This window comes from Hyperolius riggenbachi, chromosome 5 (assembly GCF_040937935.1).
Source record: "Hyperolius riggenbachi isolate aHypRig1 chromosome 5, aHypRig1.pri, whole genome shotgun sequence".
In the NCBI taxonomy this organism is placed as follows: domain Eukaryota; kingdom Metazoa; phylum Chordata; class Amphibia; order Anura; family Hyperoliidae; genus Hyperolius; species Hyperolius riggenbachi.
In genome coordinates this window covers 149135390-149207478 of record NC_090650.1, presented here as the reverse complement: position 1 = coordinate 149207478, position 72089 = coordinate 149135390, and the positions used below count along the sequence as shown (strand labels likewise).

The 72089-nt window shown below is 44.0% G+C and overlaps 2 protein-coding genes across 3 annotated transcripts; one reads left to right on the top strand and one right to left on the bottom strand.

The window, feature by feature from the left end:
* Positions 1-15822: 15822 nt before the first annotated feature.
* PSMA2 (proteasome 20S subunit alpha 2) lies at positions 15823-52047 on the bottom strand. The gene is made up of 8 exons (XM_068236367.1): positions 51683-52047; positions 48059-48135; positions 45147-45279; positions 38591-38713; positions 37426-37507; positions 30942-31015; positions 16193-16250; positions 15823-16103 (listed from the first exon to the last, which is right to left on the bottom strand). The coding sequence occupies exons 1-8, from the start codon at positions 51721-51723 to the stop codon at positions 15987-15989; spliced, it is 705 nt and encodes a 234-aa protein (XP_068092468.1). The 5' UTR covers positions 51724-52047; the 3' UTR covers positions 15823-15986.
* Positions 51847-64166, top strand: MRPL32 (mitochondrial ribosomal protein L32). 2 transcript variants are annotated; one of them, XM_068236369.1, is made up of 3 exons: positions 51847-52226; positions 57257-57429; positions 63712-64166. In XM_068236369.1, the coding sequence occupies exons 1-3, from the start codon at positions 52118-52120 to the stop codon at positions 63961-63963; spliced, it is 534 nt and encodes a 177-aa protein (XP_068092470.1). In that variant the 5' UTR covers positions 51847-52117; the 3' UTR covers positions 63964-64166. The 2 variants fall into 2 exon arrangements, with proteins under 2 accessions (XP_068092470.1, XP_068092469.1); XM_068236368.1 differs by lacking the exon at positions 51847-52226 and adding an exon at positions 52323-52509.
* The last annotated feature ends 7923 nt before the right edge of the window (positions 64167-72089 follow it).

The following is a 72089-nucleotide window of genomic DNA, read 5'->3' as shown; positions in this document are numbered from 1 at the left end:
GAGAGAAGTTGGATGGCAAATTGGGACAGCTCTGGCCACAGGTCAAGCCTGCGCACCCAGTAGTTCAAGGGTTCCTCATCGCTGTTCACAGCAGTGTCTACATCCACACTTAAGGCCAGGTAGTCGGCTACCTGCCGTTCCAGGCGTTGGTGGAGGGTGGATCTGGAAGGGCTACGGCGAGGCGTTGGACTAAAGAACGTCCGCATGTCCGACATCACCATGAGATCGCTGGAGCGTCCTGTCTTTGATTGCGTGGACACGGGAGGAGGATTAGTGGCAGTGGTACCTTGCTGGCGTTGTGCTGTCACATCACCCTTAAAGGCATTGTAAAGCATAGTTGACAGCTGGTTCTGCATGTGCTGCATCCTTTCCACCTTCAGGTGAGTTGGTAACAGGTCCGCCACTTTGTGCCTGTACCGAGGGTCTAGTAGTGTGGCCACTCAGTACAGCTCATTCCCCTTGAGGTTTTTTATACGGGGGTCCCTCAACAGGCAGGACAGCATAAAAGACGACATCTGCACAAAGTCGGATCCAGTACCCTCCATCTCCTCTTGCTCTTCCTCAGTGACGTCACGTAAGTCAACCTCCTCCCCCCAGCCGCGAACAATACCACGTGAAGGTTGAGCAGCACAAGTCCCCTGCGACGCCTGCTGCGGGTGTTCTCCTGCCGCCGTCTCCTCCTCCTCCCCCAAAGAAACACCTTGCTCATCATCCTCTGAGTCTGACTCATCTTCTGCACACGACTTCTCTTCTTCCTCCTCCTCCCCCCTCTGTGCTGCCGCAGGTGTTGAGGAAACAGCTGGGTCTGATGAAAATTGGTCCCATGCCTGTTCCTGCCGTAACGGTTCCTGGTCACGCTCATTCGCAGCTTCATCCGCCACTCTACGCACAGCACGCTCCAAGAAGTAAGCGTAGGGAATTAAGTCGCTGATGGTGCCCTCACTGCGGCTCACCAGGTTGGTCACCTCCTCAAATGGCCGCATGAGCCTGCATGCATTTTTCATCAGTGTCCAGTTGTCGGGCCAGAACATCCCCATCTTCCCAGACTGTTTCATTCTACTGTAGTTGTAGAGGTACTGGGTGACGGCTTTCTTCTGTTCTAGCAGGCGGGAGAACATGAGCAGGGTCGAATTCCAGCGAGTCGGGCTATCGCAAATGAGGCGTCTCACCGGCATGTTGTTTTTCCGCTGAATTTCCGCAAAGCGTGCCATGGCTGTGTAAGACCGCCTCAAATGCCCACATAACTTCCTGGCCTGCTTCAGGACATCCGCTAAGCCAGGGTACTTTGCCACAAATCTTTGAACAACTAGATTCATGACATGTGCTATGCAGGGTATGTGTGTCAGCTTCCCCATATGCAAAGCGGCAAGCAGATTGCTGCCGTTGTCGCACACCACGTTGCCTATCTCCAGGTGGTGCGGGGTCAGCCACTCATCCACCTGTTTCTTAAGAGCAGCCAGGAGAGCTGCTCCAGTGTGACTCTCCGCTTTGAGACAAGACATGTCTAAGATGGCGTGACACCGTCGTACCTGGCATGCAGCATAGGCCCTGCGGAGCTGGGGCTGTGTAGCTGGAGAGGAGAACTGCCACTCAGCCAAGGAGGAGGAGGACAGCGAAGAGCGTGTAGCAGGAGGAGAGGAGGTGGCAGGAGGCCTGCCTGCAAGCCGTGGAGGTGTCACAATTTGGTCCGCTGCGCCCTGCTTGCCATCGTTCACCACCAGGTTGACCCAATGGGCTGTGTACGTAATGTAGCGGCCCTGCCCGTGCTTGGCAGACCAGGCATCCGTGGTCAGGTGTTCCCTTGACCCAACGCTCTTCGCAAGAGATGACACCACTTGGCTCTCAACTTCACGGTGCAGTTGGGGTATGGCCTTTCTCGAAAAATAAGTGCAGCCTGGCATCTTCCACTGTGGTGTTCCGATGGCCACAAATTTACGGAAGGCCTCAGAGTCCACCAGCCGGTATGGTAACAGCTGGCGAGCTAACAGTTGACTTATAAGTTATTTTTTCCATCTATAGTGACATCCATGTTAACTAATACTCTATCACCCTTGACGGAGGAAAATGTGCAACCTGGCAATATTGCAATTTTTTCGTATGTAGATGAGGACATCAAACGCATTTTAAGTAATGTCGATGGATGCTGTAAGATCCTTAATGATATCGACAGTACTACCGTCAATTTGAAAGACCTGGAAAAGATAGAGAAATATATTATTGATTTAGAGCTTCACGGACAGACCCTAGCTGAATATTATAAAAGTAAGAAAATTCCGAGAGGAGTTAGATCACATATCCGCCCAAATATCTTCACTGATGATGGTGACTTTCTGTGTCGATTTGAGGGAATTCTAAACAAATCATCGTTTGACATCCTCCTGCTATATGTAGAGTGGATTTACAAGAAACTTCCTGGATTTAAAGCAGAGGCGGCTGACATAAAGAAAAAACTTGCTGAACAAGTAACAGAAGATTCTTTTACTTTTCAAATAGCCTTATTAGAGGATAGCTTGGAAAAGTATAAAAAAGAAACTCTTCAGAACAAAAGGGAAAAATTTCAAAGAGATTGTAGAGACTATACATCTGGTTACGTGTACCGATGGCAACAAAGAAGTACTCCTATTACTCCAGGGGGAGGCAGATTCCCACGAAAATCAAGGAAAAGGTATCCAAGGCAGGGAATGGAGCCACCAAATTCCCCTACAGCTTCTACTGGCTCCTCTGCCTCAGAATCTTCCTCTTTTTTAGGTACAGCAGGGCCGCAACCTGCACGGTCATCCAGGAGGAAACAACAGAAACAGATGCCAAGGAGGGAATATTATTCCCGGGATCGCACATAGAATCTGCAACTTTGAGTACTGACCTGTCGCCAGTGATTAATATTTCGGACCATGAATTATCCCCCGACGAAATCGCAGTTTTGTCTAAAGGACTATCGTTCAGCCCTACCGCTATTCCCAACTTTTTTTCTTTAGATATTGAATTTGAAAAGTTTTTTGATCAGTTAAGATGGAAATCATTCTTTGCCAGTCAGCCTACCAATTTAAAACAAATGCCTAGACCAACCATATATAATGCAAAGGAGCTTAATCTTTTCTCTCCCACAGGTAATAGACCTCCCCAGGGCAATGATCACGTTGAGGCATATATTAAACAAGTAAAAAAAGATATAGCCAAATTAGAGATTAAATTCAAGAGGGGGAATATGCCTTATATTCAACATAATATTACTAAAGCAGAAAAAGAAGCCCTGTTTGGTCTAAAGAAGAACCAATCTATCGTAGTTAAATCTGCGGATAAAGGAGGAGCTGTGGTGGTTATGAACAAAAATGATTATATCTCTGAAATCTTGAGACAACTCGAAGACAGTAATGTTTATAGGAAGTTGGATGTGAACCCTACTAGGAAATTTCTGAGTGAGCTTAAGATAATCCTGGATGAAGCTTTGGATAACAATATTATTGATCAAAAGTTGTTTGATTATTTATATAATGAGAATCCGGTAATACCGGTTATATATTGTTTACCCAAGATTCATAAAAGGCTTAATCAACCGCCGGGGAGACCAATTGTGGCAGGATGTGACTCAATCTTTAACCATACTTCTATCTTTTTGGATAGAGTTTTAAGGAAGTATATGCTATGCCAGAAGTCCTATCTCAGGGACACATCCGACTTCATTAAACAAATGAGTGAATTAACCTTACCCCATGAAGACTGTCTCCTGATCACGTTAGACATTGAATCATTATACACGTGTATTCCACATCCTGAGGGCAAAGCCGCAGTCCGACAATCCCTATTGGGTGATCTATCAGTGGATGGGTTACAAATAGAATTCCTTATGTCACTCCTGGAACTTGTCTTGGAGAGGAATTATTTCCTTTTCCAGGACACGTTCTATCTTCAATTGCGAGGTTCCTCTATGGGATCTAATGTAGCTCTGGTGTATGCAAATTTGTTCGTGGAAAGATTTGAGGAGGACTGGGTGTATAGGAACAATCTTTATCGAAAGTATGCATATGTGTGGCGTCGTTATATCGACGACATCTTCTTGATTTGGTCAGGGCCCAGATCCTCCTTTGATCTTTTCTATGATGAATTACAGGGAGCCTCTAGTGCACTTAAGTTTACGTTCAATGTAGATACCCAAAAAATTGCATTTCTTGATGTCAGTGTGTGTAGGAGGGGCCGTATGTTATCGTTCGATCTCTTTTCCAAGCCAACGGACCGCAACACCCTTTTGGATTTTAATAGCTTCCATCCTAGGAGCTTACGAGAGTCTCTCCCTAAATCACAGCTTATGCGGGTACGTCGCATAGTGAGCGAGGACCAACAAATTGAAAAACGCATGTCTGGAATGGCGACGAGATTTCTTGATCGCCATTACCCTAAAAAACTGGTAGAACGCATTAAAAAGAATGTTATGAAACAAGACAGAGTGGATTTACTCAAAACCGGTAAGAACCGGGGTAATGGAAAAGATGATCGCATGATTCTGGCAACGTCTTTTAACACTATGTCATCAGAAATTGTAAAAGTGGTAAAGAGACACTGGCCCATCCTGCGCTCCATTGGTTCTGATATTCCAGCTTTCAGACAGGTCCCTATGGTAGCTTATAAGAAGGCACGCTCTATCCGAGACCACTTAATTAAAGCAGACATTGGATCCACTAGAGTTAGTACCCAAAGACAGCTAGCTCCTCAACGGAAAGGAACCTTTCCTTGTTTACACTGTTCGTGTTGCCAGTTAGTTTTAAAAGGGAGGAGTATCAATCATCCCATGAAGGGATTCCCTATTAAGTTTTCCCATTATGCCACATGCGATACTAACTTTGTAGTGTATGGTATCAAGTGTCCATGTGGCAAAATGTACATTGGGGAAACTACTAGGGCAGTCAAGGAACGAATTATTGAACACAAGTCTAAAATCAATGTAGCCATTAAACGGGGTTTGAACCCCTCTCAAATTGACTCCCCAGTAGCTCAGCATTTTGTGGAGATGGGTCACTCAGCAAATCAACTGAGATTTTGTATATTAGATACAGTTCCCCCTCCTAGGCGAGGAGGTAATAGAGAATCCACTTTACTCCACAAAGAAGCTTGGTGGATAAAGTTCTTGCAAACATTGTATCCTACTGGCTTAAACATTGATTATAGACCCCAATAAGTGATCAAGTATTAATCTATAGACTCCCATGAATGGCTTTATAAATATTTTCTTCTCTGTCGTTTATTGCATGCGCATTTAAGTGTGCGTTTTCCTCATTTTTTTGCTCATGCCTTTTTTCTTTGTTTTTTCCTTTCCTTAGAGATTCGGACTACCAATGTGGGATTACACTTGCACGGATCATCTGGCTGGATGTGCGGTAAATTTCTTCCTTGGTACCTCAATACATAGTGCCTACCAATTTTTTCAATATAGGTTAGGATAGGGGTGTAGTGGAGTTGTAGAATTGAAGGGCTTAGAGGTGTTTCACTAACGTGTTATTTGCCCTCTTCCATTATCCCCTTTTAATAGCCCCCACACCATGCCCTGGCTGAAATTTGAATTTCTTTATAATATACTCCTGATTTGTCTGGGCTTCCAGATTGTCCAAATTTAAATATTAACACAGGTTTTGGTCTATCTTTGTCTTATTTTTCTTATGGCATTTCCGCCTATAATTGGTAGATCAATATGGTATTTCCGCGTCCTGCACTTTAGCGTAGGTTGTGACCCATTTCCGCCTTTACTTGATAGAGCCCTATGGCATTTCCATCTTATGTAGACCTATATGATGTTTCCGCCTTTATGCAATAGGTTTATATGGCATGATAGGCGGATTGGTACTTTCGTAGTGTGGAGGAAAACGATATGGCGATCATGGTGACCGCCCACCTGTATAACTTTATCCCCATTGGCGCATCAACACGCCTGCGCGCTCGCGTGCGCGACGGTGCGTCCCGGCATGTATAAGCTGGAACGCACAGTAAGAACAGGAGGGCTCCGATTGGCCACTAGCTTGCGCAGGCGCATAGAGTATTGGAGGACGCCAAGTGCGGATATTTAAACAGCGGTAAGCGCCATTACAGTTAGGATCTCCACCCTGGCAGCGTTTTCTCTCCGTGGAAGAGTAAGTATGAGTCTTACCCTTTGGGTCTATTAAACCTCATGGAAAGAGATATATATATTTTAGCTACAGTACTTTATGATTGATTTTGTTCACGTGGGCTTATACCTTATTTGTCATGACATTATGAGGGGCTGTTACTCTTATGTGGAGGGGCTTGTGCTCTTATGCTGTCCAATTAGGCCTAGGTTGCTGTATTCCAGAGGTTGCTTTGGGGGCACTTTGTGTTGGGGTATCCTTGCCTTGTACTTAGTATACATATATATGTTTCTGTGTTTTTACAGATCCCTATGTGCATCTACTTGGTCTGGATGCGTGTTCAATTTTTTGTAATTTTCTGGCCTTGCGCTGATTTTTTCCGCCATACAGGTTTGTGCTTGTGTACCCTACATTGTGCTTAAAATATTGCATCTGGAATGTCTTTCCATCGAACTGTGTACTTTAGACTATATTGGTGGATTCTGGTTGTCCCAATGACTCTAGCTTTCCTGCACTGAAATGACTTCTGGGATCCTTAGTCACTAGCAGTGATGCAGGGACTGATATTTACTAGCCCATGGTGCACACCTGCTTTGGATTTTCCTCCAGAAAAATTCACGGTCTCTCCCTTTCTGAACCTCTTCTCTTAATATATGGCATGAGCTTTTATATGATCACTGTAGGGTTTGGTGTCACATTTCAATTCCTTTTTTGGTATGTAGGTTCAGAATCTATTCTGAACCAGGTGTACTACATACCGGAAATCACATGGTGGAGCTTTTCTTCTTTGCTTTTTGCTCTTCTTTGAGCTTATTTTCTCCTGAGCTCTGATTTTTAATATCTGTTTTTATTGCTTGTTTTTTAGAAATTTGTATTACGGCCTGATGAAGGGCAAATTTACGACATAAGGAGCCCGAAACGAACATGTGTCGTTGCCTGTAAAATACAAAACCTTCAAAATTGTATCAAGCCAGAATATAATATTTACTTATCAGCTTCAATCATTAATATCTCATGGCATCGATTTGATCATATGAAGACTAATTATGTGGAAATTTAAAAAGCTTTTAATATTTTTTGATATTTTGTACTAATAAAGTTTCTCTACAAGATTTTGCCACAATTGCACTGTACCTCCTCGTTTTTTGAATTTAAGTCCTTTTCCATAAATTATCCAAGTTTTTTGGGCAAGGTGGATTGCCCTTAAGAGGACTTTGTGTTTTTTGATCCTTCACTTTCAAAAAAGGACAATACCCAATTATATGCATCTAGTTGAGCTAACAGTTCCACCACGCCAGCTGTCAGACGCCGGGCAAGGGGGTGACTGGCCGAAATTGGCTTCTTCCGCTCAAACATTTCCTTCACGGACACCTGACTGCTGCTGTGGGCAGAGGAGCAGGAAGCGCTCAAGGGCAGAGGCGGAGTGGAGGAGGGTGCCTGTGAAGGTGGAAGGGAGAAAGCGGCAGAAGCAGATGATGCACCTGAAGGAGGAAGAGGAGAAGGAGGGTGACTTTTCTTTTGTGTGCTGCTGCTGCTTTTGCTCAGGTGGCCATCCCATTGCTGTTTGTGCCTTTTCTCCAGGTGCCTTCGTAAGGCACTTGTCCCTACGTGAGTGTTGGCCTTTCCACGGCTCAATTTTTGTTGGCAGAGCGAACAGATGGCTTTGGTCCGATCTGAGGCACACACATTAAAAAATTTCCACACTGCTGAGCCACCCTGGGATGTGGGCACTATGGGGACTTCAGCAGCTGATGCTGAAGGGCAAGTTGGCTGGCTGTACATAGGTGGCGATACATGGTGCCGGACACTGCCACCAGCTGTTTCTGACGAAGAGCTGCCCCAGCTTCTTTCAGCAACTTCTCTCCTCCTACTACTCTCTGACTCCCCCTCTGAACTGTCCCCCTCTTCATCTCCTCTATTGGGAACATACAGAGGATCCCTATCATCGTCATCATCCTGCCCAGCTTCGCTTGCCTCAGACAAATCCAAACATGCACCATCAGTAGGTCCTTCATCCTCCTTACACGTTACATCCATAGTGTTGCCGCGTAACTCAGACATATGAGCTGGTGAAAATTCATCTGGCTGTAACAACAATGGCTGTGCATCAGTGATTTCAACACTAAATAATTCTTGCGAAGTGTCAAATGCAGCGGAAGTGGTGCTAGTAGTAGCGCTGGTGGCTGAGCAAGATGAGGTGTTCTGTGTCGCTAAATACTCAACCACGTCCTGACAATCTTGGGAGGTGATGGGACGTGCCTTCTTCCGAGCACTGTACTGTGGGCCAGGTCCACACGAAATTACATTTACACGACCTCGCGCAGACCTGCCGGGTGGCCTTCCTCTGGCTCTGGCACTACCTCTTCCTCTACCTGTTTTGTCCATATCGGGTCGGGTATGCACGGAGTGGTATATCACACTGCGTGCACTCACGTAGGTAGGTGGGTTCACTTAACTGCACAGGTATGCGCACTGATGCGGTGGGTTCACTGAACAGAACAGGTATACAGTGGCGGGTTCACTGAACAGAAAAGGTATACAGTGGCGGGTTCACAGAACAGGTATGCAGTGGCAGGTTCACTGAACAGAACAGGTATGCAGTGGCGGGTTCACTGAACAGTACAGGTATACAGTGGCGGGTTCACTGAACACAACAGGTATGCAGTGGCAGGTTCACTGAACAGAACAGGTATGCAGTGGCGGGTTCACTGAACAGAACAGGTATGCAGTGGCGGGTTCACTGAACAGTACAGGTATACAGTGGCGGGTTCACAGAACAGGTATGCAGTGGCAGGTTCACTGAACAGAACAGGTATGCAGTGGCGGGTTCACTGAACAGTACAGGTATACAGTGGCGGGTTCACTGAACACAACAGGTATGCAGTGGCGGGTTCACTGAACAGAACAGGTATGCAGTAGCGGGTCCACTGAACAGAACAGGTATGCAGTGGCGGGTTCACTGAACAGTACAGGTATACAGTGGCGGGTTCACAGAACAGGTATGCAGTGGCAGGTTCACTGAACAGAACAGGTATGCATTGGCGGGTTCACTGAACAGTACAGGTATACAGTGGCGGGTTCACTGAACAGAACAGGTATGCAGTGGCAGGTTCACTGAACAGAACAGGTATACAGTAGCGGGTCCACTGAACAGAACAGGTATGCAGTGGCGGGTTCACTGAACAGGTATGCAGTGGTGGGTTCACAGTACAGGTATGCAGTGGTGGGTTCACAGTACAGGTATGCAGCCAGGAACAAGCTAAGCCTAACTAATCTTTCCCTATGAGAGACAGTCTGCAGCAGCTCGCCCTACTCTCACTAATGCAGGCACACGAGTGACCGTAATGGCCGCCGCTGCCTGCCTTATATAAGGGGGGGTGGGGCTCCAGGGGCTAGTGTAGCCTAATTGGCTACACTGGGCCTGCTGACTGTGATGTAGATGGTCAAAGTTGACCCTCCATGTGCATTATGGGGCGAACCAAACTTCCGCAAAACTTTGCCTGCGGGACGCGAACGCGAACCACGGAAGTTCTCATGGAACCGTTCGGCCCAACTCTATCCTGCATTAGCAGGCTTATTAATTGCCCGTTTAATTTTTTTCTTCATGTGTATCTACACAATGGGCCATATGCAATTCACTTTTTTCACCTGAGTTTTCTCCTAGGTGATATTTTCATAACTTGTAAATTAAGTACATTTTACTCCAGCAGGAAGCAAAACAATGCTCAAAATAATTTTGACAGTACTTTCTTGCCTACTTTTTGGTTCTTTTTCAATTGTAAAGGGCTAAAAAGTTATTTTAAATTGAAGATGCAAAATTATCTCCTAGGAGAAAACTCTGGTGAAAAAGTGAATTGCATATGACCCAATGTGCTTATAGTATTCAATTTTGGTTGACCCTCATACTACATGGAGGTGGTAAAATTGGTCAGTGAGTGACAAATCATAATTGAAAGAGGATACCAGGCTTTAGGCCTCTTTCACAAGGGAGGCTGAACTGCACGCTTGTCGGGCAGTTCAACCTCCTGGCTTGCTGCCCACAAGTGCCATTCAGATGCAATTTAAATGCAGCCAAATGGCAGCAGTTGTAACACCACGCATTTTAAGCACAGACTCGCAATGGCGTTGCCTGGTGGCAGACCACAACATGTTGCACCTGAGCACAGCTGTGGCCACGCTCAGAAGTGACTATGAGGGTGTCACCTGTCCAGCATCAGTACCAAGCACTAAGAAGTGCCTGGCCAGTGAAGGAGAGCAGCTGACAGGTGGTGAATTCACAGCCTGTCAGCTGCCCATCTGAAAGAGGCCTCTGGGACCCAATGGCAGCGCTTTTCTAAGTGTTTGGGATTTGTAAAGCTCTTGCTAATGTAATGCTATGGGTGATTTTTTTTAAAAATTTACTCACCGTTATACTATGATCCTCTGTCAGATGGGTCTTATATGAGGTAATGTGAAGTGGCAACAGCGGTTTGGAAGGCAGAGAGCGATTCATCCTTATATGGCAGGGGGCGGCCAGATGACCCCATAGGTGCTGAAGACCCATCTGACAGAGGGTCATAGTATAACAGTGAGTGGCCACTGCTTGGGGCGTGGTGGTGGTTATCTGACTGAAGTGGATTATCCTGCCTCTGCGTTAGAAGAGGATATTGCTTTGGGTATTCTGCTGGTCACCGGCTATCTGGAAGGACTGTGTGCTAGGACATTTGAGCACAGCTTTGTTGTGTATATTGTATTTGCTTGTTTTAGAGCAGCACACCACCATAATTGTTACACACCCAACTATATATCAGCACAGTGTTTGTGTTTTTGAAACAAAGATCAAGCAGTTTAGCAGCAAACTTTGTGAAAACTAATATTTTTGACAGTCTCAAAACTTTTGGCCAGGACTGTACCTATAAGAAAGGGGAAAAAAAAGAGGGGGAAGAAAAAAAAAAAAAGTACCACTGGGGGTACTTACCTCAGGAGGGAAAAGCTTCTGGATGCTGAAGAAGCTTTCCCATCCTCCACAGTAGAGGGGATCATGGTCTAGGACCCTAAAGATCTCATTGGCTGCTTTGTCAGCATGTGGGCATGCGCACTACCAGCTTCTCATTCATGCTGGGTACACACTATGCGTTTTTTGGTCGATTTTCCGTCCAATAGATTTCTGATTCGATTCTGTTATATATTCTTATCAATCTCCATTCACTTCTATGAGAAATTGATCAGAAAAACAATCGAAAATAAGATCGGACATGTCGGAAATTATCTATCGAACTATCTAACACAAAATTGTATGGTGTGTACCTAGCATCAGGCTCTGGCAGAAATAGAGGATCCTGATCGGGTCCTCTCTACTGCGCAGGTGCCGTTGTCTCACGCCTGAGCAGTAGAGTGAACCTGACCAGGGTCTGCAATTTCCACTAGAGCCTGAGCAGGAAGCAGCTACTTCGCCTGCGTGCATCCGCAGTTTTTGTTTTGTTTTTTTTGTACAGGACCCAGGCACACAGGACAGGATCAGGCTGGCTGAAGAGGATGGGTCCCCCTCCGGAGGTAAGTAGCCTCCCAGATGGCACCCTTTTCCTTGCCAGGTGTTCTTTGGGGGAGGGGGGGAGCCTAAAACTGAGCTGCAGCGAAGTAGCCAAGACCACAGGACAGGCTCCTCTGAGAACAGGCCTTGCCATGGTCAGCCAAAGAAGTTGTGAGCACATGCTCAGCATAATATCCAGAGGTTGTCTTTTGCAAATAGACGTTTGAGTGCTGGCATCATTCCTGCAGAGGTTGAAAGTTCAGTCTGTCAGTGCTCAGACCATTAGCTGCCACTCTTTCAAAATGGTTTACATGATTGTCATGCCCACAAACTGTTTGCTGAAGACAAGCAGACTAAGTGCATGGGTTAGTGCAGGCATGGGCAAACTTGGCCCTCCAGCTGTTAAGGAACTACCAGTCCCACAATGCATTTGCCTTTATGAGTCATGACTGTGGCTGTAAGACTCCTGCAATGCATTGCGGAACTTTGTAGCTCCTTAACAGCTGGAGGGCCAAGTTTGCCCATGCCTGGGTTAGTGGAACTATGTCCTGTGTTGAAATGGAAGACGTTATTCTAACTTGTTGCATGAAGGCTTTGAATTAACGTCTATGCCCAGTCTTTATTGCAACACACACAAACCTCTCTCATCACTGGCAACAAGAGCCGCAATTGGAGGTTTACCTTTCCTGCATACCTGGATCATGAGAAAGGTTAAGAGATCAGCTATTGCTCTCTCCCTGTAAAGGTGCCAGTTAACGGTACAATTTTTCACTAAATGTGATCTTTCGATGCGATTTTAATGATTGTAACTATCAGAAGGCAATCAAATGTTCACATTTACTGAACGATTCTTCAAATGCGATCATATTTTCAAACTTTCGTATCGATTTTATCCTATAAAGCAATTGACCAAATAATCGGTCACTATCGATTGCCTTCATAAATGGCACATTTTCTATACAATTTGATAGTGAAAATAGCATTGTAAGATCGCATGTGGTGAAAAAAAATTGTACCGTTAATGGGCATCTTTAGGAGGACTCCTTATACAGGCTACATCCAAGCTGGTCAAGTACCAACCACCTATACAGCATAAAAGTGTGAAAGAGATAACACAGTGGAAATTAGAAATAAAACCAGAGACTGCTGTGCAATGTAAAACTCTGCTGGCAAATCTCGTTTGACTGCCTAGTGCAGCCAAACTAGCGGGTGGAATGGAGCAGTTATAGTTACCTGGCATTTTTCTTCCTCCACTGGAGGCTTTAAACTTCAGCCAGGTCTTCAGGTCCCGATCACATGATGTGATCCAGGATAGTCAGCGTTACAGTGCCACCCGGTGGTGGAAGAGTCTCTTCCATCACCCCTCTTGCACCACAGGGTGGCGATGTAATGCTGACACTGTCTCCTGGATCCCAATCACGTCTTATCATATGATCGGAAGCAAGACATGTCGGGGTTACATTGCCGCCATGGTGAAGGAGAGAAGCCGATCCAGCCGTCCAGACAGGTAACCAAACTCTCCCTACCACCATTCTGCATACCCTTCCAGGCTGGGGAAGGTACACTTGCCAATTAGCAGTAAAAATTTGGCTCTGCAACCAAATAAAGTTTTACTTTATTTGGCTGCTACGGGGTTAATGTATCTCCCACACACCACCCTTTTTTACCCATGTAGAGTGGAACAAAGGATACAGACCCTGTACCAACTGGAGTAGGCCATAAGGAGATTTTTGAAGAGATGCAGAAGAAGAAAAAGAAAATGGTGGAAAGTGAGCAACAATCGGTCAGTAAATGTTCCCTTAGTATAAAGAGTGAGTTCCAGCCAACATCAATCACCACAGACCAATACAACATCCATTGCCCCAAACATGACTCAGAGTGGTTTGAGAACTGAGAATTTGTAAAAAAAAAAAAAAAGCAGACAAAGGTCTGCAAATCAAAGCACTCAATGAGTCATGGATTTTATAAAAAGTATAAAGCTTTTATTTAACACATTTAAAATTCAATTGAAAGCACAAAGTAAAGACCCCATAATAAAAGGCAGTTAAAGCACGGTCTGCTAGGCCACACCGCTCACTATCCAGTTGCTGTGGTATTGGATATTGGTATCAAAGACCATCATACGTAAAGGTTGGGTTAGCAATTCAAATAGCTGTGTCCATTTAGTGGCCTGATATATTAGGAATGGACCCAAGTTGTCTCTTGGTGGTAATATACAATGTTCTGATGATAGACTCCATGGCAAAAAGTAGAGACATACAGTCAAGTTTGCACAATGGTTGAAAGGTGTTGGTAATAATTTGCTTGGTATATATTACTCAGTCTATATTGTAGTGATGCCCACTCGCAGCATCCACACTGCAAACAGTGAAACTGTACAACAGTAAATCCACTCAGTTTAGATGTCCAATCGCAACATCTTCATGGGTCCAAGCCAGCACAGTCCCATAATGCAGAATAAATAGTAAGGTTGTATAGCTACCACAGCATTGGTACAGGCCTGTACTAATGGAGAGGCATCCTCTATGGAGTTGTGATGGCAGAATCTCCGGATCACCGAGAGGGACCAGCTGAGCTGAGTGGTATAGGAGCGGTGGGGATGGAGTAATAGCCGACCGGTTTCGCCGGGATACCCGGCTCTTCAGGGCGCCTGGCCGTGCAGAAGCTGCCTGTGGGTGCAGCGGTGTCGCCCCACGCCGTAAATGCCGTGTTCGAGGAAGTGCGTCTGCCGCGCTCCACAGAGGGCGTTCCACGTAGCTCGGACCAATTGCGGAAATGACATGGGCGGCGCATGCCCAGAGCCCAACCCAGGTCTCCGCATCAGGTAAGCGCCGACAATAAGAGGCAGGGGGCGGATGCCAGGGCACAATCCGCATCCCCAGCACCGCCCCCCTTTTGTCGGCGCCACTGTGTAGCCACTCCCACCAAGGCACCACGCATAGAGACTAAGAAGGGGGAGGAAAAGGGGACGAATGGGAAAGGGAGAGGAAAAAGTAAGTCTCCACGCGTGTGAGTCAAAGGAGGGGGTATGGCAACACAGCCAAGCTTAAGGTGAAACACCGCTGCAAATAAAGTTTTAATAAACATTACTACACCTTACTAAACTACATTTATATGGTTCAAAGACAACAACCGCGTCATAGATTAATCCGCAGAGCATATATCCATACTGTTAGATCACATAGGTAAATATAATTCAAAAGGCATGCACCAAAATCGTCAAGGGTGTCATGCCTATGGCGACCCTTTTAGGGGGTTGGAGACAGCAAGAGGGGGGCCCAACCGCCCTCCCGAAGAGCAATGCACAAAGGGATGGGATAGGGGGGAGGAAAAAAAAAAAAAAGGAAGGAGGAGGGAATGAAAAATAAATGTAATAAAGGAATACATCAAAGAATAAAAAATATATGTGTAAAGAATGAGAGACCTCATCATGTTATAGGAAAGGTGAATACTTCAGTTCATCATTTAGGCCAGGCGGGATGGTAGCTTTTAATTCATAAATCCAGCGGCACTCACGCTGCATCAACAATTTGTCTAGGTTGCCCCCCCTAGGGTTAGGATGTATACAGTCTATTGCACTGAAAAAGACTTTATGTGGATTTTCTTTGCATGCAACTATATGTCTTGCCACGGGTGAACGCAGATTATGACCCTCAATGTCCTGTGTATGTTCGGAGACCCTTCTCCGAAAATTTGGTGTAGTTTTTCCTATATAGAAGGCGTCAGTAAATGTTCCCACCTTTAGCAACTAACACACTAACCTCACCCAGCCAGTAACATCTTCACACTTCTGGTACTTTCACACTAAGCAGGTTGTGCATCCTAAAAAAAAAAACAGGAGTGCAACAGAGGGGGAAGTCACACTGTGCGTATTACATGCGATGTGATGCATACATTACATGGCTTTACCGCAACTGTCTTCTGATAAAACCACAGCATGCTGCGAGTCATTTCTATGGAATCTGCCTCACCGCACCGGATGCTCACATGTGATTGTCCATTGCAATACAATCCATTGTAATGTATGAAAGTACCCTTCAAATGTCTGCCAAGTTTTCTAATTACAGTTAGAGAGTCAATGCATATTGTGTTGCTAATGCCATGCAGCTTGGAAGTGGGACAATCCATACTGGTAGCAACTGCATCTGGCCTAATTTCAAGTGGCAATTAAGATTTCACAATGTCTTAACTAATAAAGAAAAAGACAAGGAAAATGATATGTATGTTTTGATATTGTTTATTGTGGCTAGAACCATGTAATTTTAAAAAGATCTGTCAGACAGGTAGAAATAAGAAAGTATGCAAAAAAATCTGCAAAGAAACTCTTGAAATCCTTTTGTGGCGGAAAAAAATTACACCAACGAGTCTTCCGTATTTGAAGCCTTTTATGCTATTGCAGCCAAGTAATCTTTGACTTCAGCAGGAGTAAGCCGCTTAAATCCAGCTTCATTGCAAACACCAACTTCAATGTTGTCTTCTGTCATTTGCCCCTCAAAACTTTCCTACACATCAGAGAAACAAGCTAATTAAATACCAGGCATAAATTAGCATATTGTAAATAATGAACAAGTAATCCCAATACTGTAATTACCTTCAGAGTTAAAATAGCTGTGTGTATAGCGTCTTCAAGTTCAAGATCCTCATTATACCTAGAAAACAAACCAGAGCCTTTAAAAATGCCTTTGCAAAAAGGTGAATAAATGCTGTTTAACATTTTACAAATATTGTATAATTGATTTTCCAGGCAGGAAAGAAACATTTTAGCTCACATTTAGCAAAGAAAAACCTCAAGCTGCTTTTTCATGCCCAACTAAACCCCAAATCCACCAAGGCGAATTCCATTAGCAATCAGGAGGATAAGTGAATACAAACATTGCTCCCTCACCCACTTTGCTTCAATACTGTACTCGCATCCATGGACTGCATCTCCTAGTATGCATTTTGAAATGCAAGAGACACCAGGAGCTTTAAAGGAAATGTCTAAACTCCCCCCAAAAAAAAAAAAAAAAAAAAAAATGCCACATGCTCTGGAGTGTACTGCGCAGGCGCACAACTACTGTGCCTGCGCAGTACACACTAGACCACATGTCAAACTCTGGTCTGCAGGCCAAATTTGGCCCGCAGCGCCCAAAAACTTGGCCAGCTCACTGTTTTTTTAACATTAACTGTGGCCCGCGGCGCTTTAAAACTTGGCCAGCCACCAATAGTGGCTGGATGGTGTAATGGTAAAGGGCTCTGCCTCTGACGCAGGAGACCAGGGTTCGAATCTTGGCTCAGCCTGTTCAGTAAGCCAGCACCTATTCAGTAGGGGACCTTGGGCAAGTCTCCCTTACACTGCTACTGCCTATAGAGCACGTCCTAGTGGCTGCAGCTCTGGCGCTTTGAGTCTGCCAGGAGAAAAGCGCGATATAAATGTTGTCTTGTCTTGATTTCATTGGCCCGCGCAATTTTTCCTGCACACACGCTAGTGGCTCCACTCCGTCCTGCCCGTCATCTTTAATTTACAGGTGACCAGCCCCTCTCCAATAGCCACCCTTGCTCCGCCCGCCTCATCCTTGTCTTAGGCCTAGTGCACACCGGAGCGTTTCTGCTGCGGTTTGCGATCTGCTTGCGGGTGCGGATACGCTTGGGTAATGTATTTCAATGGGCTGGTGCACACCAGAGCGGGAGGCGTTTTGCAGAAACGCATACTCCCGGGCTGCTGCAGATTTTGGATTGCGGATGCGTTTCTGCCTCAACGTTAAGTATAGGAAACCCGCAAACCGCTCTGAAAAACGGCACTTCAGAGCGGTTTGCCAGGCGTTTTTTGTTACAGTAGCTGTTCAGTAACAGCTTTACTGTAACAATACATGAAATATACTACACCAAAACCGCTACACAAAACTGCAAAATGCTAGCTGAAACGCTGCAGAAAAAGAAGAAAAAGCGTTTCAAAATCTGCTAGCATTTTGCGGATCTGCTAGCGGTTTTTGGTGTGCACCAGGCCTTAGTAGTGATAGATCGCTACACTATCACGCTCTTGCTCCACCCACTGAAGTCTCTTCCTTCCTATGCCCGACATGTTACGGCTGGCCACACAGTATGAGAAGCTCTGTCAGCTAAACTAGAAGAGCTGGTAAGAGCGGTGGGCATATATTGAGTAGTGCTGTGCTAGGGGCTGGGGATCTGTATGCTGGGGAATTTGTCGCACCACAGCCATAATGTACAGTGCAAATTGTGGGTGTTTGACACCCCTGCTCTAGACCATGTGGATCTGATGCGGAGCGGCCCTCGTGCCGTTGCAGAAGATTCCAACCTGGCGAGGTCTCCATCGCGAATGGAGGGGACCCCGGGCCACCGTCTGGAAGCGGATTTGCGGCAAATTGACATATTGGCTGCCAGGGGCTGGAGAAAGCCCCAGGTAACTAGATTTTTTTATTTTTTTTTAGGAGCTCAGACATTTCCTTAAAGGGAACCTAAACCGAGAAGGATATGGATTTTTCCTTTTAAAATACCAGTTGCCTGACTGTCCTGCTGATCATGTGTCTGTAATCCTTTCAGCCACAGCCCGTGAACAAGCATGCAGATCAGGTGCTCTGACTGAAGTCAGACTGGATTAGCTGCATGCTTGTTTCAGGTCTGTGATTCAACCACTACTGCAGCCAAAGAGGTCAGCAAGACAGCCAGGCAACTGGTATTGTTTGAAAGGAAACATCCATATCCCCTCTCAGTTTAGGTTCCCTTTAAAATCCTCCAGATGCTGCCTAAAAATTGAATTGAGCAATTTGTCCAAAAATCACGATTTCTTTCAAATCAAGACAAAGACAAGACAAATAACATTTATATCGTGCTTTTCTCCTGGCGGACTCAAAGCGCCAGAGCAGCAGCCACTAGGGCGCGCTCTATAGGCAGTAGCAGTGTTAGGGAGACTTGCCAAAGGTCTCCTACTGAATAGGTGCTGGCTTACTGAACAGGCAGAGCCGGGGTTCGAACCCTGGTCTCCTGCGTCAGAGGCAGAGCCCTTAACCATTACACCTTCCAGCCACCACCAATCAAGCTTTGTTCTCTCTCTATGCCTGTTTGTTCCACCTCTTTGCCTCTCTGTCCCCGTCTCTCTTTGTGCACCCTTTGTCTATGCCCTCTGTGTCTCTCTGTGCCCCCAAGCTGCAGCAGTGCTGGACATACCTTCCAGCACGAGTCCAGCGATGCCAGTCTATCCACTTTGCCTCCTGCAGACACTAATGCATGGCATACTTCCTGTATGTCACACGACATACAGGAAGTATGTCATGCACAAGAGCTGGCAGACGGCGAGAGAGGACTGACAGCGTTGGATTTGTGCAGAAGGTATGTCCAACACTGCCGATGCTGCGAGCCGCATGCATCGAGACTTGGCGGTTACTTCTTCAAACTTCCCACCAAGCGAAAATAACAATCGCTGCTATGATGCTTCCGAAACAGTGATGTTGGTGATCGCAATTTCGGTTTAAATTCGATTTATTGTTCAGGCCTACCGGTCGGGTGGAGAAGATGATAAATCTCATACAGGCCAGTGGAGCAGCACCTTGTAGGCAAGTAATGATACTCCCCCAATTGCACACACTTATGAACCTCCCTTACGGGGTGAAAGAAAAGAAAATATTTTCAATGTGATAATCTCAGTTTGCCCGTTCTTTTCTACACGCTCGCTTCCTAGTAAAGTTACGACTGCACGATCCAGGCCACATTTTATGCAAGTGCAATTGTGACATTTTTATAAATGAATTTATAAAAGTCAAGTATCTGTGCCTATGTTATTCAGGTAAAGAAGCCACCGTCTGCCATAGTTTAAAGAGAATCTGTATTGTTAAAATCGCAGAAAAGTAAACATACCAGTGCGTTAGGGGACATCTCCTATTACCCTCTGTCACAATTTCGCCGCTCCCCGCCACATTAAAAGTGGTTAAAAACAGTTTTAAAAAGTTTGTTTATAAACAAACAAAATGGCCACCAAAACAGGAAGTAGGTTGATGTACAGTATGTCCACACATAGAAAATACATCCATACACAAGCAGGCTGTATACAGCTTTCCTTTTGAATCTCAAGAGATCAATTTGTGTGTTTCTTTCCCCCCTGAGGGGGGAGTGCATAGCAGAACCACAACACTGAAGAACTTGGCAGCCTTCCAGACACAGGCTGACAAGTCTGACAGGGGAAAGATACATTGATTTATTACAGAGACTGTGATAGTACAAAGTGCTGCAGTACGCCAGAACACATTAGAATAGCTTTTGGAACTTGTAGGATGATAAAAAACAGGATGCAATTTTTGTTACGGAGTCTCTTTAAGTAAATTTAAAGAGGAACACTACTGCCAACTTATTACTTTAAAGCAGGGGTGCCCAATAGGTCGATCGCGATCTACCGGTAGATCGCGACCGCCTGATGAGTAGATCGCGGCCTCTTGGCCGCCTCCTGTCAAAATCTGAAGCCGCGGCTGTCAGATTTTGCTGCCACTCGCATCAGGGAGAAGAGGGGAGAGGCGCGGCTAAAGGGGAGGCGCGGCTAGAGGGTAGAGGAGCCAATGAGGAGCCAGGTCTCCTCCCCTCCAGGCTGCTTGTGAGCCATGCGTCTCTCTTCCCCTCCAGGCTGCCTGCGTGCACAGCGTCTTCTCCCCCCTGGCTGCATAACGTGAGGTAGTGTAACATAGTCCACTGCAGGCAGAATCCCGGGATTTGGCTGGCACCCCATCAGGAGGAAACAGCATAGCCCCCCCGAACTGCATTCTGCTCACTCTGTGCACATGTGTACTATTTCTGCAGACCAGGCTGTGCTGCTGACATGTGCGTCCCCTTTACCCTGCAGTAATCGGTGGTTCCTCTTCTTTCGGTAACTTCCCTGCTCAGTCAGCTGCTGTCTCTGCTGTCACTCTCCAGCCTGCGTCTGTCTCTTCTCATATGACGCTGGCCGGGAGTTCTATGCAGCTTGCTCGCTGTCCCCGCTGATCCTTCCTCTCACTGGGTACTTTATGGCTCATTACTCTTATCTTTCTTTTGTGTTGTCCTGAACTTCTGGGGGGGTCTTATCCTGCTCCTCTCTCTTTCTCACTCTCTGTTTTTTTTTTAAACATAAACCCTTTGTTTTCCCTTCCCTGGGACAAGCCTTCCCTCTTTCTCTCATTTATCTTTGATTCCCCTTACATTCATTGATACACTTTTTTGCTGAGCCTTCTGACCAATCCTTGTTCATTACCATAGTTCCCCTCTGTTTTGGAGGGACAGTCCCTCTTTGGGAGCCCTGTCCCTCTTTCCTCCTCATTTGTCCCACTTTCAGGACTTTGTCCCACTTTCTATGTAAATATATACATTTCTCCACTACTGTGAAGAGGAGAAGGCTTTTGTAATGTATTCACCAGGCTTGATATGGGGGGGGGGGGGGGGGGGGGGGGGGTCTAGAATACTGTGACTGTCTATGCATGCTGGGGGGGTGGTAGATCTCGTGGCCGCAGCGGTTTTAAAAGTAGCTCGCGAGCCAAAAAAGTGTGGGCACCCCTGCTTTAAAGGCTCTTGTAAAGTTATTTACATGCGTGTGTTTTATATGACGCTGGCTGATGACCCGGCGTTGCCCGGGTATGTATTTGGCTGGTGTTGGCTTCACCCACTTTTTCTAACCCTAACACACAAACACTCAATGACCAAGTTTGTGAGCTTTGGCATCAATAATTTGTATGTTCTCTAAGGCCTGGTGCACACCAAAACCCGCTAGCAGATCCGCAAAATGCTAGCAGATTTTGAAACGCTTTCTTATTTTTCTGTAGCGTTTCAGCTACCGTTTTTGTGTAGCGGTTTTGGTGTTGTAGATTTCATATATCGTTACAGTAAAGCTGTTACTGAACAGCTTCTGTAACAAAAACGCCGGCAAAACCACTCTGAACAGGCGTTTTTCAGAGCGGTTTGCGCTTTTCCTATACTTAACATTGAGGCAGAAACGCAGCCGAAATCCAAAAAATGCCTCACCCCGGGAGGATTCGTTTCTGCAAAACGCCTCCCACTCTGGTGTGCACCACCCCATTGAGATACATTGACCAAGCGGATCCACGCTTAAAAAGCCGCTCGGTGTGCACCAGCCCTCAGACGGTGTTCCCCAACCCTGTCCTCAAGGCCCACCAACAGTGCATGTTTTGTGGAATCCACAGAGGTAATTAGCTCTGCTGAGACACTGATTACCCCACCTGTGCACATTTGTGTTTTTCTGCAAAACATGTACTGTTGGTGCGCCTTGAGGACAGGGTTGGGGAACTCTGCTCTAAGAGATCAAATAATTCAGATTAACGGTTTGTGACTACGCCCCTTTCCAGTGTTTGGACCCCAGTCACCCAATGACCATCTATAGCAGGTTTGAGGTTAATCTGCTATTAACAGTGAAAAATGGCAGCAATTTAAATATTCCCCTTGTAAATCATCGGGTGAATTTTGATTGGCTAAAATAGGCTCCACCCACTTTCCTGAATATTAATCTCAGTCACCCAGTGACCATCTGGGCAAAGTTTGAGAACCCTGCCATTAACAGTGTAAGAAGGCCTGCAGTTTATATTTTCCTAGTGAAATTTGTTTTTTGGCTCCCACTTTTTGTAACCTGGACACACAGTCACTCAATGACCAAGTTTGTGAGCTTTCAGGTCCCTGGCATCAATAAAAACAAATCAGATTGGCTGTTTGTGGCTCCGCCCCCTTTCTGAATTTAACCACTTCACCACTGAGGGGTTTTACCCCCTGACCACCAGAGCAATTTTCACCTTTCAGCGCTCCTTCCATTCATTCATCTATAACTTTATTATTACTTATCCCAATGAAATGAACTATATCTTGTTTTTTTCGCCACCAATTAGGCTTTCTTTAGGTAGGACATTATGCCAAGAATTATTTTATTCTAAATGTGTTTTAATGGGGAAATAGGAAAAAATGTGGGAAAAAATTATTTTTCAGTTTTCGGCCATTATAGTTTTTAAATAAAGCATGCTACTGTAATTAAAACCCATGAAATGTATTAACCCATTTGTCCCGGTTATAAAACCATTTAAATTATGTCCCTATCACAATGTTTGGCGACAATATTTTATTTGGAAATAAAGGTGCATTTTTTTCAGTTTTGCATCCATCCCTAATTACAAGCCCGCAGTTTATAAAGTAACAGTGTTATACCCTCTTGACATAAATATTTAAAAAGTTCAGTCCCTAAGCTAACTATTTATGTTTTTTTTTTTATTGTATTTTTTTTTTTTTTTTTTAATTACAAAAAAAAAAATAAAAAAAAAAATTGGGGAGTGTGGGAGGTAATTAGTTAATTTATTGTGTAAATGTAATGTTTGAATATGTAAAATGCTTTTAGGGTGTAGTTTACTATTTGGCCACAAGATGGCCACAGAGTGTTTGTTTACATGCGACCTGTAAGCGTCCGGAAGGACGCTTACAGGAAGCAGTAGGAGGCTGGGAGACTCACAATGATCTCGCTGTTTCTGAAAGAAGCAGCAGAACATTGCGGGGGCTAGATCAACGAACGGGAATGGATTTTCCCGTTCATTGATCTCCGGGCGAGCGGGCGGCGGCGTGCACGAGCGGCGGGTGCGCGCGCACGAGTGGCGGGAGCGCGGACAGCGGCGGTAGCGCGGAAGGTACGGATTTCTCCGTCCCTGGTTTTTTAGGGGGGAAAAAAGGGGCGGAGAAATTCGTACCGCTGGGGGTAAAGTGGTTAAACCCCAGTGACCCAATGACCAACTGTACCAGGTTTGAGGCTTGTGCCATTAATAGTGCAAGAATGGCAGCAAATTTAATATTCCTCTTGAAAAACAACAAGTGAATTTTGATTGGCTTTTTATGCTCCACCCACTTTTCTAAATAATAATCAAAGTCACCCAGTAATAAACTATGCAAAGTTTGAGAACCCTGCCATTAACAGTGAAGAAGGGCTGCAGTTTATATTTTCCCAGGGAAATCTGTTTTTGACTCCACCCAGTTTTTGTAACGTTGACACAGTCACTCAGGGACCAAGTTTGTGAGCCTTTGAGTTCCTGGCATCAAAATTGTGTGAATGGAAGCAGTTTATCCAGCAAAGAAATCCGATTGGCTGTTTGTGGCTCCACTCCTTTAGTGAATTTGAGCCCCAGTCACTTAATGACTGACTGTAGCAGGTTTGAAGCCTCTGCCATTAACAGTGTAAGAATGGCAGAGGTTTCAATACTCCCATTGAAAATCAATAGATGAATTTTGATTGGCTGTTGTAGGCTCCATCTACTTTTCTGAATATTAATCTCAGTCACCCAGTGGCCAACTGTGTCAAATTTGAGAACCCTGCCATTAAGAGTGTAAGAATGGCTGCAGTTTATATTTTACTATGTAAAAAGTTAGTGTTTTTGGCTGTTTCTAACCTTGAGCTTTGGAGGTCCTTGGCATCAATAAGTTGAATTTTTCCATTGAAATTAAAAAATCCCCTCCTTTTCAGCATTTAAACCCCAGTCTCCCAGTGGCTGAATGTACTACAGTTAAGGTATCTGTCATTGAGTGTAAGAATGGCAGCAATGTTAATATTCCCCTTGAAAATCAATAGGTGAAATTTGACTGGCTGTTGTAAGCTCCACCCACTTTCCTGAATATTAATCCCAGTCACCCAGTAACCAACTGTGTCAAGTTTGAGAACCCTGCCAATAACAGAATGGCTGAAATCAATGTAACAAATCTGAATGGCTGTTTGTGGCTACATCCCCTTTAGTGAATTTGGACCCCAGTCACCCAATGACTGACTGTATCAGGTTTGAGGCCTATGTATTAACAGTGTAAGAATGGTAGCAATGTAAATATTCCCCTTGAAAAATCAATAGGTGAATTTTGATTGGCTGATGTAGGCTCCACCAATGCCAGTGACCCAGTGGCCACCTGTGTCAAGTTTGGGAACCCTGCCATTAACCGTGTAAGAATGGTTGCAGTTTATATTTTCCCATGTAAAAAAAAAAAAAAAAAAAAAAAAAAAAAAAAAGGGTAGTTGTTGGCGCCGCCCACTTTTTCAAATCTTGACATATAGTCACTCAATTACCAGGTTTATGAGCTTTGGGGTCCTTGGTATCAATTTGTATATTCCGATTGAAATTTATCAAATTTGATTGGCTGTTTGTGGTTCCACCCCCTTTCTGAATTGGAGCCTCAGTCACCAACTGTACCAGGTTTGAGGCATCTGCTATTAACAGTGTAAGAATGGCAACAATTTAAATATTCCCCTTTAAAATCAACAGGTGAATTGTGATTGGCTGTTGTAGGTAGGCTCCACCCATTTTCCTGAATATTAATCCCAGTCAACCAGTGACCAACTGTGCAAAGTTTGAGAACCCTGCCATTAACAATGTAAGCATGGCTGCAGTTTATATTGCATCAGTGAAATTTGTTTTTGGCTCCACCCACTTTTTATAACCTTGACACAGTCACTCAATGACCAAGTTTGTGAGCTTTCAGGTTCCTGGCATCAAAAATGTGTGAATGGAAGTAGTTTATCCAGCAAAGAAATCTGATTGGCTGTTTGTGGCCCCTGCCCCTTTAATTAATTTGAACCCCAGTCACCCAATGACCGACTGTAGCAAGTTTGAAGCCTCTGCCATTAACATTGTAAGAATGGCAGCAGTTTAAATATTCCCCTTGAAAACCAATGGGTGAATTTTTATTGGCTGTTGTAGGCTCCACCCACTTTCTTGAATCTTAATCCCAGTTACCCAGTGACTGACTGTGGCAAGTTTGAGAACCCTGCGATTAACAGTCTAAGAATGACTGCAGTTTACATTTTTCCATTAAAAATAAATGGCTAAAATTTGATTGGCTGTTTTATGCTCCGCCTACTGTTATATGGATTTTTAACCTTGGCCACCAAGTGACCAACTGTGCCAAGTGTGGGGACTCTGGCTTGATTACTGTGAGAATGGTAACCTTTTACATTTTTTTCCATTGACATGAATGGGTGAAATCTGATTAGCTGTTTGTAGCTCCGCCCAGGTGTGCAGGGGGGGAGCAAGACCCCCAGAACCTATCATCCCAGGTAGTAAGGGATCTGTATACCAAGTTTCGTTCAAATCGGTCAAGCCGTTTGAGTGATCGTGGCACATGCGTGCGTGTGTGTTTGTGTGATTTTGTATTGGACAACAATTATCTTATGTTTAAAGAGGATTTTTTTTTCTTCAACAGCGGGGCACTGCTATGGGATCCAATGTCGCTCCGTCCTTCGCAGGTGCGTTTATGCACGATTTTGAGACCAAATAAGTCTATCCTCATGTAGCGTTCGCCAGACATTGTTGCGTCTGGTGGCGCTACATAGACGATGTTTTTTGTGATATGGCGGGGCGACATTGGATCCCTCATGTCCTTTTACTCAGAACTTAATTTTCATCCTAATATTGGATTTGAAATGGTCCATGACAAAACTGAAATTCATTTCCTGGATACTACTATTCGAAGACAGGGGTGCTCTCTGTCTTCTAGTTTGTACCAGAAACCGACTGACCAGAATCAACTTCTCCGCTTCGAGAGCTATCACCCACCCGCTGTCTTTCGCTCTGTAGCCAGAAGCCAGCTGATGCGGGTGAATAGAATTGTCTCGGATGAGACACAGGCTGCACAGGCTAGACGGCGGATGTGTGAGAGGCTCTCGGAGTGGGTATATCCTGATCCTTTATTACAGGAGGAGTTGCGACGTGTCATGGAGCCCGACTCCTCTCCTAGTGATCAAAAATGTACCCAACCACGTCTTCCTTTTGTGTGCCAGTTTCATGGCTTTTCCCATAAGGTGCTTGCAAGTGTGAGGCGACATTGGCACATGCTTGCAGATGCCTATCTGGAAATACCAGAATTTTCTTTGCCTCCTATTCCTGCATATAGGAAGAATGAGACAGTGGGTGCACACTTGGTCCATGCAGATACAGGTCCTGTCCTTAAAAGCCTATCTACCTTTCTGGGTCCGACACGAGTGGGAAGTTTCCCTTGCTTATCTTGTAGTGAGTGTCGCCATGTTATAAAAGGCTCGACATTTGGCGATGGATTTAGTATCAGATTTCACTTAACCTGCCAGAGCTCCTATGTTGTGTATTTATTGCGATGCCCCTGTGGATTGAATTACATAGGGGAAACAACCCAAAGGTTGAGGAATTGCATCGCACAGCATAGGAGCTCTGTCAGGAATGTCAATTCTGACTTACCCGTGGCTTGTCATTGTAGGGAATTCGGTCACAGAGATGTTGATCTTAAATTTATGATTATTGATCATATCCCCAAACCAAGAAGGGGAGGGGATAGAATATTGATGCTAAAACGTGAGGTATTATGGATAGATAGGTTGGGTAGTCTGTATCCAGGAGGTCTGAATCGTGTGACTTTTCAGGTTTGGACTTTTCCTAGAAAAATCAATAAATATTCTTGGGTCTGGATAAGACATTATTGTACATAAAGTTTTCTGCGATCAGATAAGTGGATCATGTATTATGGACTGCCATATGTGTATTTGCAATTCATTGCTTCCTTTATTTTTGTTTACTTCCTGGTTGGGAGATCATGTGATGTGCATTAGCATTGACAAAGGCTGTGGACAGCCGAAACGTTTGCTGCTGTAAGCTGTACTGTTTGCTCAATAAACAGCTTGTGTGCTGCAATTCTCTGGACTTTTTGTTGTACTTCCACCAGGAGAGTGTTCATCCGTCGAGCTGCTGCCCACCTCTGGACAATATTACTATATATATATATATATATATATATATATATATATATATATATATATATATATATATATATATATATATATATATATATATATATATATATATATATATATATATGTTCACTTTGTTACCATTCCATTATACACGGTCTTTCAATCTCTTTATAGTAAGTATTCTTAATCTGACAATTCTACTCCATTTCGTAATGGGGATTTTCAGTTTGTTTAAAGAGACTCTGTAACATTAAAAAGATCCCCTGGGGGGTACTCCCCTCGGGTGGGGGAAGCCTCCGGATCCTAATGAGGCTTCCCACGCCGTCCTCTGTCCCACGGGGGTCTCTCCGCAGCCCTCCGAACAGCCGGCGACTGTGCCGACTGTTAGTTTAATATTTACCTTTGCTGGCTCCAGCGGGGGGCGCTGTGGAGGCTTTCCGTTCCGAACTACACGGAAATACCCGATCTCAGTCGGGTCCGCTCTACTGCGCAGGCGCCGGAAACTTGCGCCTGCGCAGTAGAGCAGACCCGACGGCGATCGGGTATTTCCGTGTAGTTCGGAGCCGACAGCCGTCAGAGCGCCTGCGCTGGAGCCAGGAAGGTAAATAATGACGTCACCGCTGCCCGGACTCCACGGAGGGCTGCAGCGAGACCCCTGACGGATGGAGGACGGCGTGGGAAGCCTCATTAGGATCCGGAGGCTTCCCCCACCCGAGGTGAGTACCCCCCAGGGGATCTTTTTATGTTACAGATCCTCTTTAAATAACCCTCTGTGGAAGAAAAAAAAAAAAAGCTGTACCGAATCATATAGCTCTGTATTCTTCCTGTGTTCTGTGCATAGTGCTGACATCACCAGCAACATAATTCCTATGCAAGCAGCAGAATTTATATGAAATATGCATTAACCACTTCCCGACCGCCGTATAGACAATTGGCGGCCGGGAAGTGGACCCCACAAGGACCGCCATATTGACAAATGGCGGCGGTCCTTTTACGGGCATGGGCGGCGCGATCGCGTCATTCGTGACGCGATCGTCCGCTGGGGAGTGGCTCTGCCCACCTCACGCTGTAACCCGCCGGCCGCTCGGTAGCGCAGGCGAATTACTAGCACCCGGATCGCCGCATACAAAGTGTATAATACACTTTGTAATGTTTACAAAGTGTATTATACAGGCTGCCTCCTGCCCTGGTGGTCCCAATGTCTGAGGGACCACCAGGGCAGGCTGCAGCCACCCTATGTCGCACCCAAGCACACTGATTCCCCCCCCCCCCCCTGCCCCAGATCACCCACAGCACCCCTCAGACCCCCCCTGCCCACCCCCTAGACCCCTGTTTGCACCCAATCACCCCCCTAATCACCCATCAATCACTCCCTCCCTCGCCATACTCCTAACGGTATACCTTGGGGTGTCTTCTTTCTAAAATGGGGTCACTTGTGGGGTTCCTATACTGCCCTGGCATTTTAGGGGCCCTGAACCGTGAGGAGTAGTCTAGAAAACAAATGCCTCAAAATGACCTGTGAATAGGACGTTGGGCCGCTTAGCGCACCTAGGCTGCAAAAAAAGTGTCATATGTGGTACCGCCGTACTCAGGAAAAGTAGTGTGTGTTTTGGGGTGTATTTTTACACATACCCATGCTGGGTGGGAGAAATGGACAATTGTGTGTAAAAAAACAAAACAAAAAACAATTGTCATTTACAGAGATATTTCTCCCACCCAGCATGGGTATGTGTAAAAATACACCCCAAAACACATTATACTACTTCTCCTGAGGACGGCAATACCACATGTGTGGCACTTTTTTGCAGCCTAACTGCGCTAAGGGGCCCAAAGTCCAATGAGCACCTTTAGGCTTTACAGGGGTGCTTACAATTTAGCACCCCCCAAAATGTCAGGACAGTAAACACACCCCACAAATGACCCCATTTTGGAAAGTAGACACTTCAAAGTATTCAGAGAGGGGCATGGTGAGTCCGTGGCAGATTTTATTTTTTTTTTGGTCACAAGTTAGAAGAAATTGAAACTTTTTTTTTTGTCACAGTGTCATTTTCCGCTTACTTGTGACAAAAAATAATATCTTCTATGAACTCACTATGCCTCTCAGTGAATACTTTGGGATGTCTTCTTTCCAAAATGGGGTCATTTGGGGGGTATTTATACTATCCTGGAATTCTAGCCCCTCATGAAACATGTCAGGTGCTCAGAAAAGTCTGAGATGCTGGAAAATAGGAAAATTCACTTTTTGCACCATAGTTTGTAAACGCTATAACTTTTACCCAAACCAATAAATATAGGCTGAATGTTTTTTTTTTTTTTTTTGTTTTTTTTTATCAAAAACATGTTTGTCCACATTTTTTGTGCTGCATGTATACAGAAATTTTACTTTATTTGAAAAATGTCAGCACAAAGTTAAAAAAATCATTTTTTTGACAAAAGTCATGTCTTTTTTGATGAATATAATAAAAAGTAAGAATCGCAGCAGCAATCAAATAGCACCGAAAGAAAGCTTTATTAGTGACAAGAAAAGGAGCCAAAATTCATTTAGGTGGTAGGTTGTATGAGCGAGCAATAAATCGTGAAAGCTGCAGTGGTCTGAATGGAAAAAAAGTGCCTGGTCCTTAAGGGGGGTAAAGCCCACGGTCCTCAAGTGGTTAAGTTGGTTTTAAAATCTAGTTAACCAAAAACTATTTCAGATATATGAAAATAGGTTACTAGCAGTCCCCATGTTCCCTGACAAATGCTAAAAAACTGAGGCATACATTGAAGCCAAGTATAACCGGAGATTAAATCAAGTCAAATGCTAGGCTGGTTTTAGGGCTGGTGCACACCGAGCGGCTTTTTGGGCGTTTTCAGATCCGCTTGCGGCTGCGGATCTGCTTGGTCAATGTATCTCAATGGGGTGGTGCACACTAGAGCGGCAGGCGTTTTGCAGAAACGAAAAATGCCTGGGTGAGGCATTTTTTGGATTTCGGATGCGTTTCTGCCTCAATGTTAGGTATAGGAAAAACGCAAACCGCTCTGAAAAACGCCTGTTCAGAGCGGTTTTGCAGGCGTTTTTGTTACAGAAGCTGTTCAGTAACAGCTTTACTGTAACAATATATGAAATCTACTATACTGAAAACCGCAGCAGCAATCCGCAAAACGCTAGCAAAACGCCTCATAAAAATAAAAAGCGTTTAAAAATCTGCTAGCGTTTTGCGGATCTGCTAGCGGGTTTTGGTGTGCACCAGCCCTTAGAGCCTGTTTCCACTACACGCTGATTGGATGCAGAATGGATGCAGAAAAGCTGTCTCCAATGAATGCCTATGGGCCTGTTTCCACTAAACGCAATTTTTCTGATGCAGATTTTCTCATAGGCATTCATTGGAGTCAGTTTTTCTGCATCCAATCTGCATGTAGTGGAAACAGGCCCTTACCCTAAGGGACCATTTACACTTAATCAGTTGGTACGCTTTAGTATGCGTTTTTTCCATAGCAGTGCATTGTAAAAAAAGATTTCAGTTAAAATGCGTTAAGTGTGAACTGTGCCATAGGAAAACATGGGCATTACTTTTAAAATTAGTTGACGTTTCAGTTATAACTGAGAGCAACTGATTACGTGTAAACAGGGCCTAAAACCCAAAACACACATTTTTAGAACATTTACCTTTTTTCTAGGAAAGTTTTCCCATTTACATAGTTCTTGCCCATTGCTGTAGCTTTCCATGCAAAATATGCTCCCTGAAAAAGTAAAAACAAAAGGCTATGAAAAAACAATACAATACTGTAATTTAGTGACACAAACCACAATATACAGTAAGGGCCATAAATATTTGGACAGAACTTTTTTTCTCTAATTTTGGTTCTGTACATATCCACAATGAATTTTCAATGAAACAACACAGATTCATTTGGAGTCCAGACTTTCAGCTTTAACCACTCTGCGACCGCCTCACGCCGATTGGCTGCCGAAGAGTGGCTTCCTTGCTCCTCAGTCAAGCCAAATCGGTGTCATCTCACAAGAGGCGATATTTGCAGGGAAAAAGTGCTCACTCGAGCGCACGTTCCCTGCACTGCACGCAGCAGGGGACAGAGATCAGCCTGCCAGCCCGCAATCAGAGCTAGCAAGATGTTAATTACAAATATTAAAAAAAAAAAAAAAACAAAGTGTACAGCACTGTGATCTAGCGCAGCCCAGTACAAACAACAGCCTTCCTTGTAACGCAACTGTCCCTTTGAGGGGCTCACAATCTGATCTCCATCATAGGCATATATGTATGTATGTATGTATGTATGTATGTATGTATGTATGTATGTATGTATGTATGTATGTATGTATGTATGTATGTATGGCCATTTTTTTTTTGGGGGGGGGGGGGGAAGAGAGATATGAAATACAATCACGTTTTAATTAAAAAAAAAAACAAAAAAAATGCCAATCACAGCAGCAATCAGACAACCAAAAGAGAGCCATTTGTGTGAAGAAAGGTACTCTTTAACCAAGGATTGTCGTTATTCCGGAGGGTAAGGGAGGAATGAGTTATTGCCTGCTTAAACTCCCGTAGGCATTCCTGCAGGCCTTCCAAATCTGCCATTGGGCAAGCTCTCTCTCCCCCTGGCTGCACCCCCAACCTCCTTGCACGCTGCTCAATGAGAGCAGCTTCTTCCAGCGTCGTGATCCTTAGGGGGTCACGAAAATTAAACTAAACTGCAGGGCACAGAAGCAGCGGAGAGCGGCATGGATGGCGGCTACCTGATCCTACCTGGTGATAAAACAAAAAAAGGTATACATGCCTGGGCTTCCCTTCCAGCCCTCTCCAGGCTTACTGCTCCCATGCCATCCTCCGCCTCCTCATTCTGCAATTGGGCCTGGAAAGTCCTCCGGTCCAGGGTCAACTGCGCATGCGTGACCTAGCCATGCGCTCTCGCCGCATTCATGTGGCCGGGAGCGTTCAAGATCCCGGCAACAGAAGCTGGGTCGCCACACGTGGCCAGACTGTACCTGCGCCAACTGGAGGACTTACCGGGTCCAGTTGTGGACGAATGAGGAGGATGACAGAGTGAGAGCAATCAACCTGGAGGGGGGCTAAAGGAAGCCCCAGGTATATATTATTTTTTATGTTATCCCATTCCAGGTACACCTTAAAGGACTCATGAGGTGACATGTGACATGATGAGATAGACATGTATGTACAGTGCCTAGTACACAAATAACTAGGCTATGTTCCTTTTTTTCTTTCTCTGCCTGAAAAAATTAAAAATCAGGTATGTAAGTGGCAGTTCCTGTCCGGGTTGGGACCGGGTCGGACTCTAGCGTAACCATCACTGATGAGGAATTGCAGCCATAAAACACTTTTGTGGCAGTAAATGGCTTCTAAGAGCAGGAAAGAGGTCAATAGTTCATATATTTTAGCCCAGGCATACTTCAATTAATGAGTCATTGAGAAAAGGCCATGAAACAGTAAAAGCTTAAAAAGTTGATTGAAACATAAAATAAAACTGCGGGATAACTTTAAAAGTCATTTTTAGAAAGAGAAGGATAGATACAATTGGTTATCTCAGGCTTTTTTTTTTTTTCGCCTCGAACGTCCTTTAAAGTGAACCTTAAAGAGGAACTGTAACATAAAAAGATCCCCTGGGGGGTACTCACCTCGGGTGGGGGAAGCCTCCGGATCCTAATTAGGCTTCCCACGCCGTCCTCCATCCGTCAGGGGTCTCGCTGCAGCCCTCCGTGGAGTCCGGGCAGCGGTGACGTCATTATTTACCTTCCTGGCTCCTGCGCAGGCGCTCTGACGGCTGTCGGCTCCGAACTACACGGAAATACCCGATCGCCGTCGGGTCCGCTCTACTGCGCAGGCGCAAGTTTCCTGCGCCTGCGCAGTAGAGCGGACCCGAATGAGATCGGGTATTTCCGTGTAGTTCGGAATGGAAAGCCGCCACAGCGCCCCCGCTGGAGCCAGCAAAGGTAAATATTGAAATGACAGTCGGCACAGTCGCCGGCTGTTCGGAGGGCTGCGGAGAGACCCCCGTGGGACAGAGGACGGCGTGGGAAGCCTCATTAGGATCCGGAGGCTTCCCCCACCCGAGGTGAGTACCCCCCAGGGGATCTTTTTATTGTTACAGAGTCTCTTTAAGCCAGAAAAAAAAAAAAATGAGTTTTACTCACCTGGGGCTTCTACCAGCCCCCTGCAGCAGTCCTGTGCCCTCGCAGCCACTCACTAATCCTCTGGTCCCCCGCTGCCAGCTAGTTTCGTTTTTGCCGACAGGCCCGTCAGGACTGGCCATGCGTAGCTTTTTCCGCATTCACGACTGTAATTAACGCTATTGCGGGCCACAACGCGTACAAAAATACGCGTTGTCGCATATCTATGCGTGCGTAATGCGGCAACGCGTATTTTGTACGCGTTGCGGCCCGCAATAGCGCCAATTACAGTCTGGAATGCAGAAAAAGCTACGCATGGCCAGTCCTGACGGGCCTGTCGGCAAAAACGAAACTAGCTGGCAGCGGGGGACCAGAGGATTAGTGAGTGGCTGCGAGGGCACAGGACTGCTGCAGGGGGCTGGTAGAAGCCCCAGGTGAGTAAAACTCATTTTTTCTTCCTGGCTTAAGTGTCCCTTTAAGGATGTTTTTTTTTTTTACCTGCATGGAGAGCTCCTTTGACTGCACGCTGTCTGTTCACAGCAAAATTTTCCACATGCAAGCACCACACCTTAAATCAACCCCAGGCCTTTTATCTGCTTAATGACACAACTACGGACTTGCCCACACCTGCCCATAAAATAGCCTTTGAATCAATTGTCCAATTACTATTGAGCCCCTGAAATGAGGGGATAGGGTTAACTATGCATTTTCAAGTGCACCACATAATACATTATTCCCAAAAACCACACCTGTCTGTTATGAGCCAATATCACACTACCTGTTGATGTTTTAATCCATTTTAAAAACAGTAAAAAAAAGGCAATTAAAAACTAGTAAGAAATCTTTATTCAGCTAACGTGTTACAGATTACCCAGCAAGTTCATGGTGAACTAGGACTCCTAACAGTGTTAAAGAGGCTACAAAGGACCAAAAAGCGTTCTTACCAAATCGTTACGCAAAACAAAAAGTTTGCCTTTAAAGGATACCCCAACTGAAATGTGACATGATGAGATAGACATGTGTATGTACAGTGCCTAGCACACAAATAGCTATGCTGTGTTCCTTTTTTTCCTTTCTCTGCCTGAAAGAGTTAAATATCAGGTAAGTAAGTGGCTGACTCAGACAGGAAGTGACTACAGTGTGACCCTCACTGATAAGAAATTCCCCTTTTTTATCTCTTTCTTGCTCTCAGAAGCCATTTTCTGCTAGAAAAGTGTTTTATAGTTGGAATTTCTTATCAGTGAGGGTCACACCGTAGTCACTTCCTGTCTGAGTCAGCCACATGCATACCTTCCATTTAACTCTTTCAGGCAGAAAAAGAAAAAAAGGAACACAGCATAGTTATTTGTGTGCTAGGCACTGTACATACACATGTCTATCTCATTAGGTCACATTTCAGTTGGGGTATCCTTTAAAACAGAAGGTATGTGCCATTATTCAGATTGGAGTGAGCATATGCAGTCTCCCACAATGCGTCATTGCTGAATATGAAAATCATCCCTTGTTGTCCCTGTAAGAAAACCACACCTCCAGAACCACTGGAATGCAATGATGTGTCAGCTTGTTAATTGTACAGAGCCACAATAATCCAACATACATAGACCGTCTCAGATTGGTTGATCCTCATCAGTGCATGACATGGATTAATGTGGCTCTATGGGGACCTTTGTAGTGCCTTACACACTTCTAGGAGTTCTAGTTCGCCATGAGCTTTCTGGGTAATCTGTAAGGGCCAGTGCACATTACAAATATTGTTACAGTAAAACCTGTTACTGAACAGCTTCTGTTACAAAAACGCCTGGAAAACCGCTTTGTTCTAGCGTTTTTCAGAGCGGTTTTCCACTTCCCTATACTTTAACAACGAGGCAGAAACGCCTCAGAAATGTAAAAAATGCTGCAGCCCGCCGAGTTTGCGTTCGTGGAAAAAATGACCTGCTCTGGTGTGCACCATCCCATTCACTTTCATTAGCCGAGCGATTTTCCCCCTGCAAGCGTTTTAAAAACGCTCCAGAACCGCTCTGGTGTGCACCAGCCCTAAGTCTGGGTGCATATATGGATCCAGGCAAGGGCTGTTGTACTAGCATAGCAGCAGCAGTCGCACGCATGGAGCACATTGCTGGATGCAAGTTCTGAAGCCCTTGGGGTAGCCCAAGGGCTTCAGAACTTGCATCCAGCAATGTGCTCCATGCGTGCGACTGCTGCTGCTATGCTAGTACAACAGCCCTTGCCTAGATCCATATATGCAACATCTTCCTAGATTGATTGAGGGGTCCTCCATGACCCTCAAACATTGGAATATTGATGTTATGTGACGTCTTCTGATTCGGAGTGCATATTAGCCTATTCACTAGATGCATTAATTGGTGGCGTTATCTACCTTCCAGTTTAAAACACTCGCTAGGGATGATGCAAATGCTACTGAAATAATGCAAATGATTATGCAAATCTATGCAGTTTGAAAATGGACCAATTTAAACCTGGGTTTAAATTGATTGGTCCATTCTCAAACTGTATATATTTACATAAAATGTGCATACATTTGATCATCCCTAGCACTCACCCTTGGCCTAGACTGTAGCTAGTGTGGGACCATACGAAATACTTTTTTTTTTTTTTCTACATTGCAAAAAGATTTAGTGGGAGAAGACTTCCTATAACTGAAAGAAGTCCAGCTAACTCCCCTAGGGAAAGAAGAGGCTACTGGGAAGTCTTTCCAATCATACATGTCTCATACACATCTTTTGGGAACACTGAACAATACAGACCATTTATACTAGTGCATAGTTTCTGTAATGTATAGAATCATAATCATACACAAAGATGGTGAGAAAAATTTCCATTGATTAAACTGGAGTACATAGACAGATCTGACAGGCAAAGTACATTTGGCCACAGATTCAGAGCCGGCTAAACAAATTGGGTGGAGTTCGTTCATATTTATGCTGGTTTGAATTTTGTACTTTTCATTTATGCCAAAAATGTAAAAATTACACGGATCTGCCAGGTCAACCATGTGTTTTTGTTTACAAAAGCTGTCTACTGTAACTAATTATGCAGGTATATTGAGAAAGCTGGAATGGAAGGAGAAGCAATAACAGAATTTACAGTGCATTACTGCATTTACATACATTTGAGATTTAGAACCTTACAGAGAGTTACTGAAATTTGGTATTGTATGTTGGTATTCGGCATAGATCGATCTATGCTGGCAACACATTACACGGTTTCTTAATACACTATGGAAAGCAAAAGTTTGCTTTCTTAAAACAAAGTATTTGCGATAATTCAGGTTGGCGTGAGCTCCAAGATATCTCCCAGTGCATCACTGCTGAAATAATACACTATGATTCCTAATCAGAACTGTATTGGAAATACTACTCAGACAAAAGCAGCTCTCAGCAACTTGAATGTTACTTTGCACTACTGGTTCCCCTGTTCGATTCCCAGCCTGGGAACTAACTGCACAGAGTTTGTATGTTGTGCCCATGTCTGCTTGGGTTTTCTACAGGAAATCCGGTATCCTCCCACATTTCAAAAACATACATTTTAATAGGCTTCCCACTAAAAGTTGGCCCTAGACTACAATGGACATATAGGACTATGGTAGATTGGGAGTCCCTCAAGACTTTAGTAGTCTCATAAGTAAGTTTTATTAGCACAGGTAATGCTTTGCATGGGTCTGAGCACTTCCTTAGGCCAATTACAGTGCCAAAGGGTTAAGCAGCCAAAGTAATGAGAGCCCCTCAGTGCTCTCAGCGAGAAACCGCATCCAAGTCGGGTTATACATCTCCAGCTGCTTCAAGTGGTCAGTTGCCCCTTATGCAACCCACCTTTATGAGTAACCTTTTGTCATAACACATTTTTCCTCTTTTTTTAATAAGATTACCGTACGCTATTTGGGTTCCCGTTGTCTCTGCTTTCTTTTTAAGGTGTTAAGGTATCCAATACTTTTACATACTAGCAACATGACATTTTTAAACATAATACATAACAAACTCATGGTACATACAGAAGGATCTGATTGGAATAAATATGGTCGGTCCTCATCCCAGCCTGCAATTAATAATGAGACTCCAAATGGACGTACACCACTGCAAATAGAAAAATTAGCAATTACTCAAAGTAAAAGAAATAAAAAGAAGTACAATATAATGTCACAAGTCAAAACATAGTTCTTTAATGTTTAAATTGTTGTGAAGCACACAAATTCATATTACCACACAGGTGTGACAAGTGGTGTCTTACCAATAAAACATAACCGAGTTCCCAGGTAATGATGTTTAGGATGGGCTGAGAAATAGAGAAATGTGTTCTGCTAGAGGAACCACACCTTTCCCAATTCAGTCACATCAAATAATTTGAACTGTGCCCAAAAAAGTGTGAACCTCGGCCCTTGAGGACTGGAGTTTGACATCCCCGATGTAGAATGAGGACCAACAGACTTTGAATACTATTTAAAAGATTGTGCAGGTAAGCTCTTATACTACGTGGAAGTAATAAAATTGGGCAATCATTGGCCAATCAAAACTGATTGTGCGAACCAGGATTAAAGCCTGGTACACACATTCAATTTTGATTGGCTAATCACAAACCGATTTTACCACCTCTGTGTATTGTGAGAGTTGATCTGTTCATGGTATTTAAATCTGTTGGACCTCATACTACATGAAGGTGGTAAAATTCCTGCATTCCTGCAATTTCTGCATTTGCATGCTCCCGCCATTCCTGTTACTCTCGCTCATCCAGCAAAACGGAAGCCTGCTTACTCTGCTGCCCTGCTGACAGCAGAGCTCCGTATGTTGGTCAGGAGCCAATCTAATTGGCCCTGACCTCGTGATCACTGTGAGCCAATTACAGTGATCACACCTCATTTAAAAAATAAAAAGGCTCTGGTCCTAAAAAAAAGAGCCAGAGATGCCAGGTACACAAGTGGTTAAGAAACTCTAAAGTGCTGCTAAAAATGTCAGTTGTATATGAGTGAACAAACATTTACTGTAGATAATTTAGCTCAGGACGTAATACGGTGCAACAAAATAATAAGCTATCATTTAAACCTTGTTTTCAGACATGGATTTCCCATATTGCTAGTATTTTATTGATTGCAAGGGCTCACAATAAATTTAACAGAATGATCATTTCACATATAAAGGCTAGAAGTAACTGATAAACCTTACCCAGACTGTGTATACTCCTGCATGACAGATGCAACTCTCTGTACTAGCTGTGCTGTTGGAATAGGTTCCTGATAAACAAGGCAGTATTGCTGAGCTAGTTTCCTGGCTCTTCGAACAAGGACTCTGGTGAAGGAGTACAAAAATGCATTAACAGATGTAAAGAACATGAAAGAAACCCACACTAGATGCTTATAAGACTTGGGGCCTAATTCAATTGCAAACAAACAAAAAAAAAAAAAAAAAAAAAAAACCTGCCTATGCATATCGCTAGCACCTTGATATAGCACCAGATGCAACATTATTGGTTTTCATGTAGTTCTGGAAGTTATTATAAAGGGATTCTGCATATTACAGTATAATCTCGTTATAGTAAACATGCAGGTATAGAAACCGGTGTGTCCAGGTTCCGGCCAATCCCCATTCTAAGTATATGGGATTACCGCCTGGTATAGTAATTTTTGGCCACTTCGGTATTCTGTATCCGGCATGCGTCATACATTGGTCAGAGTCTCATGAGCCATTTTCGGTGGGCAGGCTGACAGCTACTTGTTCGCTACCTGAACACTACCCTGGGCCTGCGTGGATTACCTCGAAAGCACCAACCAGTGAGACCTAAGCTTCATGTGTAAACCGCTGTGTGATTAATGAAGGAATTGCCTGTCATCTGTGACTTGCTGGTTCATGGCTGCAACTCTACAGTATCATCTGCACAAAAATGTGGACAGAGAAGCACACCATCACCACTATACCTGCATTAACCAACTTGGCGGTAATGACGAGCTCAGCTTATCCATTACTGCCGCAGTGGATTGCTCAGGCCCTAATGGGCCGATTTTCACAATTTTTTTCTAAAAACACGCAGCTAGCACTTTGCTAGCTGTGTGTTGTGATCGATCACCGCCGCCGATGCGCCACTACCCGCCGTGTTACAAGCCCCAAGCTATGTGTAATTATTGCATGCAAATTCCTGCGTATTGAGCACTGTGCATTTTGATCTAGCTTAGACACTGTGCGCGCTTGCTAAAGCATAGTAACTAAAAAATTACTCCCAATTATTGACTGAATAAATATCCAGTTCTAGCATATTTTATGACCATTTCTGATATAGTAAAGTACTTTGTCTGGCCCCTTGGAGTTTACTATGAAGGGACTCTACTGTATTTTGAAGGAACTCTGTGTATTGTAATTTCTGTTTAAGGTTTTAGGGGAAGGACATTCTGCCCAACCAGTAATCCCCAGATTCTTTTAAAGAATCTGCGGCCACCCGATTGCCACATGTCCACCGCTGCAACCACCACACACCCCATCCCACTTACCCTTGTCAGGTGGGTGGCAACTTGCTGTGGCTCAAGCATTGCACGGAATGGATTCAGCTGCTGCAGACACAGCTGCATCCACCCCATGCATTACAACCACCTTTTGGTTTCATAGATTACTACAAGCAGCGTGTCCACCCGTACAATTATACTGTTTCAGGGGTGAGAACATTCTGCCTAATTAATTTTATTGCTGGAAGTGGGCTTTTATTTTATATCTGCCCAAAATTGTTCTCAGTTTGTTGGTATTATGTGAATATTCGCATGTAGTTCAGTGATATCTGCAGGTCATTAACCATTTAAGTCTATCTGGACGGATATATCTGTCCAGATAGACTGTGCAGCTGCCGCTGCCTGAGGCACGTGATCGCGCGCGCTCCTGCCGTTACCTCCCCGATCAGTGAATGGGAATATAATTCCCATTCACCGATCTAAGTCCCCTGCAGAAAAAACGATGCTTTCTAATCAGAGAGCGCGGGATTTCTGGAAAAAAAAAAAAAAAAATTTACAGCCTCCTTATAGTTCCTGGCATCGTGATCGTACGCATCAAGGACTTTGACTGTGGCCAAATAGTAAATTACACCCACATACATTTTTTACATTACATTATATTACATTTAAAATTATGTTTCCCTCCCACACCAAAAATTACCCAAATACATTTTTTTAATAAAACAAATAATAAAATTACAATAAAAAAAAAATCATAAGTTACCTAAGGGTCTGAACTTTTTAAATATACATGTCAAGAGTATCATATTTTTTAAAATTATAAACTCGTAAAAAAAGTTTAAAAAAATGCACATTTCTAAATAAAATATCAGCGCCCTAAATTGTGATAGGGACATTTAAACGGTGTAATAACCAGGACAAATGGGCAAATAAAATGCATCAGTTTTAATTACAGTAGCATTAATTTTAACCTATAATGGCCAAAAACTGAGAAATGATTTTTTTTTCTATTTCTTTCTTAATCTTCCTGGTAAAATTTAGAAAAAAATAATTCTTAGCAAAATGTACCACCCAAAGAAAGCTTAATTAGTGGCGGAAAAAACAAGATATAGATCAATTAACTGTGATAAGTAGCGATAAAGTTATTGGCGAATGAATGGTAGGTGAACTTTGCTTGGATGCATATGATTTTCGACACTGTAGGCTGAAGTGGTTAATCTCTGCATACAGTGGTTTGCAAAAGTATTCGGCCCCCTTGAAGTTTCCTACATTTTGCCATATTACTGCCAAAAACATCAATTTTATTGGAATTCCACGTGAAAGACCAATACAAAGTGGTGTACATGTGAAAAGTAGAACGAAAATCATACATGATTCCACATTTACAAAAAAAAAAAAAAAAAAACTGCAAAGTGGGGTGTGCATAATTATTCAGCCCCGAGTCAATACTTTGTAGAACCACCTTTTGCTGCAATTACAGCTGCCAGTCTTTTAGGGTCTCTACCAGCTTTGCACATCTAGAGACTGAAATCCTTGCCCATTCGTATTTGCAAAACAGCTCCAGCTCAGTGAGATTAGATAGACAGAGTTTGTGAACAGCAGTTTTCAAATCTTGCCACAGATTCTCGATTGGATTTAGATCTGGACTTTGACTGGGCCATTCTAACACATGGATAAGTTTTGTTTTAAAACCATTCCATTGTTACCCTGGCTTTATGTTTAGGATCGTTGTCCTGCTGGAAGGTTAACCTTCGCCCCAGTCTCAAGTTTTTTTTTTTGCAGACTCCAAGAGGTTTTCTTTCAAGATTGCCCTGTATTTGGCTCCATCCATCTTCCCATCAACTCTGACCAGCTTCCCGGTCCCTGCTGAAGAGAAGCACCCCCAGAGCATGATGCTGCCACCACCATATTTGACAGTGGGGATGCGGTGCTCAGAGTGACGTGCAGTGTTCGTTTTCCGCCACACATAGCGTTTTGCATTTTGGCCAAAAAGTTCCATTTTGGTCTCATCTGACCAGAGCACCTTCTTCGACATGTTTGCTGTGTCCCCCACATGGCTTGTGACAAACTGCAAATGGGACTCCTTATGCTTTTCTTTTAACAATAGCTTTCTTCTTGCCACTCTTCCATAAAGGCCAACTTTGTGCAGTGCACGACTTAGCTGTCCTATGGACTGATTCCCCCACCTGAGCTGTAGATCTCTGCAGCTCGTCCAGAGTCACTATGGGCCTCTTGACTGCATTTCTAATCAGCGCTCTTGTTCGGCCTGTGAGTTTAGGTGGACGGCCTTGTCTTGGTAGGTTTACAGTTGTGCCATACTCCCATTTCTGAATGATCGCTTGAGCAGTGCTCCATGGGATTTTCAAGGCTTTGGAAATCTTTTTGTAGCCTAAGAATGCTTTAAAATTTCCCAATAACTTTATCCCTGACCTGTCTGGTATGTTCTTTGGACTTCATGGTGTTACTCCCAATATTCTCTTAGACAACCTCTGAGACCCTCACAGAGCAGCTGTATTTGTACTGACATTAGATTACACACAGGTGCCTGTAGACTCATGTCTATGGGCAACTGACTGCACTCAGACCAAAGGGGGCTGAATACCGTATACACTCGTGTATAAGCCGAGTTTTTGAGGCCAAAAAAAGTGGCCCAAAAGTGGGGGTCTCGGCTTATATACGAGTCACGCTGCAAACATGGCATGAATCCTCACAGAGCAGTGTGTCGGTCTGTCCCTCCCCATACATTTAACCGCTGGAGCCATATGATCAGTAATTAAACTCCTGCCTGCGTGTCCTTGGCATGTGTCCCCCCTCCCGCTGAAGCAGCAGCATATGTGCAAATAGCCATCCCCCTGCAGCCATACGCCCACATTACGTGCACCACTGCACGATGTCATAGAGAGGAGACCGATAGCGAAGAGGAAGATGTATACTGGCCGCGGTAATCAGCAACATTAAACGATCCACCGTGCTGGGCTCTGTAAATGCCGGGACACTTGGGGAGAGGTATCTATAAGCACCACTTGGGCGAACAAAGTGCACATCACGGGTGATACTCGGGGGGAGGGCTGACAGCGGATAGCCATTTGCACATATGCTGCTGGTTCAGCGGGAGCGGAGGAGGGGTTTAATAGCTGAGCATACCGCTCACATGCTAAGCAGCTGTATCTCATTAGCTGCAGAACCCTATTTAGTCCTCCCTGCTCTCACTGCTTTCCCTCCAACAACATTAGATTTTGCCTCCATTGGCTGTCCAAATCATTAGCTTTCTCAATGCATCTTTTATTGTTTATCACTGGTGGAGAGTACATCAGGAAGGACAGTATTTCACTACTGTCAATGTTTTCTTGCTAAAGTTCTGCTAAATTCTAAAATGCAAAAAAAAAAAAAAAAAAAAAAAAAAAAAAAAAAATTTAAAAAAAAAATTAGAACTACACTTCGGTTGAAAGAAGTGATTGCACAAAACCGACTGTAGTTAGAAACAAGATACAATATGTGAAACACTAAGGTGCCATATGGACACGTTTGACAGGTGTTTCAATTCCTACCCTCGGCTTATACTCGGGTCAATACTTTTGCAGTTATTCATTTGTAAAAAAAAAAATGGTTTGTAATCATGCATGATTTTAGTTTCACTTCTCACGTGAACACCACTTTGTATGGGTCTCTTACGTGAAATTCCAATAAAATGGATTCAGGTTTGTGGCAGTAATATGAATACTTTTGCAAACCACTGTATCTATTTGCATTCCACTGGAAATTGGTTGAATATAGAATTGATTTTTTTTGTTTGTGAAATACTTTTAAAGCAAACTTGTTGCTTTTTTTGTCTAAAAAAAAAGATACTTACCCAAGTAGTGAGAAGCCTCTAGAATGGTCCAGAGGCTCCTCAGATCCTCCTCGAGCCCACCACTGCTGTTTGGGACCCTCTTGTTTTTAACTTCACTTTCCCTCCAAGTATGAGCTTCTTTGCACTGGCACATGCCCAGTAGAACAAAGCGTAAGCAAGCATGGAGATGGCAGGAGACCGGTTATTCCCCAGCTGGAGAGCAGCTCTAAATGCCAGTCGATGTCAAAATATTAACTCCTTGTGCCCAGGACTGCAGCTTCAGCAGATGATTATAAAACTCTGCAGTAACCACAGTGCTGACCACAAATGGTTCTTACCAGCAGAAGGAAGAGGAGGGAGAGGTCAGATGAGCCGAGGACACACCAGGCTTGTGCCCTCTCCGCAACTGCCTCACATAGTCATGATGAAATTACTGTCTTTCCAGTACAAATGCACTGTTTGCTCAACAGAAAATTGAGCATGATGCAGCCAGTCAGGTCAGGGTATTAAAATTATAGCAAAAAAGTTTAGATGTGCACAAAACATTGTGCTTTGCCAATTAAAGCAAATTTTATGCATTAATAAAATGGGTGGCTAAACCAGAACTTTGATAAAGAGTGATTCACAATAGCATTCATCTACAATACATTTTAAGCAAACAGGTGCAATACGTGTATTTGCGATACATCCTAACAACATTTTCAGTTTCTAATTTAAGTAAAAAGGATTACATTCAAACCTAACATGTTCCATATATTTTAAAGGGAACCAAAACTGAGGCGGATATGAATTTTTTTATTTTAAAACAATAGCAGTTGCCTGACTCTCCTGCTGATCCTATGTCTCTAAGGCTACATTTCCACTAGTGCGGAGCGATTCCATTGTGGAAGACACGTAAATGAATTTGCATGCGGATGCAAATTCGTACGCGTTTGTATGCAATTTTTAATGCAAAAATGCACGCATTTTTGCATATCTTTGTAAGTATGCGAAATTAACCATGTCAGTGCCTGTGTGCTTCTACATTAATTTTACGCGAAAACGTACGCGAATTCGCATGGAAAATTTGCACGAAGGAAATGCATGCGATTTTCCTATTAATTACATTACAGGCGAATCGCACATTAGCCTTGCAGTGTGAGAATTCTGATGGCTCTGCTGTGCAGATTTTTTCTGCACAGCACACCGCACAGATTTTTTGGGCTAGAGGAAACAGGCCCATTGACTAGTATTGGCTATGCACATCTGCATGCAGATTCGAAAGCATGCAGCTCAGGTGCTCTGACTGAAGTCAGACTGTATTAGCTGCATGCTTGTTTCAGGTTGTGATTCAGACACTACTGCAGCCAAAGAGATCAACAGGGCTGCTAGGCAACTGGTATTGTTTAAAAAGAAGCATCCATATCCCTCTCAGTTTAGGTTCTCTTTAATCTATATTTAAAGTCCCAGCATTTGGTACCTGTAGTCTGGTCCCATGCCACTGTACACCATGCCTATGTGGTTGGTTATTCGTTCCACTTTATGTACACTTTGCTCATCGTACAAAATTGACTTCTGTTTCTTCTCAGTTGCCAAAACTACACCATTTGCAGCTGAAAAACACAAAACAGCACAATTCAGCTTATAGAAGAATAAAAAAACCAAATACTACAGTGCAAATCTTATGTAAAGCATAATACACAAGAAGTTCTCAAGTGCAGCATGCACTCTTCACTACTTCTGCTTTATAACCTTTTCCGTTGACTGTGTGGTGCCAAACAGAGCAGGCATAGGAAGTGAATCATGAGCTCAGCCTGCACGCTGCTGAGACCTCTTAGCTACCCCTCGGGACCGCTGTACAAACGCTAGACAGCTGTGGCGAGAACCATCAAGCATAAGTACAAGGCTTTATTGGGATTGATTCACAAAACCTATGAATAACCTCTCCTTATCTGTCTTATCTCATGAATCACCTTATCTGTTTTCATCTCATCTATAAACCTTTTAAAGAGGCTCAGAGACAAGATAACGAGCAACCCTTTATATGGCAAATCTAATTAAATAGAATCCTGATCGGACATGTCGGATTTAATCGTATCGTAAATAGAATCGTAATCGAATCGCACAAAGAATCGTATTGTGTAGATGGGGCGTAAGGCCTCTTGCACACTGCAAGCGATTCAGATTCCGCTTTTTAATCAGTTTTTACATCCAAATCAGATTCCGATTTGCAGTTTGCTCCCTGCACACTGCAAATCGGAATCTGAATTGGATGTAAAAACTGATTAAAAAGCGGAATCTGAATCTGAATCACTTGCAGTGTGCAAGAGGCCTTACGCCCCATCTACACGATACGATTCTTTGTGCGATTCGATTAACGATACGATTAAATCCGACATGTCCGATCGGGATTCTATTTAATTAGATTTGCCATTGTTTTGCAATGGCAAATCGAATCCCGATCGGACATGTCAGATTTAATCGGATCGCAAATAGAATCGTAATCGAATCGCACAAAGAATCGTATCGTGTAGATTGGGCTTTATACTTACCCGGGGCTTCCTCCCGCCCCCATAAACACGTCTAAGTCCCACACAGTCCTCCAGCGGTCTGCCGTTCAGCCACGCTGATCTCCTTTACCAGCCTCAGTGACGTCAGTCCGACCCTGACTGGCATCAGCTAAGGCTGGTAACGGAGATCACCGCGGCTGAACGACAGACCACGGGAGGACTGCGTGGGACTTAGACGTGTTTACGGGGGCGGGAGGAAGCCCCGGGTAAATACAAGAGTTGCACGTCTCGGAGTCTCTTTAAACACTCCACAAGCAAAACAGTATCGCAAATATGGCATAAAACAATAAGGAGGTTGAATCAATTTTTTTTGCTCAAAAAATTCTGAAAACATTTTGTAGTCTAGGTAAAAAATAAGTAAAGAGAGAATTCTTGAGGTAAGTTTTGTGCATTGGAGCAGCTAAATGTAGTTACTACATATACTACCTTCTTAGCAAAAATTGAATAAACAGACAAAGGGGAAACGGATGCTTCAAAAAGCTAAGCAGAAAAAAAAAAGGGCGCAGAAGCCCTTTTGGGAAAAACTGCGCCGCCACAGTCACCTATAATGAAAGCTGCATTTTGCGGCACGATAGGAAAATTTGGGCGCATGGCAGCACCCAATTAGCGGCAAGAGGGGACAATTTCCGTAGACAAGCTTGTGGAAAAAAAATTAGCTTGTGGATAAGGAAAGTTACCTTCATAGTCGCATATCGCAGCTTTGCGGAAAAGGGGGGGGGGGGGTTAGCTTTAGGATGGGTATTTAGGGTTAGGCACCACCAGGAAGGGGGGTAGGTTTAGGCACCACTAGGGGAAAGTCTTAGGGCTAGGTAGCACGGGGGTAATCTTAGGATTAAGCACCATTAGGGAAAAGTTCTGTGTGAGAGTAGGGTTAGGTTTAGCCATAGTAAAATATTGGAAATATTTCCGATATTTTACAAATCAAATGTACAATACACTTTAATGCTAGTCAATCTTGCTCCTATGGGAACAAACTAAGGGTCGTTTACACTATGAGCATTGTAGCGCATTATAAAATGAGTAATAATCATACAGCAACATGCAGCTATGAGCCCATTCACAACTTATAATTGTGTTGGGGATGTGTGCGGTTCTGTTACAATGAGAGCTGAGCTGTCAGAATATTTTTTGGGTACCTGGAGTCGGTGGTTTCATAAACTCAGGAGTTGGACGATTTTTGTACCAACTCCACAGCCCTGGTGCTACCAGAAAAGTGGTGGTGAGCCCTCACTGCAGTAAATTTGGGCCTATAAGGCTGTCTGTTCTGCTATACATTACAACAGTACACAGCGACTCAATTACAATAATATGTGTAAATAATACTATTTCTGATATTCTAAAAAAAGAAGAGTATGCAACTTTGAGGAAGCCTACCTTGCTGTGATTGCTGTGATAGGCACACTAGGGCAACAAGAAGCAGTTGCCAGGCAGCAGCAAGCAGTTGCGAGAGTTCAACAGTCTTCATTGCCTAGCAATTGCTCCTGGTAAAGGGCCCTTATGCTGGATACACACGGTGCGTTCGTGCACTCGATTTTCCCGTCGATTCGTTTATTTCCAACATGTCCGATTTGGATTTCGATGGATCGTTAGGTCGATTCGCATGCAAAGTATGCCGAATCGACCTAACGATCCATCGAAATCCAAATCGGACATGTTGGAAATAAACGAATCGACGGGAATCGACGGGAAAATCGAGTGCACGAACGCACCGTGTGTATCCAGCATTAGAACCAGGAGTATTGTATACTTAAAAGTATTCTGATGGCTAACACGGTACAATACCCTACTGCTACTGATAAGCAGTGTAATTAAATAAACATACCTTTGATACCAACAGATGGTGCTCCTGCAGCTACTGCGGCTAATGCATATTCAATCTGTACAAGTTTTCCTGATGGACTAAGTTGGGGGGGAAAAAAATTTGAGTCAAAGAAGAAACTGTATGTTTTCTTAGAACAAACTAAAATGCTAAAAATAATACATACTGAAAGAAAAAATTACTAAAAACCAGCAGTAAATACTACCCAAAAATAGACCTCACCCAACAAGGTAAGTGATAGGAATGATGAAGCTTCTCATATTCTATTCTTAGTCCAGTTTTAATCCCAACTTGCATGCACATTGTACGTAGCTTAAAACTGAATTAGATTGGATTGGATTCTAATTCACTTCCTGCTGATCGATTTGCCCAAACTTAAACTGCATGAAATCTCCATGCGAGCTAAATCTACCAGTACTTCCATCTCACTGACCATCTCTAATCATAAACTGTTCAGTCTTTGAACAATCCAACAAAGTCGAATCACACCACCAAGTGGGAATACTTGTCTTACCTATATCTTTATGCACTACTAGATTTAAAGCGTACAAGAGATGCATTAAACTAAAGATTTGTTATTTACCCGGAGCTTCCTCCAGCCCCATAAGCACCGCCGAGTCCCTCACGCCTCCGTTCAGCCGCAATCAGCCCTGGTAACTGGTTAAGTCGTGTCAGTTGGGATCTTCTGCAAAAGCGCGGCCTGCCCATCCACCCAGCTCAATCACGCTCACGTTGCCATAAGCCTCCTGTGCAGTTCAGTCTTTGGAAACCTGCGCATACGCAGGAGGCTTATGGCAATGCGTGCATTCAAGCCTGGTGCACGGCTGGGCCGCGCATGCGCAGTTGCTCATGACTTCACCTGAAGTCGCCAGGCTACAGGGCCACCAGCAGGACCATGGAGGGGACCCAGAGGACACTGAGGGACCTCGTAGAGTACCGGGGGGGGGGGGGGGGGCTTGTTGGAGGAAGCCTTAGGTAAGTCCAGATTCATTTTGTTTTTTTTCACCGTTTCAGGGTACCTTTAACATGAAGAAAAAGTTAGATAATTTGGGTAACATTTAATAAGTTCTTCTGTATCCTTAAAACACACCAAAATAATAATTTACCAAACACCTATGTATTGAAGTCAAGTCTATTTATTTAACTTAACCTAAACAAAAAAAAAAATACATCTTTGGTTTCTGAACTAAAGCAGGCCATACACCTAGATGGAAGACCCAGCAGGCGTGCACATATTTTCAGCAAGGTAGGCTTCCTTTCATTCTAGATTTGATAGAAAATCTGTATGCAGTGAAAAGGGATTCAAGCAGATACACTCCTCTCTGATCAGATAATGAATGGAGAGGGATCTGTCGACCAGTGTATGATCAGCCTAATTTTCCCAGCCCATCACTATCTGCCACAACAGAATTCATATAAATCTTGCATGCAACTATGACAGATCACCTTTTAAACTGAAATGTACAATGACACAAATGAAATGTTAACTTGTATAAAGCATTAACACTCTCTAGGCCTGCATACAGTTCTTTCAAAATTCCCCTTGTGTAATCCTACCCCTCCCATCTAGCAAGAGTGAAAGTGAAAGCTGAAAAGCTGTGTCATGCCTGTTTATGTACTGACAATACATAATTATGGCATACTTCTAATGCACTACTTTTTGTACTCCTATCTGATTTGATGGTAAGTGCTGAGGGGCAACTCTCTAGGCTTTAGTTTCTAAGGTTTTCCAGGACCATGGGACAAAGAAAAACCAACATTGCATATGTAAAACTTCTGTTTAGTGTAATCCAACAAACTAGGCCTGGATTTTCGAAGACCTAACTGCTAATTAGAGATGGTCAATGAGATGAGGACTCTGGTTTGCATGCAAATTGTATGTAGATTATAGGCAGTATAGAATTGGAACCCTAGCTACTTCAGTATAATTTATCAGATTACTGTATTGACCAGAGATGGCAGGTTTAGCCCATGGAACATGTATTAAGGTAACCATACATCCGGCAATTTTGGCAGCTAATCGACCAAGAGACAAATCTCTCTTTGATGAAATCTGATTGAAGAGAGTCTGTTGGCCACCATTAACCGCAGGACGATTCCTGATCGATTTCATGTTATGTCGTCGCCATCCCCAGTGCCCGTGCAGTTATACTTTACTTGGCAGGCTCTTTGCAGTCACACATGGTTCTTCTTATAGTCTCACTGCCATGCTTTAAGCATTCATACACAAATCCAATTTTGATTGGCCAATTTTACCACCTTAATGTAGTATGAGGACTAACAAATATTGAATACTATGAACAGATTGTGTAGGTAAGCTCTCAACTACATGGAAGTGGTAAAATTGACATATCAAAATATGTTGATGCACCCTTAAGCCTGCTACACACATCCAACCAATTGGCCAATTTTATGACAGCTCAGCTTACCTTTACATATGCTCACAGTATTCAAAATATGTTGGCCCTCACACTACATGGAGGTGCTAAAATTGGCCAATCAAAACCAGATGTGTATGCTCCCTAAAGCTCGATTGATAATAAAAAAAAACAAGCAGTGTATGCCCAGCTTTAGGGAGCATACACATCCAATTTTGATTGGCCAATTTTAGCACCTCCATGTAGTGTGAGGGCCAACATATTTTGAATACTTTGAGCATATGTAAAGGTAAGCTGAGCTGTCATAAAATTGGCTAATATCCAACGTGTCCGATCACCGCACCGGATCGATACCGCGCTCGATCCCCGCGGGCAGACAATGCAAAAAACAAAGCGCTGATAAGTGCCCACTGGGACGAGCAGGAATCGATCCACGCACCCGCGCGCAGACGCACTGGCTCGATACCGGCGCATTATCAAGCCGTGTATGCCCGTGTCAGATCGATTAATGTCAAATCGATTGATTTTTGATCAATTTTGACTAAAAATCAATCTAAAGTATCAATTGGACATGACAGAAAATGTAACACAATCGGGGCAGGGCAAGAGCATTGGCAGACTGATGGCCTATAGTGCACTGCACAGAAGAGTGCAACTTTGCAGTTTGATAGATTGTCAATAGATTCCCTGCTGGAATCTATTGGAAATAGATGTGCAGTGTAGGAATAAATTCCTCCTGAATCAATTATTTTATAAAAAAAATTTGATCGTTTTGAAACCTTGGGTGGAACTCAAATCTATATGTATGACCAGCTTTAGTGGCCTTATTTTTCAAAATAAAAAAGGTGAATAGGTGAACAATGAATAGTCACAGCCGATCACGCATTGTCATACAGTGGCAGGAGAGACTGGGATAGATCAGGCAGTGAAGACGCAATACTGGCTGCATCGGCTTCCTTACAGGGATGCCGCTGTCACACGAGGTGCGGCTCTCGCAGGACACATGTCATGTCACTAGTCACGGAGGTCCCCCCCATCCCCAGCCATTAGCTACCTGTGTCTCCATCACACACTGTGATTGGACGGCCGAGCAGGCGCAGGGTGACTCTGCAAAGTGCCGCCTGGGGATGCGCGGAGCCGGGGAGGGTGGCACAGTAACGCCATGCAGCTTGCACTCACGTTGGATGGATGAAGGGGGGATAGCTACAGGTCACACAGCGCTGTGCGGCTGCTTTAGTGTCCCACTCACCTGAAAGTGGTCAGGGAGAAACTGTAGCCGCGTTCCGCCATCTTTACTCCGCTCCTCCTCTTTGTGAGAAGCTCGGCGAGGGCCTCGTACGTCACTCAATACATCACGGCTGTTACTGCTGCTGTGTCCTCTGCGGTGCTTGCTGGGAAATGAAGTCCATATCATCTGCCTTTGACGCAATAGGGTGCACGTTGCATAACCGGATTTAGGAATGGCCGGTGTTGTTGGGCACACTGCTGTTGCAAAGCGTACAAATTTAGTACATCACGGAATGCAATAAAAGACGGGGTACTTTAGAAGTACACATGCGCAATGTAGATACGGATGCAGCTATGCGCATATTGGTGGCGGCCATGTTGTGACTGGAAAGTCAAATAAGTTAATGCGCATGCACCTTTTGTCCTACGGTGTGACAGCAGGGAGGTCAAGGGAAACATGGCGCTGCCCGTAGGACCGTTTGGCGGTGTCTTCCAAGCTTTGTGGAGGTGCTGCCTGCGGGCTGAGGAGACTCTTTGCCGAGCTCTTGGCGTGCAGCTCCATCCGGGTAACATCTTATTCCTTATCTTGGGCATTTCTTTCCTGAGCGTGGCAGAGCTCTGGTAAAGGGTCTTCTGTTCATTCTCTTATAGGAGCTCTGATTCTATAACGCTTTATAATTTTAAGAAGAAAAGGCTCAATGTTGAAAACCTTTGCTGAAATTTGGTTGCCAAGAAGACCTTCAGATCTGTTCTTTTCTGCACATGCTAGAAATAGAAACGTTGACTTGGAGGGATATGAAGAATGCTGGAACAATTTCTCCATTATCAAAGATAGAGTGTATTCACATGGTGGTTGTTTTTCTAATTATTATTATTACTAGTGACCAAAGCCCGTTTGAAAACGGGCTCTAGGTATGTCATAACCGCGTGCTCACGCACCCGCCAGTCACGTGCGCTGCCGCACAGGCACCCACCGGTCTTGCACGCGCGCACACCTGCTGGTCACACGCTCTCTCGCTCGGCCAGCTGTCCGTCCTGTCCTAACGGTTGTCAGTGCTTGACATGCGCAGTAGTGCAAAAGGTAGCACAGGCATGAGAACATATCCCTAAAGCTCTGCTTGGATATGATTAGAGGGACCCTGCATGGAAACCGTGGGATTCAGGATGATCTGGGAAGCTTCTGGATTGTCCAGCTGCTTCCCTCTATTGTATCTATTTTTTTTATATTACAGGTTCACTTTAATATATAATTCAGCATCTAATCTTCCAGGGCTGTGGAGTCGGGCAATTTTGGGTGCCTGGAGTCGGAGAAAAAATGCACCAACTCCGACTCCTAATGAATTTGTAACTGTAATTAAAATAGAAAATATGATAAAATGTTCTATTTCTCAGATAATAGTCATTAAAAATAATGTGTATATATACAGTAATAGCTGTGCTTAGTCCACAAAAATGAAATAAACCAATCAGAATTAGTTACTTGTGCTGCTTCAATAAAGCAGTCCCCGTATTTTTAAGGTCAGATATACATATCTGATTGTGACTGTATATATGATGTGTACACAGGAATCTCTTATATATACTAAATAACATCTATGCTGTAAGAATAAAGCCTGATGTGTAGCTGTGTCACTAATAGAGATGGTCAACGAGATGGAAATAATTCTGCATTGATGCTGATTTATGCAAATGTATGCACTCCCTTTGCTGATGAAATCAAATAATTTGATATGTTGTTAAAATTTGGTTTGGTGACTACAAATTAAAGGTTAACTGAGACGGATGAAAAGTAAAGTTTTATACATACCTGGGGCTTCCTCCAGCCCCCTTCAGGCTAATCAGTCCCTCGCTGTCCTCCACCACCCGGATCTTCTGCTATGAGTCCTGGTAATTCAGCCAGTCAGCACTGTCCGGCCGCATGCCGCTCCCACAGCCAGGAACATTCTGCACCTGCGCAATAGTGCTGCACAGGTGTAGTATGCTCCTGGCGGCGGAGTGTGTGCATGCGCACTACGCCCGACTGGCTCAAGTACCTGGACTCATAGCAGAAGATCCAGGTGGTGGAGGAGGACAACGAGGGACTGATTATCCTGAAGGCGGCTGGAGGAAGCCCCAGGTATGTATAAAACTTTAATTTCATCTGTCTCAGGTTTACTTTGTTACACAGTAGTACTATACATCTACACTCCCCACAGAGCTGCAGGGAATCCACTGAGAATGCTGTGCACATTGAACACAGAGGTGTTGTCTGTTTACAATCTCCTCATTCCCCTGCAGAGTACCTGCACATCATTCTTACATGTACCCACACTTACATTGCCTAGGGCCTGATAGATGTTCTTTGTTCCGGTTTGTACCTTTTACAAGTACTCTTACCAAGGACTAGTTTTAGTCTAAAGGGAATAAATATAGTAGTCTACATATCCTTCTCACTTCAGTTGTCCAGTAAAATTCCTAAGCGTTGGCAGTTAAGAGACGAATTTCATGTTACATACTTTTAATCAACAAAATTGTAATATGCAAATTAGAGGAGTCGGTGGAATCCTAAACTGAGGAGTCGGAGTCGGTGGATTTTTGGACCGACTCCACAGCCCTTTAATCTTCTAGAATATTAGACTTTTATAATGGATGCCTAGCTTCAGGGCTTTGTAACACTATGTCAAAGCTCCATATCCCTTATCAAAGCAGAGGGGGGTGTAGGCAAAGCATCTTCCTCCTTGCCAGACCTTTTATCTGCCCGTAGCCTCAAATTTGGTGCTCCCTTGTTCAGTGTGTAATTGGGAAGTTGTTGAGGAGACCAGTTGACATTTTTCCCCTTGTCTGATCTGGATGGGCAAACCGGGTTGGGTTTATATATGAGAACAGTGTTTGCTATACTGTACTAATAAAGAAGACACTAGAAATTATTGGTGTGCTAAGGATGTAATTTTGTATGGAAAACAAGTTTTTCCATTGGTCCTTATATATAAAATGAAGGAGAATTTAGTGGTGCAATGCAAGACCTATGTGACATTAACAGTACAGCTTGTGAAGTGCTTTCTTACAGAACACAGCATTTCAAAGCAGTGTGTTGCACTGTTGCATAATGCGCGTGTTAACAGTGACGGTGAAGCATACTTTTCATTGACTGTATGCTTCCCTGTATGTGATGCAACACATGCAGCACAATTTTTCCATTCCTGCTTTTACAGGAAACGCAATGCCCACTGTGAACAGAGCATTAGAGGCAATCTATGTTGAAGAGTTTGGAAAAAGCTGACAGAGTAAACATGTGACTGGCAGGGCTGGTTCTAGTGTCAATAGGGGCACTGGGCAGAATTAACCTGGGGCCCCCCATCATGTCCCCTTAAAGGACTTACGAGGCCAAAACCAGTAAAAAAGGTAAAGTACCTGCATGTTCTTTAAATGCACGGAGGACGACCTCCGTGCAGTTCCCCCAGGTCCCCTTAGTGACATCACACCCCCCCCCCCCCCCCCCGTGCGCTCGCGACCCCACAGGCCGGGTCGGGCTCTCCAGCCACTCCCAATATGGCCGCCGGAGCTGGCCATGCCGGCGCAGTCCGCACTGCCGCGAGTGCGGCTGCGCAGCTCTAGGGCCAGCCCCTCCGAAAGCCGCGATAGTGCGTGGTTCGGAGGGGTTGGCCCTAGAGCTGCGCAGCCACACTCGCGGCAATGCGGACTGCGCCGGCATGGCCAGCTCCGGCGGCCATATTGGGAGTGGCTGGAGAGCCCGACCCGGAGGGACGATGTCACTAAGGGGACCCGGCGGAACTGCACGGAGGGCGCGGATGGCGTCCTCCGTGCATTTAAAGAACATGCAGGTACTTTACCTTTTTTACTGGTTTTGGCCTCGTAAGTCCTTTAAGGCTGCTTACACACCAAGACGTTACAGGCGCACGTTAGTGCGCCTGTAACGCTCCCCCAACGCACAGCAATGTAACACAAGTGGGCTGTTCACACAGCCCACGTTGCGTTACATGTAATGCTTCACGTTCGGTGCAAAGTGCAGCATGCTACGGCGTTGGAGCGGCTATAGCCGCGTTAGACTGTTTGCACATGCGCAGTGGGGGGCGGAGAGGAGGCGGGGAGAGCCAGCTACAGTAGCCGCGCACATGGCTACTAAATATTCACTGCACTGGCAGCAGCTGATTGGCCGGCGGGACCACGTGATGCGGAGTGTCTCGCTCCGCATCACGTGGTCCCGCTGGCCAATTAGCGCCACTCTGGGAGACATTATAGGAATCGAGCCGCCGAACGCGGCTCACTCTACCGTCGGCTTTTGCAGCACCATACGTTGTTAGGTGCACGTTATGCGACCTTAACGTGGCACCTAACACAACGTCTTGGTGTGCAAGAAGCCTAAAGGGAACCAGAGATGAACAATTCACACAAAATAAACATATCAGTCAATAGCTTGTAAATAATAAATGCTCTACCTGATAATTTCACTGCTCTGGTGTGCCTTTTTTGAGTTTTTTTTTTTTTTATCCATTATTCCTCCAGGAAAAATCCAATATGGCTGCTGGCTCATACCCATTCTGCTTCCAGGTTATGAGCTGTTCTGGATGTGCTGTCTAGGCTCTGAAACTATAGACAAGCAGGGCTGCTGCTGCAGCCTTTCATCTGTGTGCATTCATTATTCTGGTATGCTGTGCAGCTGCCTGTAGGAAGTGTCTCTCATAGGAAAGAAACTGCATAGATAATGATGACTGCACAGTCAGTGCACACAGCAGTCACACTTGTGTATTGTTTCAGAGCTTCTTTCTTGGCAGGAGCAGCTCCTCCCAGTCATCAGAGCTCTGAGTATGCAAAGCAGGAAAGCTGAGCCAGGAGGGGGCAGGCTTGAAAAGACTTCACAGAAGACTGACTCGGCTATAATGATTGCAGGTCAAACCTAGACTGAATGCTCAGTCGGGGATTCTTATCAGAGCTGTTAACAGGCAGATTTAGTACTATTTACTGTCATGTTCCCACTGATAAATGTAATAAAATACATGAGGGTGCTTCGTCTCTGGTTCTTTTTAAAGGCGTGTACACACGCGATGCTGCCGCCAACAACAGGTCTGTCAGACACTAACACCCCCCCCCCCCCCCCCCCCTGCTGGGCGGATGTTCATGTACGCACTGTCGGCGGACTGATAAGGCTTTCTGAACGATCCGCTCAGACGCGCTACTGTTGGCTGGACGTCCGCCCAGCGGGAGGGTCTGACAGGCCCGTCGTTTGCGGCAGTATCGCGTGTGTGTGTGTGTGTGTGTGTACACGCCTTTAGTGTTTTAAGGGGCTCCTTTTTACTGGCAAATTCCTTTTGTTCCTGGCTTGGGTTCTCTTTCAGCTCTTCAGGCTTGTTCACACTACAGAGTTTTTCTAAGCACTTTTGATTTTTGAAAGCTCTTGCTAATGTTATCCTAGTAGTGTGTTTACACTGGAGTGTTGTGATTTTGTAAAAATCCCCCAGTAGCATTGCATTAGCAAGAGCTTTTAAAATCTCCAGCGTTTAAAAAGCTCTTGTAGTGTGAATTAGCCCTTAATGTATAGAAGTGGTACAGTCTTAATATTTTTGCAGAAAGTCTAATTGCTACATTTCTCATTTTGTAGCTTTAGCTATCCAGACACCAGTAACAATTCCTGAGGCCAGTGATGATGAGCGGTCTGATAATGTGCCCAGTTTTTTGGATAGTATATTTTGGATGGCTGCACCCAAATCTAGGAGAACCATAGAAGTGAATCGCTGCCGACGAAGGAATCCTAATAAACTTATAAAAGTGAAGGTAGTATTTTATATTTCTGAACTTCTACAGCTGCTGTGTTAATAGTACTGTAATATTTTTGTATATTGTTAGTACTGCACTTGCAGATGTTCTTCTTTGGTGTCTGAGTATTGTATTGGGGAAATGGTACAGTATCTTACAAAAGTGAGTACACCTCTCATGTTTTTGTAAACATTTTATTATACCTTTTAACCACTTGCCGACCAGGGGAATTTTCACTGATCGGTGCTGCGTGGGCTCTACAGCCCGCAGCACCGATCAGCAGGGCGATCAGACTACCCCCCTTTTTTCCCCACTAGGGGGATGTCCTGCTGGGGGGGTCTGATCGCTGCCGGCCATTAGTGGGTAGCGGGGGGGCTCCTCAAAGCCCCCCTCTGCAGCGTTTTGTGCGCTTCCTCCCTCCCCTTACCTCCCTCTCCCTTCCTGGGCTGCGCAGGACGGATAGCCGTCCTGCGCATTGTGGGATAGGCTTCAGCCTATCATATGCCGGCGATCCCCGGCCAATCAGAGGCCGGGGATCGCCGATCTGACTTACGGCGCTGCTGCGCAGCAGCGCCGTATCATGTAAACAGCGGGGATTTCTTCCCCGCCTGTTTACATTTTGCCGGCGAGCCGCTATCGGCGGCTCTCCGGCTGTTCACGGAGACACCCTCCGTGAACTGACATGGAAAGGCCGCTCGATCGAGTGGCCGTTTCCATGGTAACCCGCAGACGACCAGTTTACGCCAATCGGCGTTAGCTGGTCGTCAAGAGGTTAATGGGATTGATACAATGTAAAATAGTGCAAAGCTTTTATAACAATTTGCTGTCCTATCAAAATAACTCAACACACAGCCATTAACCACTTGAGGACCACAGTCTTTCTACCCCTTAAGGACCAGAACCTTTTTCTCCATTCAGACCACTGCAGCTTTCACGGTTTATTGCTCGGTCATACAACCTACCACCTAAACGAATTTTACCTCCTTTTTTTTGTCACTAATACAGCTTTCTTTTGGTGCTATTTGATTGCTGCTGCGAGTTGTAGTTTTTATTATATTCATCAAAAAAGACATGAATTTTGTCAAAATGTTTTTTGTTTTTTTTTTACTTTCTGTGCTGACATTTTTCAAATAAAGTAAACATCTGTATACATTTTTGTCCAAATTTATTCTGCTACATGTCTTTGATTTTAAAAAAAATCCATTCAGTGTATATTTATTGGTTTGGGTAAAAGTTATAGCGTTTACAAACTATGGTGCCAAAAGTGAATTTTCCCATTTTGAAGCATCTCTGACTTTTCTGACCACCTGTCATGTTTCATGAGGTGCTAAAATTTCAGGATAGTATAAATACCCCCCAAATGACCCCATTTTGGAAAGAGGACATCCAAAAGTATTTACTGAGAGGCATGGTGAGTTCATAGAAGATTTTATTTTTTGTCACAAGTTAGCGGAAAATGACACTTTTTGAAAAAGAAAAACAATTTTCCATTTCTTCTAACTTGCGACAAATAAAAAAACCTGCCACGGACTCATTATGCTCCTCTCTGAATACCTTGAAGTCTCTACTTTCCAAAATGGGGTCATTTGTGGGGTGTTAGAAGCGGCTGGGCACATCCAGTAAAAATTGACCTTTATTGTAAACAGGTTAAAAACTGATGTATAACATCAACAGCAACAGGGTGCCAGGAGAGAGAGGGACAAGCAAGATAAAACAGTCGATAGCTGTTTCGCACTCAGCAAACGAGCGCTTCCTCAGGACATGTGAGCCCCTCAATCATTTGTGGGGTGTGTTTACTGTCCTGGCATTTTGGGGGGTGCTAAATCGTAAGCACCCCTGTAAAGCCTAAAGGTGCTCATTGGACTTTGGGCCCCTTAGCGCGGTTAGGCTGCAAAAAAGTGCCACACATGTGGTATTGCCGTACTCAGGAGAAGTAGTATAATGTGTTTTGGGGTGTATTTTTACATTATACCTATGCTGGGTGGGAGAAATCTCTCTGTAAATGGACAATTGTGTGTAAAAAAAAAAAAAAAAAAAAATCAAACAATTGTCATTTACAGAGATATTTCTCCCACCCAGCATGGGTATGTGTAAAAATACACCCCAAAACACATTATACTACTTCTCCTGAGTACGGCGATACCACATGTGTGGCACTTTTTTGCACCCTAAGTGCGCTAAGGGGCCCAAAGTCCAATGAGTACCTTTAGGATTTCACAGGTCATTTTGCGACATTTGGTTTCAAGACTACTCCTCACGGTTTAGGGCCCCTAAAATGCCAGGGCAGTATAGGAACCCCACAAATGACCCCATTTTAGAAAGAAGACACCCCAAGGTATTCCGTTAGGAGTATGGTGAGTTCATAGAAGATTTTATTTTTTGTCACAAGTAAGCGGAAATTGAATTTAATTGGTTTTTTTTTTTCACAAAGTGTCATTTTCCGCTAACTTGTGACAAATAAAATCTTCTATGAACTCACCATACTCCTAGCAGAATACCTTTGGGTGTCTTTTTTTCTAAAATGGGGTCATTTGTGGGGTTCCTATACTGCCCTGGCATTTTAGGGGCCCTAAACCGTGAGGAGTAGTCTGGAAATCAAATGCCGCAAAATGACCTGTGAAATCCTAAAGGTACTCATTGGACTTTGGGCCCCTTAGCGCATTTAGGGTGCAAAAAAGTGCCACACATGTGGTATCGCCGTACTCAGAATTAGTATAATGTGTTTTGGGGTGTATTTTTACACATACCCATGCTGGGTGGGGGAAATATCTCTGTAAATGACATTCTTTTTATTTTTTTATTTTTTTTACACACATTTGTCCATTTACAGAGCTATTTCTCCCACTCAGCATGGGTATGTGTAAAAATACACCCCAAAACACATTGTACTACTTATTCTGAGTACGGCGATACCACGTGCGACACTTTTTTGCAACCTAGGTGCGCTAAGGGGCCTAACGTCCTATTCACAGGTCATTTTGAGGCATTTGGATTGTAGACTACTCCTCACGGTTTAGGGCCCCTAAAATGCCAGGGCAGTATAGGAACCCCACAAGTGACCCCATTTTTGAAAGACACCCCAAGGTATTCTGTTAGGAGTATGGTCAGTTCATAGATTTTTATTTTTTTTGTCACAAGTTAGCGTAAATTGACACTTTGTAAAAAAAAAAAAACAATAGAAATCAATCTCCGCTAACTTGTGACAAAAAATAAAATCTTCTATGAACTCGTCATACACCTAACAGAATACCTTGGGGTGTCTTTTTTTTTTTTTTTTTTTTTTTTTTTTTTTTCTAAAAAGGGGTCACTTGTGGGGTTCCTATACTGCCCTGGCATTTCACGAGCCCAAAACCGTGAGTAGTCTGGAAACCAAATGTCTCAAAATGACTGTTCAGGGGTATGAGCATCTGCAAATTTTGATGACAGGTGGTCTATGAGGGGGCGAATTTTGTAGAACCAGTCATAAGCAGGGTGGCTTCTTACATGACAGGTTGTATTGGGCCTGATCTGATGGATAGGAGTGCTAGGGGGGTGACAGGAGGTGATTGATGGGTGTCTCAAGGTGTGATTAGTGGGGGGAATAGATGCAAGCAATGCACTGGCGAGGTGATCAGGGCTGGGGTCTGAGGGTGTGGGCGGGTGACTGGGTGCCCTAGGGGCAGAAAGGGGTCTAATCTGATGGGTAGCAGTGACGGGGTGATTGATGGGTAATTAGTGGGTGTTTAGAGGAGAGAACAGATGTAAACAATGCACTTGGGAGGTGATCTGACGGCGGTTCTGCAGGCGATCTGATGGTGTGGGTGGATGATCAGATTGCCCGTAAGGGGCAGGTTAGGGGCTGATTGATGGGTGGAAGTGACAGGGGGTGATTGATGGGTGATTGACAGGTGATCAGGGAGGATAGATGCATACAGTACACGGGGGGGGGGGGGGTGTCAGGGGAGAATCTGAGGGGTGGGGGGGTGATCAAGAGTCCCCAGGGGGCAGTTTAGGGACTAAAAAAAAATAGCGTTGACAGATAGTGACAGGGAGTAATTGATGGGTGATTAGGGGGGTGATTGGGTGCAAACCGTGGTCTGGGGGGTGGGCAGGGGGGGAGGTCTAAGGGGTGCTGTGGGCGATCAGGAGGCAGGGGGGGGAGATCAGGTAAGTAAATCTGATTTTATTGTATCCTTTAAAGTCTATTATAATTTGATGTTAGCTTTGCTGTGATATATTTTCTTGAATGTTTGGGTGCAGACTAGGGTGGCTGCAGCCTGCCTTGGTGGTCCCTTGGACACTGGGAACACCAGGGAAGGAGGCAGCCGGTATAATACACTTTGTATACATTACAAAGTGTATTATACACTTTGTAGCGGCGATCGTGGGGTTAACAACCCGCCGGCGCTTCCGAACGGCCGGCGGGTTGTCGTCGCGGGTGGGCGGAGCCAGTTGCCGGGGGAAGCGCGCGTCACCAGTGACGTGATCTCTCCCCTGGCATGCCGAAAGGACGCAACGCCCATGGGCGTATTGCGGTCCTTTCGGCATCCACTTTGCCGCCGCCCATCGGCTGTGGGCGGTCGGCAAGTGGATAATGTCTAATCAGCTGGCAACAAAAGTGAGTACAACTCTGAGGGAAGCATGTCAATGTTTTGTGTGCCCACTATTATTTTTCAGCCCTGCCTTAACTCTGTTGGCATGGAGTTCACTAGAGTTTCATGGGTTGCCACTAGAATTCCTCTTCCTCCATGAAGAAGCTGTTGGATGTTTGAGACCTTGCGCTCTTCCATCTTTCATTTGGGATGCCCCACAGATGCTCAATAGGGTTCAGGTCTAGAGACCTGCTTGGCTAGTCAAGCACATTTTCCCTCAGTTTCTTTAGCAATTATTTTTACGGTTAAAGGGGCACTATAGCAAAAAATTGTACTCTAACTACCCTGTTATGATGTGTATAGAATATGGAAAACATACGTTTTGGAATTGCGAATTTGCATCATGACAGCTTTTGGTTGGCTCTAACTGCTTCCTTTTGTGTCTCCCTCAAACACACAGGCAGCCTGTTTTTGCCACTAAAAAAATTTTTTGCACACAGGGCAGCGGTAGTGTGCTGTTGTAATCCTGAGACGTGTAAATAATAGGCAGCTAAATTAGAAAGCCCCAGAATTGAACTCACAGCCTTTTGTATTAAAATTGCTTTTGATGTGGTGCCTGGCACCATGGCTGAAGTCATAGCATAGAGCTAAATGATCTGCCTTTGATACTACAGGCTATGAGCTCAATTCTATAGCTTTTTAATTTAGCTGCCTGATTATTTATATCTCTCAGGATTATATTAGCGCACTCTAACAGTCCTGTGTACAGGAATGATTTTAGTGGTAAAAATGGGCTTGTGTTCCTCGCTGCAACTCTGCTCTCAGCCAGTCTCCTTGGGTCCTCTTTGTAGCGGCTGCTGAATCTAAGTCGATGGCTCCTGCGCATGTGCGGTTGTGTGCTGCTCTCTGTAACGCTCCCTTGGCCAGAAGTGTTCTGTGCAGGGGGCAGAAGTACTACAAGGGGTGCACATGCCAGGTCGGTGGCCGCTACGCAGGGGACCTCAGGACACTGGAAGAGAATGGAGCTGTGCGAGAGACACATAGGCTTCTAGGGACTGGAGAAAGCCCCAGGTAAGTAAATCTGATTTTATTGTATCCTTTAAAGTCTATTATAATTTGATGTTAGCTTTGCTGTGATATATTTTCTTGAATATTGTTAATGCAATTTAGAATTGGAAAAAAAAAATGTTGGTTAGGTTGCATTTTAATTCTTCAATAGAGAGTGTCAAGAGAAACACCTGGCGCTGGTTACTCTGGTGCAGCTGAATGGTATTAGGTAGTACCACGTGTAATCCACCAAAAGGACAGTCCCAGTCCATGCACTCACAGACTTAAAACATCTATTTATTCAATTCATTATAATACAGATCCATTGGTGTAAAAAAACAAAACCTTGCAGCAAATGCATTGTAGCGTCATACAGGAAGGTGGGAAAGGTAGTGGTCAACGTTTCGCACTGCTATGGGTGCTTCCTCAGGTCCTCTATCCATTGTTAACATATCAAAATCAAAGGCCTAGGCAGATTGCATTTCATATGTTTGTCTTTTAGGACTTCATTTTATGTTTTGGTTGTAATTGTTGTTATAATGCTGTTATAATTACCGTATACTGTGCTGGTTTTGGTTGTAATCATTATAATGCTGTGAACACATTTTTGTACAGGGATTTAAATATCTTTGGTAGTTTGAAGCCACTTCTCCCATAACCATCTCAATTTTTTCCTTTCCAGAACAACATTGATATGTGTCCAGAATGTGGCCACCTAAAACTGAAACATTGGCTTTGTGGATTTTGCTATGAGAAGGTTCGCCATGAAACTCACCTTATTAGACAAGAAATAAAGGCTAAAGAAGGTGGCCCCTTCAATTCTCCCACAGTGGAGACAGTCTTCCTGTATGAGAATGAAAAGCCCCATGCAGAAGACGAAGGGAAGCGGATAGTAGAACAAAAACGTAAACGACCATCATGGTTCACTTACTAATTTTGGGTTTCTTTAACATTGTCTTGCAAGATATTTTTATCATCTCCAGAGAACATCCCCAAAAAAATGTTAAAGCCATCCGATGAAACTTTTCTGGTCATGTTCTGTGGAAAATGACTATTAATGGGATGCTCTGCCTTGTTTTGTTATTGGATTAAAATTATATATAATGCTAGTCATTAAACATTTAGCGCTTTTGTAAACCTGTGGTTATATGAGAGTGATTCTTCTGAATTTTTAGGTATATCTTTTATGCAAACACATGAGAACGCAGTTGATATAATTTTGTCTGTATACGTTTGTAATAATAAGACTTACTTTTGGATGTCCTTCATGGGAGTCATACCCACATTTTTATTATTCTTCACATATATATGTACCTGAAAATTTCCATGGGGAATTCCTTTTTTTGCTATTAAGTGTTGATTATGACTTTGTTGTCCCGGAATGCAAAAAGAAAAGAAAGGAGAAAAACAGGAGCCAGTATAGTGTAATATTGTAGACATGAAGGAGGTGTGCTAGACTGGTACTCAGAACTTTGAGCTGCAGAATGCAACCTTTGGTCATGCTTGTAGGGGATATTATTATTATTATAAACCCTTATAACCAAAATGAAGGATACCCACTCATACAGATACTGATTGTAATCCGCAATAGCACAAAGTGCACAGATACTTTCTCTCTTTCGTTACATTACCAGTCTTCTCCTGCCGTTCTCTATTCAGTGTATAAGAAAGCTCAAATCTTCCAGCAATCACCCATAACATCGTGGGCTCAATTCACTAAGCATAACCGCATTCGGTAATGCAGAAAACAGCAGAACTGCTGGATTTACCAAATGTTAATTCATTAAAGCTGTTACCGTATGACAAGCTGAAATTGACAACCAGTCAGGTAAATTTGTGTGGCAAACACCTCAAGGAATGTCAATCCACAAAGATTAGAGCATATGGTAAAAACAAGTTAGATGGGAGGTATTTATCTCCAGGCTACAGTTGTTGCTATCCAACACTCAGCATTCGATAAAATGTTATAGACTAATGAGCCAGCCAATAGGAGGAGCCACCCTGTTCTGCTACTCCCTTCATTGGTGCTGATATACTGCTGGGCGGGACAAGTTTCTCTCCCTCAGGCAGCAGACAAGAGAGCTGGCACAGAAGAGGTTTCGCCGGCAGCCCTTTAGATTTTAACCCCTTAGATTCCTGAAACTGGTGAAATCATCAAAGCATGATGCGTCTTATGTTTATGGAAAGTTCATGTAAACTCAGGCTATAAAAAAAAAAACACTGATAGACCGATTCAGAGTGACTAGAAGGGGTGCTGCAGGTTGCCTCTTACTGTTTTACTGTCACTGCACAGAAGTGGGAGAACATCACTGTAGCAGAAGACAGCTGGCCACAAGTCCTACTCCACAGCTTCTACTTATTACCGAACAGGTCTTAGTGAATTGAAGTCGTGTTTTTCAGTAAATTACTGAGCTACTACCCGCACGTGTAAAATCTTAGTGAATGCTAAAAAACTTATTTTTATTTTCTCCATGAGGTCATTTACCTCAGATGAAGTCTTTACCAAACAGGTCTTAGTGAATCAAGCGCCATATACACTATAAATCCACTTCCAATGTGTATTCAGTCCGTTGCCACTTTCTGTATTCACAGTTGCATAACCAGCTACCTCACCACAACACGATTTATAAGCAGGGCTGTGGAGTTGGTACAAAAATCTTCAGACTCCTCAGTTTATGAAACCACGACTCCCAACTCCGACTCCGGGTACCTAAAATGACTCTGACTCCTTGGTCTAACACTCAACGGCTGTGGATTTTGTACAAAAATCATCCGACTCAATTTATGAAATCAATGACTCCGACTCCGGGTGCCCAAAATTGCCCCGACTCTACAGCCCTGGTTATAAGGGTGTCTGTGATATCGCTTCTCAATGGCTTCTTCTCAATCCGTGCCTACCTTGTAATGTTGCTGCTTTTGTACCTCAAAATGTATTGATCATCAGTAAAATATACTGAGAGGGTAGCTATATGTTGTAAATGTGTATATGGAATACAGAAATTGGCATTGAATACACATTGGAAATTATTATCTTTAGTTATATTATAGACTGGTCACTCAAACCCCAATCTGATAATTATAATTCCGCGGTTAGTAGGCCCAGCTAAAATTAATGGTACATGTCATTCAGTACACGCTTTATCAATTCATTGTAAATCATAAACCTTACACACCTAATGTTCCAATGTATACCTGCAATATTCTATCCATGTATTACCCTCAGAAACAAACTCCCACATACGACCCTAAGTTGAAGGTATTTAGCTACTGCAAGGTTAAAAGAAAGGGAGAAGTTGCAGAGATAGAGATTTAACATTGTGCCCTCCTCATATTACTTTTCCACACATTTCACCCTGCACACGGTACAGTGTATACTATCCCCAACATCGAAGCATGTGGTTTCGGCACCAAAGCTGGGCGCTGCTATAGCAGTAATGCTAAAGTGGGTGGGGCACATAAGGATAATTCAAGGATTCGGCGCTTGCTGGACCCTGAATTACTTCTCCTTCCAAGTTGCTATGACTAGGAGGGAAAGTATGATTTAACGCCGCGGGAAATTTGAGCAACAGCGGCTCACCCTGTGCCCAACTCACTGGTGGAGTACCTAAACGTAAGACCCAACATGGCAATACACTCTTAACCACTTCACCTCTAAGGGTTTTTTCCCCTAATTCACCAAGAACGTTATCACTACTCACACCCAAATGATCTATACATGGGTTTTATTTTCACCACAAGTTGGACTTTCTTTGGGTGGTATTTTTGCTAATTATTTATTTTATGTGCATTTTAAAGGGCATGAGAAAAAAAAATCATTATTTCTCAGTTTTCAGCCATTATAGTTCTCAAATAAAACGTGTTACTGTAGATAAAACTAACACATTTTATTTGCCAATTTGTCCCAGTTATTTCTACGCTTGAATTATATCCCTAGTACAATATATAGCAACAATATTGTATTTGGAAATAAAGGTGTATAGTATCGGTTATCTCATTGTACTCTATCAATAATTACAAGCGCTTATTTGAAAAAATAGTAATACACCCTCATGGCATACATATGTAACCACATCAGCCTATGGGTGTTTTCACCTCAAGGACGGAAGCAAATTTTTCCCTTTCAGTGCTCTGCTCCTTCGTTCGCCAATAACTTTATCACTACTAATCATACATAAATTATCTATAGCTTGGGTTTTTTTTGCCACAAATCAGGCTTTTTGGGGGTGATGCTTGTTTTTAGTCATTACTTTCTATGCATTTTATAGCGAAATACAAAAAAAAATACACAATTTCTCCAATTCCATCCCCTATAGCTGTAAAATAAGCAATCTTACAAATATTATGAATGCGAAACTTTGGATGTTTGTTACTCAATCACGCAACAATGTCTTTTTTTCTGTCTTGTGGTTTTTTAGTATTCTGTTTCTAATTATAAGCCTTCATTTGCTAGTATAACAGTAATATACCTACATGGCATACATATTAAAAAAAGCTGAGTCCCTAAGGCAACTGTTTATGTATTTTAAGAAAAGTTGTTGTTTTTTTTTTTTTTTTTTTTTTTTTTTTACTTAGTTTCACTATCCTGAGTTTCCAGGAAGTGTGTGTTTTTTGGGAGTTTTCTTTTTTTCACGTCATTTAAATTTCACTATTATAAATGGTCATGGCCCCTGATCGGGTCATGTCCATTCATGCCAGGCACTGCAATTGGATCGGGGAACATCAGTTTCTCTTCCCCCAATCGCTGCTGTGTAATTGCTGCCGGTAACTAGCAGCGGACAAGCGCGTGCATCCGCCACAGAAACACTGGACGCATATATGCATCCAGATAGACCAGAGCGACTCCTATCTGGATGATTATAGTCAACCAGATAGGAGTAAAGGTTAAAAAGCCCCTAAGGTAACAATTTATGTATTGTCTTTTTAATTCTGACACTTAGGTTATGTTTTTTTTTTACAGGTGTGCTATATGGAAGTAGAAGGGGTTAACGGGCTTGTTATAAGTATAGGAAAATGAGTTGTTGTTTTTTTTAGGCCACTAGAAGTCTCCACAGTCTCCCATCTGGCTGAAGCGCTGCATTCCAGCCAACAGGATGTTAATTTTGTTTAGTTTTTTTCTTTTAAACATTAGACCCTTTGGTAAATGGAAATGTGTTCCCAAAGCCAATCTGTGCACTACCACGTGACATCGTGGGTGTGTGCGTGCGCTGCTCGTAAACAGGAAGGGACAAGTATCTATGTATTTATCTAGAGCTCAAGTGCAGTTTTTCTGGAATGTAGATACTCGTCCCACTGGCGGACAAGTGGTTAATTAACCTCCTGAGCGTTACACCGCTCAGGAGGTTCTGCTAGCCTGAGTCCCCCAGTGTAAATCTAATCTGATTTTATTGTATATTGTATCCTTTAAAGTCTATTATAATTTGATGTTAGCTTTGCTGTGATATATTTTCTTGAATATTGTTAATGCAATTTAGAATTGGAAAAAAAAAATGTTGGTTAGGTTGCATTTTAATTCTTCAATAGAGAGTGTGAAGAGGGAGGTTTATTAGATCCCTTATTAGATAGAGCCGCTATATACATTACCCAGATTCTATCCAGTGATCACGCAGCTTTCCCACACAGCTCTGTTCTTCTCTATGGGGAGGATCCGTACATGACATCACCAACGACATGACGTCATGCGCAGTCCCGATCTTGCACATAGAGAAGAGCGGAGCTCTGCGGGGAGGCTGCAGCGATTGCTGGAGCCAGGCTGAGTAATGTATAAGTGGCTGGATCACGGGTGATCGGGGGGGCCAACACTAAGAATCCAGCGCAGGAGACTGGGGCGCAGCCACCGCCACCATAGGCCGTAATAGGAATTACGGCTACAGCAGCGCACACAGTGTAACTTCTGCGCCGTCAGAAGACGGAGCTGAAGTTACATTTAAAACACTTTAATTCTATAGCTATTGCTGGAAGCCGAATTGCATCATTCCCCAGCCATGTACCGGCTGTATTTTGCGCCCAAGTTTCCCAGCGCGGATTCATCTCGTACAAGATCGGGGGGTGCTGGCCACCTATTCTAGATAGCCTAGTGCTAGCCAACTTCTAATTAAGCCACTAAACCTATTAGATTTACACTGGGGGACGTCTGAGGCCAGCAAAACCTCTGAAGCGGCATGCCCGACACAGGTTAAACCCTCAAATAGCAAGTGGATAATTAAGCCCTTAAAGGTAACCTTAACTGAGAGGATTAGAGGCGCCTACACACATTATGTATCGACCTGAGGAAGCGGGCCATGACCCGTGAAACGCGTCATCAGATTGCTTTTTTAAATAAAATCTTTTTTCCAGTTGAACTGGTGTCTATATCTTCTGGAGAGGTAAGCAATTACCTCTCTTTTTTATTATATATTTTTTGTATTTAAAAATACTAAAATAGAGCACACATTGGGTGCCTCCATCCTACTTATTACCTTAAAGAGACTCTGTAACAAAATTTTCAGCCTTAGTTCTTTTATCCTATAAGTTCCTTTGCCTGTTCTAATGTGCTCTGGCTTACTGCAGCCTTTTCTAATTGCACAGTAGCTGTGTTATTTCTGTTATATGATCTAATCTTCTCTCTTTTGTCGGCACAGGCTAGAATGTGTAGAATGTGCTGCACTGCTTGGCATTGGCAGAAGCTATACACACCCCCTCCAGGCTCTGTATGACTCACACACTCTGCTTATGTGAGCCTATCACAAGCTGGTTAGTTTGTTTGTAAACACTGCCTAAAACTGGCAATTACAAGCTAGGTTTGCAGCAGAGAGTGGCAGAAACAGCACCGAGGGGCTCAGGAGAACATAATGAATAGAATAGTATGCTCTTTGCTGTAAAAATTTTAGAGTACAGATTCTCTTTAACTGAGAGGGATATTGACGTTTTCTATTAAACAATATCAGTTGCTTGTCAGTCCTGCTGACCTCTTTGGCTGCAATAGTGGCTGAATCACACACCTGAAACAACCATGCAGCTAATCCATTCTGACTTCAGTCAGAGCACCTAATCTGCATGCTTGTTGAGGGGCATGTGGCTAAAAGTATTAGGGACACAGGATCAGTGGAAGAGTCAGGCAACTAGTATTATTTTAAAAGGAAAAATCCATATCCTTCTCAGTTTAGGTTCCCTTTAAAAAACATTTTAAGGGGGCGCATGCGCGGCGCGCTATGAAGACGTTCATGGCGTGAGATCCGCTCCTGGACTGAGGTTTCTGGCGAAATACAGCTTACAGAGGGCCCTACCGGCATACCTTTCCGGCTGAATTGATGTCTGACAAGCCCAAGGACCGCAAGCGACGATCAAAACCCTAGTCTTCCTCGTTAAAAAAGCACATTGACCATCTTATGCAAACTCTACGCAACAAGGGCGCGGCCACTACCAACAAGGCCTCACAGCGTACACAGGCTACAACCATGCAGGAGAAAGACGAACATCCCAGCCTCATCTGGAGCCCTCAAAAGATCTGCCGAGGACACAGACCTCTACAGAACTATCGAAAAAATGTTCAAGACACAGCTTTCGGCTGCGGTTGAGAGTCTATCAGCCCAAATCCAAGATATAGACAAGCGAGTGGAACTGCTGGAGAACAAAGTTGACAGCATTACTGATGCCATCGCGGATGATAAGCGCCATATTGAGGCCCATGATGGGAGGATCAAGGCCCTCGAGTCTAGGTTCAAGGACTTTGAGAACAGGGCCCGTAGGTCGAACCTTCGCATACAGGGTTTGCCAGAAGATATCACCAACCTGAAGGCTACCGCTATTAATCTATTCGCTGCATTACTACCTCAATTGGATACCTCGCAGTTTCGGAGTGTAACCACAGCGCCCTGGCAAAACCGTGCAATCCAGCACACCCCGAGATGTAGTCCTTAAACTCCACCATGCTGACATTTGGGACCAACTCCTGACCGCGGCCAGATCGCTGGACTCTCTCCCAGGAGTCCCACTATCGGTCCATCTCTACGCAGACCTTTCACCTATTACTCTCCAGAAACAAAGGGATCTTCGCCCTATTACTCTAACACTGCTACGGGAGAAAATACGATATAAATGGGGATTCCCCTGCCAGCTGATCTTCACTCCCAAATGGTTGGAACTGTATAATCAAGAATCTTGACGAAGGCAAGGATCTACTGCGTGCTGAAAATATTAGTCTGGAGGTCCCTGAACTTCCACAAAGACAGGCGAGATCTCAGCATTCCCGCAACAATCTAAGCGCAGCTCCCTTTGATCGTCCTTCTACCTCGGCAGATTCCTAGACGGATAAGTATCCTTGTGGTTGCCTCTACTTTTCGCCCCTCTCCATCTATGTTTGCTTTTTGAAACATCTTACTGCCTGACTTTTTTCAAAAGGCTCAAAACACCCCACCTTACTTACAGTATTGTTAAGAAATATCCCGGTTATGATCATATTCGTCCCCAAGTTTGTGCTCTACTATTGTCCCTACTTGTTCATCGGGACTATGGCTACCTCACTTTAAGGCATCCTTATTCTAAGGGTCCGTACCTCCTTAAAGAGACTCTGTAACAAAAATTTCATCCTGTTTTCTACCATCCTACAAGTTCCTAAACCTGTTCTAATGTGCTCTGGCTTACTGCAGCACTTTCTGCTATCACCGTCTCTGTAATAAATCAATGTATCTTTCCCCCGTCAGACTTGTCGCCCTGTGTCTGGAAGGCTGCCAACTCTTCAGTGTGATCTGCTATGCACGCCCCCCTCCAGGCCCCTCTATGCACACTCCCGTGTGTGTGTTATTTACATAAGCCAGCAGCGTCTCTGCTCTCTGATATCAGTGAGAGACGAGAGCTGGATAAAAATCCTCCTCTGTTAGGCTATGAAAGGAGCTGGCTGACACATGCTGAGGAATTACAGACAAGGGCAGAGCTGTCTGCAGGAAGAAACAATCAGCCTCACAGCTTGTCACTATTCAGTGCATGAGAGCTGCAGGGGACAGAAGGTAAACACACAAATGATCTTTTGAGATTCAAAAGGAAGGCTGTATACAGCCTGCTTGTGTATGGATGTATTTTCTATGT

Excerpts from the sequence above, each read along its gene's own strand:
- PSMA2 (XM_068236367.1), bottom strand. The coding sequence starts at position 51,723 with ATGGCGGAACGCGGCTACAGTTTCTCCCTGACCACTTTCAG. Across the intron at positions 45,280-48,058 it reads ACCATCTGTTGGTATCAAAG|CTGCAAATGGTGTAGTTTTG; the intron begins GTATGTTTATTT and ends TGTGTTTTTCAG. Across the intron at positions 16,251-30,941 it reads AAAACTTTCCTAGAAAAAAG|GTATAATGAGGATCTTGAAC; the intron begins GTAAATGTTCTA and ends TTTGTTTTCTAG.
- MRPL32 (XM_068236368.1), top strand. The coding sequence starts at position 52,359 with ATGTTGAAAACCTTTGCTGAAATTTGGTTGCCAAGAAGACCTTCAGAT. Across the intron at positions 52,510-57,256 it reads AGATAGAGTGTATTCACATG|CTTTAGCTATCCAGACACCA; the intron begins GTGGTTGTTTTT and ends CTCATTTTGTAG. Across the intron at positions 57,430-63,711 it reads ATAAACTTATAAAAGTGAAG|AACAACATTGATATGTGTCC; the intron begins GTAGTATTTTAT and ends TTTCCTTTCCAG.